At 36.3% G+C, this 60556-nt stretch overlaps 2 protein-coding genes and 2 long non-coding RNA genes across 18 annotated transcripts; 3 read left to right on the top strand and 1 right to left on the bottom strand.

The window, feature by feature from the left end:
- Positions 1–9617: 9617 nt before the first annotated feature.
- On the top strand, positions 9618–13731 carry LOC137742799 (uncharacterized). Of its 5 annotated transcripts, none has more exons than XR_011069433.1 (8): positions 9618–10021; positions 10120–10185; positions 10279–10819; positions 10918–11007; positions 11972–12056; positions 12239–12356; positions 13213–13303; positions 13664–13731. It is a non-coding gene; the product is annotated as an uncharacterized lncRNA (long non-coding RNA). The 5 variants fall into 5 exon arrangements; XR_011069435.1 differs by lacking the exon at positions 13664–13731 and adding an exon at positions 13101–13174 and having other exon boundaries at positions 13252–13541; XR_011069434.1 differs by lacking the exon at positions 13664–13731 and having other exon boundaries at positions 10279–10658; positions 10762–10819; positions 13213–13541.
- Positions 13732–31179: 17448 nt separating this feature from the next.
- LOC137741751 (pleiotropic drug resistance protein 2-like) lies at positions 31180–38367 on the top strand. The gene is made up of 20 exons (XM_068481473.1): positions 31180–31895; positions 32218–32338; positions 32435–32523; positions 32667–32751; positions 32852–33142; positions 33225–33315; positions 33405–34305; positions 34385–34545; positions 34679–34782; positions 34895–35054; positions 35138–35218; positions 35309–35439; positions 35581–35913; positions 36088–36378; positions 36468–36551; positions 36731–36864; positions 36949–37176; positions 37307–37478; positions 37575–37829; positions 38017–38367. The coding sequence occupies exons 1-20, from the start codon at positions 31519–31521 to the stop codon at positions 38281–38283; spliced, it is 4356 nt and encodes a 1451-aa protein (XP_068337574.1). The 5' UTR covers positions 31180–31518; the 3' UTR covers positions 38284–38367.
- Positions 38368–41986: 3619 nt separating this feature from the next.
- Positions 41987–49072, top strand: LOC137741954 (pleiotropic drug resistance protein 2-like). Of its 2 annotated transcripts, XM_068481662.1 has the most exons (19): positions 41987–42451; positions 42782–42902; positions 43287–43375; positions 43568–43652; positions 43734–44024; positions 44106–44196; positions 44298–45198; positions 45277–45437; positions 45581–45684; positions 45798–45957; positions 46051–46241; positions 46445–46777; positions 46862–47152; positions 47240–47323; positions 47426–47559; positions 47644–47871; positions 47970–48141; positions 48230–48484; positions 48628–49072. In XM_068481662.1, the coding sequence occupies exons 1-19, from the start codon at positions 42096–42098 to the stop codon at positions 48895–48897; spliced, it is 4317 nt and encodes a 1438-aa protein (XP_068337763.1). In that variant the 5' UTR covers positions 41987–42095; the 3' UTR covers positions 48898–49072. The 2 variants fall into 2 exon arrangements, with proteins under 2 accessions (XP_068337763.1, XP_068337762.1); XM_068481661.1 differs by having other exon boundaries at positions 46862–47323.
- A 3688-nt stretch (positions 49073–52760) lies between these two features.
- Positions 52761–57165, bottom strand: LOC137743402 (uncharacterized). 10 transcript variants are annotated; one of them, XR_011069466.1, is made up of 12 exons: positions 56967–57165; positions 56790–56848; positions 56445–56578; positions 56169–56232; positions 55817–55928; positions 55633–55726; positions 55479–55539; positions 54991–55050; positions 54276–54351; positions 53678–53814; positions 53141–53280; positions 52761–53000 (listed from the first exon to the last, which is right to left on the bottom strand). It is a non-coding gene; the product is annotated as an uncharacterized lncRNA (long non-coding RNA). The 10 variants fall into 10 exon arrangements; XR_011069469.1 differs by having other exon boundaries at positions 53678–53754; positions 54276–54325; positions 56967–57164; XR_011069467.1 differs by having other exon boundaries at positions 54276–54325; positions 56967–57164.
- Between the last annotated feature and the right edge of the window lie 3391 nt (positions 57166–60556).

A 60556-nucleotide genomic window follows, 5' to 3' on the forward strand; every position in this document is an offset into this window, starting at 1 on the left:
TTACGCATCCACAATTAGAGTTTCATAACACTCTCCCTAGATGCTAATATATCAACATCAGTTGCCTTGTTAAAATCTTGATCTGTTTTTGGATGCTCCCCCTGATTTCAAATTCTTTAGGATGATGCGTGTTGATGCAATACTTGAACTTCTGTAGGCTCATCATTGATTCTTCTGTTTGAGTCTCTTACATAGCAGAAGTGGAGTGCAACATTTGCCTTTAAATGATCTTTCAAAACATCACTTCTTAGCGGCTTATCCATGCTTGGCAGCTTCAGTGTAATGAGCCAACATTATATCAATTGTTCTGAGGTATTTGTTGTGGAAATCCGAGACCTAACAACATTTGAAGATGACTACTCAAGAGGAATGCAATCTAAGCAATTAGGGAAAGGTTTCAGGCAATCAATTTCAGATCGAACGTTTGATTTTAGGTTCCGACGATTGCTCTCTTTCTCTTTGTCTTGCAGGTAAGAGCAAGAGTAAAGGAAAAGACAAGGAAAAAACATAATATAAGATATTTTTGCTTTCAATTATGATAATATGAGATACTTTTACTCTTGAAGAAATTGATGCTGATATAAAATTTCTCGATCAAAACTATTTTCTTGCTGAGGAAATGAGTTGAGCATTTTAACAGACTTGGTTGAAGAGGTATTCTCGGAGAAGAAGAAAGATGAGTATTCAAAAGGCTTTATTGAAGATGCATTCTCAGATAAGAGGAAGAGTGAGGCATCCTTGCAGGTCTGCCTTGCCATGGAAGACGGATGTCGACATATATAGGGATTTTCCAATAGTAGATAGTGGTGTTGTTGGGACTATTTCCTTTACGCTTGTCGACAACAGTGGTGTAGTTGAAACAGTGGTGTAGTTGAACGTATTGAAGTTCCACATGATCAGTCTCTAGTGCTTCCCCCTTCTGGGGTTCTGTCAAGTATTGAGACTTCACATGAGCAACCCTTGTGAAAGCTCATTTCCTTCTTCATTTTTTTTTAATTGTTTTGTAGTTGTAACTCACCTTTTAAAAGATAAGAGTATTGGCATATTATTCGATTTGCAGCTCGAGACAATATTTCCTATAAAACTTAAATTCAGGAGTCATAATCTAATATCATTAACTATTGCAAATGATTTAGTATGTTGCAATAATATCATAATTAAAGAACTCATTAAGGCAATTTATACCATCCAATGGTATTGAGTAATTTGTGTTTTACCCTTCTAGGGCTTACTTCAAGCAAGTTGAATACTTCATGGATTTTCTACACTTCCTGACACATTACCCTTTTGGAACTTATACAGAGCAATTTTCTCCTATGTATACTTGAGGGAATTACTTATGGAGATATGATGTGGGCATCTCACAACCCTTCATTTATAATTCTCCATTCATATGAACTCATTTATAGAAGTATATCATAATTTCAAGTTTCAATTAGTAACCTTGTGTCATATCATGTAAGTGTTTTCATTGTCTTACAAATGCTCATATGTAACCTTCTTGGTTCAACATGTTTTGGCTATTTGTATTATATATATATACACGTCCACTTTTCCATGTTCTTACAAAATTGTAATGGAATTGCCTCTCCATTTTTACGAATAATTTTTCCTTTCGTCAACTAACAAAAAAATGTGACTCAATATCAACATACCTCATTGATGAATCTAGTATATAGTAGCTACTTGTAAAAACCAAAATTACTATTGGTTATCATCAATCCATGATCCCATATTCTCATGCACATGCATAAAAGCTTTTCATTTCTTTGGATATCTATTGCCTCTTTAAGGGCATTACACTGCCTTTTCCAGGACAGTTATAGTTTAGAAAATGCGGATCATAACCTCCTCTTGAGCAATATAGAGCTTGGATTTTAATTTCCACTTCTGAAAGTTGAGTCATTGGAACCTATATGTCTATCACGCTTCATGCATGAGACATCAAAATTACCATGCCCCCCCCCATTGTCCTTTCAGGACGTGTATCCATGCGGCGACTATCATTCTTCTAGCATGCAATAGTTTAGTAGTGTCATATTCTTCCTCTTTTTGAATGACTGAATCTTTTGAGTCTAACAGGGGCATAATTCTTGCAGGCACATTTGCAACTGTTATGTGATTTTATCACTTTCATTGCATCATTAAATGCATTTGGTATTTAATTGGCAATACTTTGAAGATGAACAATTATTCTCACTTCATTTTCACATTGATTGCTTTGTGAATCAAAATAAGACAAGGTGGGTACATCTCCGTCAATTCTCATTGTTCTTCTGGAATGGTCTTTTATCCCCCCAATGGTGGGAAAACTATCTTATCAAAGTGACAATTCGCAAACCTAACAGTAAACATGTTTCAAATATTGAATGATAGATGGTGAATCAAATCTACATAAATTCCCAGTTTGCGCTAAGGTTTCATTTTAGTACATTGTGACAGTGCAATAGGCATATAGACAACATAACCAAAAAACTCGTAAATGTGTAATGTTTGGCTAGTGCCCAAACACGAGTTGTACTGAGGAGTATTGATGATTGGCAACAAGTCTCAGTCGAACTAATGATGCATCATGTAAAATGACATGTCCTCATGTAGAAAATTGCAATTTCATTTTCATGAGTAGAGCACGGGTAATCAATTTTAGCCGCTTAATAATTGCTTCTGCTAAACTATTTTGAGTATGGACATGAGGAACATGGTATTCAACATCAATGCCCAGTTTTGCAATAATCATAAAAAGTTTGAGAAGTAAATTCTCCAGCATTATCAAGTCGAATAGGATAATTTGGGAACTATGCTCGTAATTGAATTATCTGAGCAAGGAGTCTCGCAAATGCTGCATTTCGAGTAGTCAATAGGCAAACATGTGACCATCGAGTAGATCCATCAACTAAGACCATAAAATATAGAAATGATCCGCATTTTGGTTGGACTAGTCCACAATTATTCCTGAGATCTTTAATTCATATTTTCGGAATTCATGCATGTACTCAATTGTACATGGATTATATCATCATTTATACGAATCAAGGAACTTCTGGTCCTTATTTAAAGTCTATGGACTGAGGCTCTTATGGCCTTTATTACAATTAAGTTATGGCACTACGACACTTAAAAATTATGGTACTCATCAGGGAACTTCATATCTGATCTTATTGTATTCTGAGGATCAAGGGACTTTATGTCTAATTTTTTTTGTATGATGATGATCAAGGAACTTCAGGTCCAATCTTTTATATGACGGAACTTCAGATCCAATCATTTTATATGATGAGGATCAAGAAACTTCAAGTTCTATATATACTCATCATAACAAAATATAAGTACAATAAATAAATTAAAGCAATAGGCAGTAATTCCAGCCATGGTAAATAAATTGCCTTTAAGGAAATAAAGCTTGTGACAAGAGCTTTAAGCCAGCACCATTCATTTAAATATATCAAAAATAGAAAAAAGGTGATGATTAAGTCTCCATCATTTTTTCTTCTTTTCTTTTTCTTTGTATGCCATATCCTCTTGTTTCATCCCTTTTATTTTATTTTAGTTTTATTTTCACAACTCTTAAGTATTTTTAGTTACCCAGGAAGTGATAGTAACAATATGTCCCAGTTTGTGTTCCTCCTCCGATGAGTTTCGAAAGAGTCGAAACGGTTCCCGTAAATTTTGGTGCCAAGAGTAGTGTCTACACCTTATGAGAAGATCAAACTGTTAGATCTAACTCAAATTTTAGTATAATATGGACAAGAGGGTAACAAACAACTTTTGTGAAGAAACAATTTCGATCTGAGCTATTAAAAATGAAATTTTGATACTCATAAAATGGTTGTCTAGTATTTTGCGGATTGGAAACTGGATTGGTGTTTTAAACATCTGCGACAATCACACCATTGGATTTTTCTGAAATTTTGATATGTTTTAGGTACTAGGCGAATGAACAACTTTCAAGAAGGAAGTATTTCAATCAGATGTCTGGAAGTTGGAGTTTAGACACTGTTTACATGGTTGTCAGTTTTTCCTACGGATTTTGAGTCTGTACCATTTGTTCTTCTGTGAGATTTCAGCCGACAGAGGTGAGAGGTAGGTAGTGCTTCATTGAATTTGTGGCATTGTGCTTTCCACTGACACGAGAACCTTTCATGCTAATAACGTATTGTGAAATCGGCGGTATGTGTGCAGTGGATCAAATGAAATAAGACACAATATTTACGAGGTTCCTCAACAGTCAATTTAAGTGGAGCACGTCATCGGGGTAACAATAGTACAAGGATAACTCTCTCTATTATTTCCCACTTCTTCCTCTCTTTCATTTCCTCCATAACTTCCTTTTATTGATGTGTTTTTCTCATACTTTGGCTTCATTATATAGACAAACGAATAGGCAAAATGTCAAATCAAAACCTACCAAACTTACTACATAATGGACACCACACCTACTATTTCCCCTAAAACATCCACTTTGGGTGGCATGTTTATGAATCCATATGTGGCATCCACAATTAGAGTTTCATAACAAGGTTAACATAAACCTTACCCTTCTAGAAACAAAAACAACAAAGATACAAGGAAAAGGAGGGGGGGGGGAAATGAAACCTAACCCCTCTAAAGATGAACCTAAAGTTCTAAACCTACAAAACAGAACAAGGAACATGAAAAAGAAAAGAAAGAAAAAAATTGAGACAAACTTGTATGCCAAGATGCATATTAATTTGAGAAGCAGAAACTAGGAAAGCCAACATATTGTTTGAAAATACAGCAGCACAAACAGTCACCATAGGGGAATCATGCCATACCAAAGTTGGAGAAGACAAGCCCATGTTAGCAAAAAATTTCACAACTACATTTCCTTCACGATATATGTGAGAGGCATAGAAAGTCATCTTTCGAATGCGGTCCAAACAAATAGACCATTGCGTAAGAAGAGGCCAAGAAGGATCAAAATCAGTCGATTAGAGAGTAGAAATAACACTAGAAAGTCATTTTTTAACTAAATACAATGCCAACCACACTGATATGCAAACTCTACACAGATAATAACTACTGATAATTATGCATAAAAAGAGTTGCAATGACCATTCCCTTGGCAGAAACCAGCAAGAAACTGACCATGGCAATCCTGAAAAACTCCTTCACAAGTAGGAGGACCAAGATTTCCTTTAGACAAACCATCTGTATGAAGTTTAATCCAAGGAAACCAAGGAGAATACCAAAACACATGAAGGATAGTTGGTGCCTTGCGAGGAATAAGTTGGATTCCCAGAGAAGAAATGATACGAGCATCAAAACCCGAATAATAACTAGGAATCAAGAATACTATAAAAGAGTTTTTGGTTTCTCTCATTCATCTAAAAGCACAAGAATAATCACACAAAAAAATATTCATTTTTTTTTCTTCTAAAAAAGAACTAGCTGGTAGCGTCATCACGGCAATCCATACTTCAGGGGTCGGGGAAGACTCACAGAGGCATTTCAACCTCTCTTGGCTACCGTCATGCAATTTACCATCCCGTCATGCTATTCGCCACCCCCGCGAATCAAATCATGTCGTGTGAAAAACGGGCTTAAAATTGGTCCCCAACCACTGAGTCACAGGGTGGTTTACACAACAAAATATTCTAAAGATTGTATTATAATTGAAATAATCAATTAATAAAAAAAGAGATAACATAAATTCCAATGAAGGAGATAATCATTCCAAATATAGATATATTATCAATCCAAATCAATGGTAGTGTTTTTAGAGCATAAATAACATGATGTTTTAAATAAATATGATACTTTAAATAAAAATTCTGTACCAAACCAAGAAACTTTTTTTCTTAAATAACTCTAAAACCATCTACATTTTCTCAAAACAAAATACAGAAATATTAATTGTAAGGTTGTTCATTTGCCATCGGTGTCTAAAAATATGGTCCGATGTGCCTCCAGTTGTCGTCAGGAACTACAGTGCAACTTATGACAAATTGCAGACAAAACTAAGTTTTAGGAAATACATAGAATTAGGATTTATGAGTTGACTTAGGGTGCGTTGAATCCAAATTAGGATTTGTGAGTTGACAAATTGCAACTATAGACTAAATTATTTTTAGGATCCAAATTTTTTTTTTTTATCATTTTTAATTTACTTTTGCCTTGAAAAACAATAAACAAACAAATTTTATATTATAAAATATTATTTAGTAGTTATTTAATTTTTAGAAGCCTAGTTAATGTTTCACCTAAAAGTTTGCCGATTACTTTTCAAAAGATGAGAACCTAGATAACTTGCAAAGCTCTCTCTCTGCCTCTTTGCAATCTCCTTCTCTGCCTCTTTGCTTCCTAACAAATCCATTGCAATTCTTAAAATCAAACCAAAAAGCAAGAAAGAGAATGAAAATTTAGGAGTCAAGGCGGGTGCATGTGTGATTGGCTCGAAGGTGGGAGATGGGGGTTGAATCTGGTTTCAGTTTTTGGGTTTTCTTGGTTTCTAGTAGGGATGGCAATTTAATCCGTCAAATCTGATACCCACAGGTAACCGACCCGAACAGTTCAATTTTGAGCAGCAATTTCGGGTTTTTTACGGTTATGGGTAACCGTTAGGTAAATTGTTCGGTTTCAAGTTTGGTTATGGTTATAGGGGTATCCGATCCGAACCCGTACCTGAACCCATCCCGTTTTCATTCTTTAATAAAAAGTATAAATATTTATTATATATATGTTTTTATAAAAGAATGAAACTCCTATGTTTTTTCTCCAACAACTTTAATACTTCATGGGAGACTACAAAAGTTTTGAGCTTGTAATGCACACTTCAAAGCCTTCGAGTTCTTCCAGAAAACACACGTCACTCTCTCTTCACATTCCTCCCATTTTTGTGCTCTGTGCTTCTCCCGTCCCTCACCTTTCTCTTTTTCCCGTGCTCTCTCCCTTACCTCACTTCTCTGCAACTCTCTCTCTCTCCCTCTCTCTCTCTCCCTCTCCTCATTACACTCTCCTCAATCCTCACCTTTCCCGAGCTATGCACACACGATGCCACCACCCCACCATCTCTAGCCGAGCCCTCAAACCACACCCTCCAGACCACACACCATCTCTGCAACCTCTCACACTTTCTCCTCGTCCCTCTCGCACCATCACCTTAAACTCCCCCGAGAACCAACCACCGAGACACCACTGGCCTCCTCGTCCCTCTCACTGTTTAATCAGTTAAATTTTACGGGTATAGGAAAACCGTTACCTGATGGGTTCGGTTACTGGGAATACCCGTTCGGGTTTTTTTCGGTTTCGGGTACGGGGAAAACAAACGGGTTCGGTTATGGGGATGGCACATCTGAACCCAGTCCGCCCCATTGCCATCCCTTGTTTCTAGCTTTTTTGGATTTTCTGGGTTTCTAACTTTTTTGGATTTTCTGGGTTCAAATTTTGAGAGTTGAATCTGGTTTTGAAAAGGGATAGACTGCAAAATTCCACAAAATGGGTTTACAAAACTCCACGGAATGAATTTCTCAGAGAACAAGCTTCTAAGAGAAAATGAGTTTTTTGGGAAGAGGAGTTTTCTGGGAAATGAGTTTCTAACCACAAATCCATGGCCGCTTCACAAAAAGGAGTTATCTGAAGAAAAAAAAAAATATAGGAGTCTGCAGATATGAAGTGGAGAAGTCGCGAAAGGGTGAACAGAGGAGGGGCAAAGCAGAGCTGGTCTTAGCAATTTGCCCAGTTTCCGAGGGGGGTGGGACGGGGCTCGCTAAGAACGCCTAGTGAGGCGTTTAGTCTGGGCGAGTCCCCTTTAGTCTCATTAAACCTAGTCCCCTTACAAACAAACATGGGATTTCATTAATTAGTAATCCTAACCAGTCTAGTGAAACTTAACGAGACCAAACAAACACGCCCTTAAATTGTGGCATTTTTTCGCATGACATTTTGAAGATAAGTTCATCTCATATAGAAGAACATATCCCAATTAATAAACACCTAAAAATCAAACCACTAAAAATAACGTGATTTTGAGTTTTTTTTTTTATGGTGGATATTGTGATTTTCGTGTACAAACCATGAACAAGAATGCACAAAATTAGAGCTTTCGTGTACACACTTAGGATGCCGTGCAATGAATTTGCTACATAGAGTTTCCTCTAGGGTTTCCCTATAGGTCTCCGCTTTTACTGTGATGAACCGGACGTATAAAGAGATTTTTGTGACAAGGCTACGAGGGAGAAATTCCTCTATAAATTTCGACTGCAAGGAAATGCACTAACCCTCACCTCATAACCTCTATTTATAGTAATCATGACAGACTTAGCGTGTAGATAGGTTAAGCTGGTTGGTGCTCAAGTCAAGCCCATCTAGTTAGCATAATTCTTGGGATACTCCAAGGAATATTAGCTCTTGAGTATCTTATCTCTACGTGATCAAGGTTATATATTATGAGATCACCTTTCATTTGGGTTGGTCTCAACTATTTAATTATATAGAAATATTATTTCGTTTAATTAGCAAAAAAAATTTATTTCACTTGTAAGACATCAATATGAAACGCAAACAAGGCATCAAATATGGGTAAAACTTTCGCCCCTCATCAGTTTCCATACCACATTCGTGACGATTTCAAACGCAAAGTTAAAGAGAAATGCTAAGGAGACTCTCAAAATGGACTCTTCACCACCTTTTATTTCTTTTTGAGTACATCGATATTTTTACACTAAGGGGAGGGGGAGTTTGGCTAAGCCACATAATGAGCAACCTAATTTGGTATCAAATTTGTTATCCACAAGATTCGAATCTAAAACCTTTCACTTCCAAGTGAAGAGGAATACCACCATACCATAATACTGAGTGACTATGTTTTTAGTGCAATGAATGTTTTTATAATGTTGACATGAAAATTGTACCAAAAACATGAAGTGACGAAAAATCCATGAAAAATCTAACTTTTAAGAAGTCTCCTTAATATTTCTTAAAGTTAAAATGATATGTATAGAATCACGTGCAAACCAACAAATAGAAATACCTATGGTTCCAACACCAATAATTAACCACAGCGGCATAAAGCGGGATACTCATACTTGAAAAAGAAACTACAAACTCTCTTGAAAAGGTTAAAATACAAACCCAACAAACTCAAGCTGAATTTTTTTTTTTTTTTTTTAAATACTCCAACCATGTAGCATAGTCCAATTTACTTAACCATCTACAGCTCATTTACAACATAATAATTTTGTTTTTTTTTTCTTTTTTTTATATGAATTTCATGTCTACACGTTCTATAATTGATTGACAAAAATGATGTTGGCATGTGGGCACCACAATTATTTTCCAAAATATATGATAAACAAAACAAAGTGTAATAAATACTAGTTTTGCTCACCATCATAAATTATAGTGTGTATTTACTATCTTCTTCATCATCTTTAGATGAATTTGAGTTTCGAGATACATGTAGTAGATAGATACATATCTTATTCAAACTCATCTAACAATGATAAATAAGATAATGAATATTACCATCGTTTAAAAATGATGAGCAAAATTGCACTCATAATAATCCCTCGTGAAAAATGAGTCAGTCGAAGCTTCCAATACGTTTCCAATCCGTCGGATTCAGTGCCTCCAGCTCGCACACATTATATATACTAAAACCCAGTTGAATCTGGCACTGTTCAGAAATAGTAAAAGGGCGGAAATGCCCTCCAAATAATTTTCTCAGCTGGGTTTCTCTCGGCTTCTGTACAGTGAAAGGGCTGTTTTGCCCTTTTGATTCCACGCGTCCATCATCCGTGCATGTTTTGGCTTTGGTTATTCTGGATCTTTCTTTTGTTTTCGCCTGTTCTCTCTCGCATATCTCCAGTTGCTTTGTTTCTCGCCGTCTTTTTTCTTCACCTTCGCTTCTGTTTTCTTCATCGTGTTGCTTCGTTGTTCAAAACGTCGACCATTTTGCTTAGTTGTTCTTCGATTAATGGTCACAGTTGTTAAATTCTCTGCCTTTTTGGTTCGATTCCAATAATTTTTTGGGTTTTTGGTTGGTTGGATCCGGGTTTTCCAAGTAAGTTTTACATGTATATTACCGCACGGGGTTTCGATTTTCCATTTTTTTTGGATTCTTTTTGTTAATATCTCATGGACTTTGCTTTTTGATTTCAGAAATTTTGTGCCCATCTTGGGTTCGCTTCGGACTTGGTTGCGACCGATCTAATCCGGCGTTTCCAGGTGAGTTTTGCATGTTTATCAGCTTATATGGTTTCGATCTTTTGTTTTTCGTTGGATCGTTGTTGTGCGTGTCTGATGCGTTTTGTTTTCCAGATTTGGGAAACGGTCCCTTTCAGATTTTTGGATTTTTGATTCTGATTCTTGGAACTCTCTGTGCTAAAGGTATATAAATGTATTATTTGTTTTTTCCTTTGTTCCCTTTGCGGCTGAATTTTTTTTTTTTTTGGTTTTGTTTTGGTGATTTGGGACCTTTTTTGCGTGTGTTTGGGTTGTTAATTGGTGAATCTATGGGGTTTTGTGATTTTGGATTTAGGAATGGGTTTTATGTTGAAATTTCCTTTTTGTGATTTTGGATTTAGAAATGGATTTTCATTTGAATTTTTTTTTTTTTTTTTTTTTTTGTGACTTTGTGGATATTGGGTTGTTGATGAGATCCAAGGGCGGAGATTGGGATGAGAAGAAGATATTGAGAGGTTTGGTTTCATCTTCTACTCTCTCTCCATAACCGTTAATCCCCATTACCTTTCAATTTCATCTTCTACTCTCTCTCACTCTCTCGCTCTCCTCTGCTCTCAGATGGCTCTTGAGGTCGCTGTCAAGGCCGCCTTGGGCGCCCCTCATCTTCTCGGCGATTGTACGTTCACAATTCTCTCTATTTCCCTTGATTTCCTTTCTGGGGTTTGATCAAATTTTGCTACTTTGGTATAATTTTCCATCTTTTGCTTCTGACAGGCCCTTTCAGCCAAAGGGTTCTTCTAACCTTGGAGGAGAAGAAAGTGCCCTACAAATTGCACTTAATCAATCTCAGCGACAAACCCAGTGGTATTTTACTTGGTTTGAATTTTTGATCCCGAAAATACATGCAGGCATAGATGGAAATATGTGATTTTTGTACTTTTAATGGATTTTGGTGTATTTTTTTTTGGAGTGTCTGAGGAATTGGGTTTGGGGTTTTTGTTGGTGATTTGTAGGTTTACGGAAGTGAATTCAGAGGGGAAGGTGTCTGTCACTGAGGATAAACTTTTTGTTTTCAGGTTAGCACTATTGCTTTTTCCTACCAGTCATTGGTGTGCTAATAGTGTTGAGAACAATGCCTAATTTAGTTTAACTCTTCTCATTTTGATAATTACCTTTTCCACTGCCTTCTTGAACTTGGAATTAGTTTGATAGCATTTTGGTTTTAAGCGTTTATAAAAATATTTCATTCCAATGAACAAGTCATTGATCTATTAACTCTTATTTGTTGAAGATTTAGTGCTAAAAGCTATGAGTTACAAGTATTACATTCCATTCACCAAGTCATTGATATATTTAATTCTTATTCGCTAGAGGATTGAGATTTTAACTCTTCTCATCTTTGCTGCAGCCAATAACAAGAATAAACATTCTCCATTGCTTCGCCCGCTTCTACCAACAAATTGAAACCTAAACATTAAAATTTCATGACAACGATTTCACCCATTTATCATAAAATTGGTAGACATAACTTCATACCATCTCAGAGCAGAAATAAAGGTTTTAATTTTCTTTTACTTTGTTATTGCTCACTCTCTGTTTACTTTTCCTCAATTTAAGTCTCCAAACAAGCTACTGTTGGTAAGTCCTATCAATCTTCAATTTTTATTTTTCTTGCTTTGATTTCAGTTCTTTTATTACTAATTTTAATCATTTGTGTCCACTACTGATATCTTGGTATGTTAGTTTGAAAATGTGTCCCTTTGAATTTTAAAATTTGGCAAATTATTTGAAGCAATTCTAATTTTAGCTTTATGGACTTTACAAAAAGGAAGATGAGGAGACAAAAAGAAGTACAAGGGGATGCATTTAGCTTCCACTTTTGAGGTTCCAGGCATCCAAAATCTGTCAGACTGGTGAGCTCAAAAAAAAAAAAAAAAAAAAAAAAATCTCATTTTGATATAAAGTTTGGATTTTCAAGTCTGGATTGGATTTAATTTTACATTTAATTTGATGGGTTTGATTTATATGCAAGGACTTTGCTTTTATTAATGCATAAAATATTAATTAAATTTTAATTAAGATGCTAACTTTGTAGGTACCCTAGAATTAACAATGTAGCTGGAGTTCTCCACTGGCTTAAGCACAGTGGAGAACTCAAGTACATAACTCTCTATCTGTTTCTCAATCCTGGAACCTCTGGCCTCTGCAAGAAGGTTCGACTCTCTTTCTCTCTCTCACACTTTTTTTTATTTATTTATTTTTTATTCGTAATCAAATTTCCTTTGCATAAATGATAGATCTGTTGCAGTGTAGCTGCAAATCCCACCCTCTGTTTGTTACTTTGTTCCAATTGTTGCAATCAATTTTTCATTGTTTATTTGGTCAATTCTTGCATTGTTTTATTTGGTGAATTCTCAATTAACGGCTGGTTCTTCTTGCTTGGTCTAATTAGGTAACTTAAGAATTTCATCTGTTGATTAAATTTCATGTGAGAATTTTTTTTTGTCCTGATGGATCTTTTTTTTATTTTTTATTTTTTTTTTACCATTATTCAATTTTTTTTTTTAATTATGTAGCCGATGAGTTCGGTATTTCTTTGGAGTCTCTGCAAGTTTAAAGTAATCTATGTTGTTATTTTGATTGTGCGTTTGGTGACTGACGCTATTTTAATTAGAATGTTTTCAATTTAGTATCATCTCAATCTCAATGGGTTTTTATGATATGCCTTATCAGTGAATTTATCTACATTTTTCAATGTTGGTCTCGACGATTGTGATCACTGCACTCTGGATTTTGTTTGAATTCCCAAATTAGTCGAACATTTGACAAGTGCTCCTTCAATAAATTTCAAGTAAAGAACGTCTACATATGACAATTTTAGGGTTTCAAATTCATTGGAAAATATGAAATAATATTGCATAATTTCTGATTAATGTGAAAAATTGGTACTTTTGTAGTGATATATGCTTTTGGAGAAAGTTGTAAAGTTTGATGCTTTCCAGCTTTAATCTAATTTTTCCATTGTCTTAAGGTATAGATCCCCGCATTTAATTTACTTTTTCTTTTCAGAAGCAATTTGAAGGATTAAAATGTTGTCATTTGGTATAGATGATCGTGGTTTAGCAAATTGATAGCGAGATGGAATACTCCTAACTATGTTGTAAGTTCGAATCACTCATCCTATAAGAGTTGCTTCATAATTGTAATATTCAAAACTAGATGGCTTTTTCAGTTATGGTTCAATTATTATTTTCCTTTTCAATTGTTATTCTTCATTTTTGATGTGGTTGCTGTTTGTGATTTCCATTCAATGTGATCCGTACTCTCAGTTTTCTTTTCAGAATTCCTCTCTTTGCCTTTTCCCAATGTTAATATTTTTCTCCATGATAGAAATTTTAAGGTCCATGTTAATATATATATATATATATATATATTTTTTTTTTTTTCAATTTAGATCCTACAAGTTAAAGGTATTGATGATGGAATTAAATTCAACATTGCTCATTGTTCCTTATTGTAGATAAGGTTGTATAGCAGCAAAACGTAGCACCGCAGCATCGCGCGGGCAGTCTTGCTAGTCTTATCTAACGGCCAAGGATGTCCTAATATAATATTATTATCTGAAATTCCAAGCATCTGGTATCATATTCTTTTTATAACTTAGTGTAAGGCCAAACAACAGTTCACTCAGATTGTTTTCAAAAGGGGCTCTATTGCTTTTTGATGTTTTGCAATTTTATCAATTTATACTTTTTTTAATTTTTAATATATAATATTTATCAATGTTGTGCAAATATGGCTTATATATTAATGCATATTTATCACTTTAATACCTCCTCCTCGTGTTGTAGTCCAATCGAACTTATTACCCAAGTAGTCCAAATCAATCAAATTACGCCATAAGAGACAATTACGAAACCCCTCCATTTGTCGCTCACAACGCGAATTACCACCTTCTTGCTCATCCGCACGAATTACTTCATTAAAATCACCAATGCAACGCCAGGGTAGTGAAGAATTAACTTGGAGTTGCCCAAGTAAATTCCAGGACCTATGTCTTCAACCTCCGCAAGGAAACCATAAAAGCAGGTGAGCCTTCACTAATTAGGCTCCCCCACTCCTCCAACATCAAGGTCCATGTGATTATCAGAGTAAGACTGTAGAGACAAATTGGCCTCCTCCTTCCACATCGCACCCAAACCACCTGAACTACCTTTACTTGGTACCGAAAACGAACAATCAAAATTCAACTGTGATTTTAATCTTTCCATATGCTCCTTCAAGCTCTTCGTTTTGCATAGAAAAATCACCATGAGATCTTTAGCAAGGACCAGCCTATTTAGTGCATGAATTGCTCGGAGGTTCCCAAGCCCCCAACAATTCCAACTTATGCAACTCATTGGTCTCTGTGGGGATGATACATGTTAGTCTCCACCGTTGTTAAACTCATTGGTGCATCATTAACGAAACACTCTTTGCTATCGGTGCTTCTCTTTCCAAACCTTTATCCCGACTTGTCCTCTTACCAAGGTCTGGCAATTTATTTTTTCCTCTTTTAGAGCTTCTACTTTTCTTTCTCTAAGCCACCCCAGCCTTGTGCTTTTTACCTCTTCCTGTTTCCCCATTACTATATATGAATGGTGCTAAGTCAAATGGGTTGACCCCAATGAACACACAGACCTTTCAGACTGGGCTCTCCCTAAATCCACATGCCTCTGGACCCTTAACTCTCCATTCCCCATCAAACTTAGACCCAACTACTAGGTCGCATCACTCAGACCTACAAGATGGGGCCCATCTTGAATCCTTTGCGGTTGGTGATAAATTTCTTGCGTTAATGACGTACCAAAAATCCTAACACCATTAAAAGGGCTAGGGGATTGCTGGAATGGAAGAGTTAACCCTTTCCAAGCATTAACCTGCATAATTAAAATGCAGGGCTTCATATGGCATAATAGCTAAGGGGTTCTCGCTCAACATCTCAAAATCAATAGCCATTTCATTAAGATCCGAGAGAGATTCCCTAGAATGGCGGCCTACACTTAATGCTAGATTATTTCCAAAAACGACTGTATTCACAATCTCGTCGGAAACCTACACCATCTTGGCAGTACCCAATTCTCCCTAGCGACCTAACTCTGACGCCCTTGACTCGGTTAGTCTCATCATCTTCACCCACTTCAGACCCGGTTGCCTTCATTGACCAACCTCCTTCTTGCCCGATACCATACTTTTTTCCTTACCCAAAACGTCATCCTGAAATCACCTACCATAAGGTTTAGAACAATCGTCAGCATAAGCACCCTTAAACCTGTTGCATTGTTCCTTAACGTGATCCATCATCCAACAAAGGAAACATGTAAGGGCAACTTCTCATAACGAATGTCAACTTCCACCACTCGTCCTTCCAGTTGAATAGCCACACACCAGCGCAAAGGCTTAGTGACATCAATCTTCACATGTATGCGCAAAATACTACCATACTGCTTATCTTTCCGGCTTTGATCCGTTAACACATACTCACCAAACAAATTTCCTAGGAATGAGCCCATCTGTCTCATCATGTAGCAAAAAGAAAGCCCTTTGATTTGCACCCAAAATTCTTGAAAACTTCAAAGCAACTATAGTCGGGCGTGTAACATCATCTGCCTTCTCTAGGACTAACAAAGTTTGCTTATTGTACAACCAAAGACCTCCCCTTTCGACCATGGAACGCTCTTGCCTCGAGTTAAATCCAAAAGCAAACCTATCATTCTCCAGTTTGAAGATAAGAACATTAGTTTTAGGTCTCCATAGATTCCTCATCTGTCGATTGAAGTTCTCCTTGTTCACCAGCTTTTGTGTAAGGATCGTGCCCATAAGAAAAACCTTATTTGACTTCAAGGCCAATGCCTTCTGTTTGTCAACAAAGATCACCTTCTGTTCATCCTCTATTATCGCAAACCTTCCAGAAAACCTCGTGATAATATCCTCCATAAGGTTATTGACCATGACCACCTTCTCACATAAAACCCATAACGATGTGCAAAGAATCTCTTGATTCTATACCACACCATAAAGTAACAGGACTCAGTTAGAGCCATCTTTCACTGCAATGACGCGATAGAGCAATCAAATTAGGCAAAATCTCGAATTTCCGTTGGGAAGTTCTCGTCGCTCTCCTAGGGTTTTCTTAACCTAGAGAGCCTTTTTTTTTTAAATGTGTTCATATGAAACAACACTTTTGTGTTTGTTTCGACAAGGTATTAGCAAAGTACAAGGGCCCGTTTGTTACACCTCCTAAGGGGTTACTGACTTAAGTTGGACTAGAATATCATGTTTGGTAAGCCAGAGACTAATAATAAATAAGATTAGGTGCGACTCGCTCGCCTTACGTGCCTCGCTAACACGGTATAGCTAGTCCCGTGCTCCCAGCGGGTATTGCTAGTCCTATCCGCGCCTCTCTTTTCATCGTCCTAATTCTAAAAGCATATTTTACATCAATCCGATTTCAGAAGAAAATTTTCTATCGCCTCCCTTCCTCTTCCTCCCATTTCTTCCCTCTTTTGTTCTTTCTTCATATTTCTCCCTCCTTGTCCGCTATCAGTGACGGAGCCAGAAATTCATGTTAGGAGGGGTACGCTTTAGATTGAAACTAAAAAATGTGTCCGCGCGTTGCTGCGGGACTTGAATGCATCACCTTGAACTACACGAATAAGATACATTTTACCTAAATGAGGAGAAGGATAGATGAGTGAATGCGGCAGTTGATACGTACTTATTACATCAATTACTATGACTAAATGACGTGTCAATTCCATCATTATGCAATAAAAAAACGTAGGGCTAACGAATATGACCAATCATTCTAACATTCTTCCTAGCTTATCCAATCTAGATGACAGAAATGGCTAATTTCGTTGACCAATTAACCGGATTAGCTAACACTTCCTAAAGAGATATTCTTCATGCTTCACATCTCTTAACTGGAGCTGTAATAGAATTCTAGCATAGTATCCCCAATGCTATTGAATTGGATGACGAAAATGCCGAATTTCTAAATAGCTCATCATATACTTGTGATTTGTGAATGAAGATTTTGTATTCATGAATAACGATCAAATGCTTGACCATTATCGTGCTAAGTAATTATCAATCACATATTTAAAATCCAGGCACAAAAGCTTTAGAAAGATAAATAAAAAACCCATATAACTAAATAGGCTTTGAATATGCTATCAGGGCACAAAATTATATACCTAAAAATGGCAACAAACCAGCTTCTTCCTCACACGACCCGACTTTCTGAAATTTCCCAAGAAGATAAATCCATTAGCAATTGAGAGAAATTCAAGATATACATAAATCAAGAAGCCGAGGAGCAGAATGTTCAAACCTAATTACACCAGAATCTCAAAACGACCGATGCCCCGGAAATAGCCATGCCCTATTGCTTCTCCTCGATCCCGGTTTGCTCTAAAATGGGGGTGTGACTCATAGTTTGATCTGGAATGGGAGTTTGACTTCTAGTTTGTTCTATAATGGGAGTTTGAGTTATAGTTTGCTCTACAATGGGAGTTTGAATCTTGACCGAATAAAATTATTGATCAAAATCGTTCTATTTATTAATGCTTGTTCAGAGATATAATCATATCAAACAGAAAGACTCAATCCATTGCAAACATCAGCAACCCTAATTTCCCACCAAAAGAACTTAGCTCAATAGATTTCTTAGGAAACAATTCTTAGTCGTTGCGAACCACGAACTACGCAACCGAAACAGAACCGGATTAAATAAAAGCACTTTGAGTAAAGAAAACAAAGTGAAATATGTTTTCCATGCAAATAATCTTTTAGCTCTCCAGTCAACACTTTTGATATGTTTTATTTAAAATGGTTTCTGGAATCGGTCATCTCACAGGGTATTCTAACTCTCTTTTTCATTCATTTCACACAAACCAATCATCCATTTAAAATAGGGCTTGGATAGCCTAATGTAAACTACACAAAAAAAGATTTAGAACTTGGTTTCGGCTGAAAATAATTTGTGCCTCCAAATAATAATGCTTACCCATAACCTAGAATTTAAAATTAGCATTTTGTGGCATTTGGATGTGAAAACTAAAGCGGCAGGTGGCAACAGTGGTACCAAATAACAATTCTAAATCTAGCAACAGAAGCCGGCTGATAATTAACCCAGAATATAAAATCTAAATAAGTTAGAGAAAAAATCACCTCAAATCTTTGCTTCTCTTGTACTTTGGTATTATGGGGTTGACTTGTAAACGATAGATAAAGTCCTGAAAACCAAGAATGAAAAGCATTCTTTCAGTTAACCAAAAACCATTCATAAACGGAGTACGACATGTAAACAAAAAATAAATCTTGGAAAGCAGACATAAACAAACTTCAATCACAATTACTTTAATACATATTTGGATAGAAAGGAAAATTGAATTTATTAAATTTTGATATAAAGAACATTAACTAATGCAGGAAGAACATTGGTGCCTCAATGGCGTGAGAAGTACTCAAAACAAACTTTGTGATGTGTAAACAGAAAATGATCATGCTCTCCAACCTAATGCAGAAAAAACATTTGAATTCTTCCATGACATCCATGTTTTGCACATATTTATATACCAATTGAGAATAACAATTTAAAGCCCCCCCCCCCCAACCCCTTCTCCACCACCCGAAAAATTCACCTAAAAACCACATTAACCGCCACAGTTTAAGAATCCAGATTACATTTTTCAACAAAAAAGAATCAGCCTTCAATTATTAGCCTAAATATTGATTTGCAAACACAATGTAGCAAAAGAGTTGTTCAATAGCTCATTTTGGATTATAGGAAGTCCATTCAAAGAACTGAAAAAAGCATAAATGAAAATATTCAAGAACCAACCTTTTTTGGAAACCATTGGTTCTAGTCTTATGATCTTTGATTCATTTAGCGAGAACCAAATTAATCTGAAATAAAAGGAAACTTGTTAGTTAAATCAACTCAAAATTCAAAACTAATATAGATTGACGGTGAAAAAAGGCATTCACACACACATAATGCAATACACATGTGTAATATACAATTGAGTAAGATACTTTGATGCCATGTGGATCATTAACTGTTCCCTTGAGCCACAATTTTATTTGAATTAATGTACTAAGGATTAATGCTATGTACATTGAAAACGTTGAGTGATTGTTCTATCAAAAGATTTGACCACACAGGTAAGCCATGCGGCTTTGGATCGATATTAGTACACTTACATGCAAAAAATTATGAAATATTGATTGGTTTATTAATAACGTTGATGAAGATTCTTGTTTTTGGCGTGTCTCAATGAATGTTGTTTTGTTACGTCGTTTTATTACTTAACATTATTAGTTAAATTTAAATACATAATGTTATGATAAAATGATTTAAACTTAACGTTATTGGTAACAACATACAAAGTTTCAAAAAACAACATTGAACTTAAATAAGTTTGATGTGAGGATTATTTTGAATTTAAATCATGGATCTCTGCTCTAATCTGTGCACACACAGCATACACATTTTAAAACAAATAATAACAATCACAAAAGAACCAACATAGTGATGGCATAAAAATCTCAAGCATGTGGCATCATCTGTCAATGAACAAAAATAAGATGTATCATGTATTGCAGAGGAATAGATAACTGAGAATTCCATTCAGAGTCGCCACAACGACAACAAAGAATAGAAGCATGAACAAAAACATGCAAAACACATACAATGTGTTTTTTGCATAGAGGTTGTAACACTGAAAAAGTAGCAGAGCAGGAGGAAAAAGAGAAATGGAGAGCAAGGTGGTAGCCAAAAGAGAAAATCAGAGTTATTAATATCTTCTTAGCTCTCCTAATTTAATAATTTAGACTCAAAATAAATTCTGTCAGATGTCTTTCCGAATCCATGTTTTGAGAAAGATGGTATTGTCCAAGAAGAGCGGGACTTTTCCTTTCTAAAAAATGGAAGCCAACAGCAATCATGAATAAAAGTGGGCAGAGAATATAAAATTCTACTTGTCTTTTCTTGTGGCTTTGGTGGGTTTGGCAAATGGTTTATTTTATTTTATTTTATTTTATATTTTTTTACAGCAATGGACGGCAGCAAGAAAGGGGGAGAGCAGACAGGCAGCAGAAAAGTAAGAAATAATCAAATTGGACTCGAACTTACCAATTTTCTATTCAAATAAACTAAAAAAAAGGAGTTGGAATAAAACTAACCTCCGTTTTCTATATGCAGCAAACTGCATCTTGTTTTTGCCTTAGTTAGCAACATACCATTGGCTCTGTACACACCAAAAAAACACAGTAAACACCTCATTCATTACTAATAACCATTTCAATTAATTTATTATTTAGACAAATTTTTCAACGATTCCGAAGCTCAGATAAAATCTGTAGGAGAAAATTGAGATTATATGCAATTGTATGTCAAATAACCAGAAAAATACCATATATCCAATATTAAGTGCATACACCTATAAACTAATCTTTATATATTCTTTAAAATAATACAGATCAATGTAATCTAAAACATTGAAAACATTATCATACAATTAAAGAAAAATGATGCAGAAAATTTTCTTTCTATTATTTTCAGATAACTTTTCGGGCAACAACTGTGACATCCCGTCCCGGGATTATTAAAACGTACGTGTGAAATTACAATTTTGCCCCTAGTTCGGTTTTGTCACGTTGTGGGTTGTTTGGTGTGTTGGGGCATGTGTTGGAACCTTACACACTCCCACACACACACACTGACACTGCTCTCTCTCTCTCCCTCTGTCTTCTCCCTGTCTCCCTCTCCCCCGAGCTCCCATTGCCACTGTACATGTACGGACACACACCAAGAACCATTATCCCGTAGCAGATCGAGGAAACCAAGGGTGGAGTTGTGATCGTGAGGTCGAGGGGAGCACGAATATACCCTTTTCAGGTAAGAACATCGACGTTTTCACGTCGATTTCTTGAACTCCGTTTTGGGTACTGTTCATGCAAAGTTTGTACATTGAGTTTTAGGGATTTCTGAGCTTGTGGTTGTGTTTGTGAGGTTCCCAGGAACTTGGGAGTGGCTCGTTGGGTGAATTTGGACGTCGGGATCGTCCTGTTCGAAGTTGGCCGATTTTGGAAAGTTTGCACAGCTATGATTTAGTGAGTTTTAGCCCTTAAAACTTGTATGGATGTGTTCTACTAGTCTAGGGCTTCAATTTGGTGTAAGAAACGTGAAAAATGGTTGAAAAACGAGTGAGAAAACACGAGTTGCAGGTTTTCCGGCGACGGTGCCGGCGACGGCGACGGCGCCGGCGTCGGGGACTGGCCGGAGAAGAAGCAGGAATATTCCGTTAAGTTAACGGAATATTCCTGACGGCAGGGGTTAAGTTTAACGGAATATTCCGTCAGTCTGACGGAATATTCCTGACGGCGTCTGTTGACACCGTCAGTGTGTCTGGCACGTGGCCGCGCGTGGGGGCGCGTGGGTCCGTGCCTGTCCTGGCGCGTGGGGGCGCGTGCGGGGTCCAAAAATTATTTTAAAAATATGGTTGTGATCCTGAGGTTGTGTAGAGCACGTTGGTATATTCATTTATCCATTTTGAGCAATGTATGAGAAGTTATTACGAGAAACGGGTTATGTGCTTTAAAATTAACGTTTTTATAGTTGTTTCGCATTTAGGTGACACATACCCCGAGGACGAGCGTGCACACGCGAGACAGGGGGGCTACGACCCTTCTACATACCAGTGAGTGGGCTTTTGTTTTCCGTATATACCTATATACATTTATATTCCCAGAAATTGATTAAAAAGGGTTATTTACATTATGCCATGCACTTTATTATTATCGTTTACGCATCATTGCATGCATTATTGTGGCATACATATACATATGCATATTGGGTGCTGTGGACGCACAGGTAAGTGCCAGGTAAGTGACATTCACGTTTATGTTTCAGTGGTGGTTTGAGATGCCTAGAGAGCTCATAACCTGCACCCCCGGTGTTAGTGCTCCCGCCCAGAGTAGGGCACAGTCCTTCACGTGATGTTCACCTCCCGCACCATACGCTCAGCTTGGATCCAAGTTAGGTGCATAGGCCTGTCGTACAGACCACATTAGGTGGTTCCGACTCGTAGGTGACCCGCGATTATTCGCACAGTCTTCACGTGATCGTAGCACTAGAGCGTACATATGTATTACACCCAGGCCTGTCGTACAGACCACCTTGAGTGGTTCCGACTCGTGGGCAGGTTCAGTTATAGAGTTGAGATTTGAGCTCTAGATGCAGCCGTACAGGTCACGTTAGGTGACTCCGGCTGCCAGATGTCATGATGTTGATATGATTTATACCTGGGCACTTACATTCATTATAAGACCTTAGCATGGCATATTCTTGAGCACGAATGATCTACCCTTGAGCATGTTTGGCATAATTATACATACGTATATATGTTTATTTTCTGGGAAGTATACAGGTTTTACGGCGAAGGGTTAGAATGTATTTTACTAAATGATTTTCAAAGAGCTTTGTTTTTGCCCACTCACGCTTTTGTTTTGCGCCCCTCCAGGTTCTAGTTGCTTAGCTGTTGCGGTGGTTTCCCTTGAGAGTTTTCCGGCGTTCTGACAGACACTCCACATTGTAGGGTCGCCTGCGGGCGTACTACTATTGTCGTTTTTATTTGGGCTGCTATAGACCTGCTCCGGAATTGTATCTCACTTACTAGCACTTATTCTAGTACTTTGTACGCTAGATTTTAATTATTCGTACTTTTATATTACTGTTCTATTAGCTTCCGCACGTGCACATGGCTACGTCACCTTCGTGTGACGGCCAGCACTCCCTGATCTCGGTCGGGGTGTGTCAACAACCATTTCTTTTATCCCATTTGTCCAACACCACCCGTATTTCAAACAAAAAGGAAGAGTTTAATAACTATTAATTTCAGGCACTTTCCAATTCTCAGCTATGATAAAGACCATGGATAATTTATTGTGTCCATTTTCCTATCATCTTAAGTGGCCAGAAACTCAAAATTTCTTATCAAATGTGTTAATGCTGCAATATATAGGATGACGGAGAAAATTCCAGTGAAGATTGGTTGAGCAAATTGACAATGTCACTACTCGCCTTTAGAAAGATGTCTTTTCTAGTTACCATTTCAAAGTGTTTAGGATCCCAAAACTCGTAATCGATTATAGCGTGCCTAAAATCAAAAAATGACCTTCACAAAAACTAACTCAAAAACCCTAAATCCCTAAACCAGATTAGTGTGGTTTCATCCTGTTAAAGATACGAAAAATGAAGCCATTCAAGCGGTTAAGATATCTAGTAATGATCGTGGAGATGCGCAGTTGGAAGAAGATGTAAGATAAAAAAACTTATTACTATGAAATGAATCCAATATCCTAATGTAAAGGAAATTACTCATAGTAGAAATTCTGAATGGACAAAGTTTTGGCTTCCCTTTCCGGCTAAACTTGATTAACTGGGAACCTTTTTTTAATGCAATCAGCGACTTCATGAGAGAGAGAGAGAGAGAGAGAGAGGAATATTAGGTGAAAAGTAGTATTGCCAAATCACACAGAGATCAAAATCTTGAATATATATGTTTAACCATATCAAACATCATTTCGTCGAAACCGACTTCACAAACAACTTCTTCTTCTGTTTTCAAATTTTCAGAAACACAACAATCAACTATGTTTTCGAGAAAATTAACAAAAAAAGAAACCCTCTTTGATTCAGTTTTCTCAACAACCAAACAGAACCTAAAAATTTCAAGCTTACATTTTTGAAGCAAGCCATGGATAACATTTGCAATTTCAGCTCCGTAGCTTTGTGATTAATACTGCAAAAAATTAAAACAAAAAATTATACGCATTTAGAGTAGAAAAAGAATGAATTTATGCTAGGGATTCGTCAGATAATTTAAACTAATTGAAAAATTAAACAAAATTACCTTTGGGTGTTTAGGGTTTTGGGGGAACTCTGTCTCTGCGTGAGGTTATAGACGAAGGAAGGTGATGACTAAACGCGCGAGGCAAATTAGGTTTGTTTATTAGGCGCATCTGAACCGTCTAAACATACTAAGGAAATCAAGATGCATCCAAAACACAAACAGTCAAATTGGAATGCGCATGGAGAAGCAGAAGAAGAAAAAGAAGATGAAGAGGGGGTAGTCGATAGCTTACCCGACACTGGTCGTGGTCGGAGTTGACAGAAATCAAAGAAGCCCTGTGCGATTTCATCGTTGTGAGATGTGATGGTCACATCATGATTTTATCACCTGAAGGTCGACTCTTCCAAGTCAGAAAAATTAAAATTCAGGAACAATAAACTAACAGAAACAAATTACAGAAGAGGAAAAAATCAAATTACCTCAACAAAAATCCATGATTATTCCATGAGTGCTGATTCTATAGGTTTTAAAGGGGGAAGGTTTTTTTTATTTGAGATGGAGGATGTTCGATCTGGGGATTTTAGGTGAGCAGATGGGATCTGAGGGAGAGAGAAAGAGAATGAGGAAGAGAATGGTAAAGTGACGATCGCGCCCTGCCTTTCCACGATCATCAACACGTGGCATCAAGATCAACGGCAAAGAGAGACAGTGGCAGCTTCGTAAATAAACTGAAATGTGATCCAAAACACTGTTCATTTCTACAGTGCAATCTTTAGACTAAAGTAATGGGCATAATACATATATAAGCATAGTATCGTTCTTTTGGTGACCAAGAATACATGGTTAACTACAATTGAATTTGATATCAAGAGTTGAGAATAAAACATTAAAAGCACATCCATGCCTACACCTTTGTTTTGTTTTTTATGTTTTTTTTTTTTCCCGAGTACATCGATATTTTTACACTAAAGGGAGGGGGAGTTCGGCTAAGCCACACAATGGATAGCCTAATTTGGTATCGAATTCACCATCCACGAGATTCAAACCTAAGACCTCTCACTTCCAAGTGAAGAGGAATATCACCAGATTGTATTATTGAGTAGCTACACCTTTGTTAAAACATAAGGCATAAGAGAATTTGAAAGGTGTTTTTTTTTTTTTTTTTTTTTTTTTTTTTTTTTTTTACTTACATAAAAACTTTTTCTCTTCTTGATTTCATACATGATATAATAGAGAGAAATGAGAAATTAACCAAAATAATAGTCTGCAAGTAAAGAAAAAATATTATATATAGGCATGAAACGGAGAATATGGTCCACTAATATTATTATAGAATTATAGAATTATAGTTTTGGACTTTTGATTCAAAAATTAGAAGCTTTATATTTGTTGGATTAAGGTTAATAGTGGTATTATAAAATTGATTAATAGTAGTACAGATTTATAAGAAAAAAAAAAATTCAGGGTAAAAAGCCTACCATGGCCTTCTTGAGACGTTGGGTTGTGGTTTGCTGAGTTTGGGGATACAGAAGATAGCCACGGCGAGCTCGAGAGATGTGTTTTGCTGGGAATTTTGTTTTTTGTTTTTTTTTTTTTTTTTTTTTTTTTTTTTTTTTATCTTTTTCATTTCTTAAAATTTGAGAATTTTTTATTTTGTAAAAGTGAAACAGAAGTGAGCAAAAAATGCTCCCACCAAGAAAAGCCGCAGTTAAATCATACCCCAAAAATCCGAAAGGCTTACACACACAGTTTACTCTCCCCTGTGCGATCGAGATTATCGATATATTGACCAAAAAAATGGAAAAACAAATTTTAGATACAAAAAATATTTCTGTCATTAGCTTAGTCTAACACTGTATCAAATTCTTCATTATTCTCATATTATTTAGGCCTGGTTTGGTACTGAGGTAATTCTGAAAAAAGCTGGTATCAACAAAAGCTAGGAGCTGTTTTTGTATTTGGTAAACATTCAGCTTCAGCTTTTTTTCACAGTTTTGGATGAAAAAAAGCCAAAAACAAGAAGCTGCAAAACCCAGCTTTGAATAATCGGTTTTTTTTTACATTTGTTTTACATAAAAATTTACCAAACACTATAATACTACTTTTTTTTTTTTTTCAAAAGCACTTTTATAAAAAAGTTTACCAAACACTCTGCTGTTTTATTTCACAGCTGCTTATTCTTCTCACAGCACAGCAGAAGCAGTTTTTTTTCAAAGCACAGCAATACCAAACCAGCCCTTAGTCTATGCCAAACCAATTCAGCTTAACTCGTTAAGCTAATCAAGTTCAAAATAATCCAGTACAATAAACATACAAGGATTTAGTCTACATTGAAAATCCGCTTCATAATTGTTTGCTACATCTGTGCTCACGAGGATGAATCTTTCCTCTAAATCCTGTTATTTTCTTAAGCCAACAGTAAATAAATGCATATAACCATGCCATTCAGTAACAACATTTGTATTAACTGTTTACCTTTTACTCTAACCATAGAAGTTGAGGTTGCCAAATCCATTGGTAAAACTTGGTAAAGAAATGAAATTTTACATAAAACAATATGATAATATAGGAAGTAACTCAACTTACTAATAAGCACATGCAATATCCCTCTTCTTATCAATGTAGGATTTATTATCAACATGTCCTCTCAAGTGTGACGAATTTTAAAGCCTAACACGTGGACAACACAACTCAAGTGACATGAAGCACATGTGACCGTTGGGCTTCACACGCAAAATAACCTACTTTGATACTATAAACAAAGTTGAAGTTCCACTATAAAACTAATTGACAGATAAAGAATAACCCAATTTATTTATAAATATATGCAAAATCCAATTTTCTCGTGGAATTCATTCTCAATATTTGGAACAACATTCAGAAACAAGTACTGATAATTGCAGAAAATGACACATACAAAACAAGTAATCTTAACTTTCATCACGACGCGCAAACATTGTGCAGATATGTTAATGTGCGCGCGCGTGTTCGACCATGATAACTTATGTTAAGATATTTTTATCTCATGAGTCATGCCAAATGGGAAAGGATCCTTCAAAATGTTGACATGATTTAATCATAATCGTACAAATAAAAAGGGATGAGAAGAGCATAGTAATAAGAGGGCAGAGAATCTGCCGCCGGATCCTTTCCCATGTCAAGTCAAAGGTCAGACGTAAAAGCATGATCGGTTTTGCCCGCGACTTTTAACACCTTATTATTCAAGCCCCCCGTTATAGAATTTTGAGTAACTTTTGATTGAAGCCTTGAATATCTTGGTAGCCTCTAACTACCGTACTCTCACAAAGTCAAAAAACAACGATTACTAGAAAATTGATTTAGGTACTTGTCATTATCTTAATACAGCTTTGAAATTTGTAAAGTTGTAAGTTTGTAATTCAAATAATTAAGTACGACATTGATTTCACTAATTAACTTATTATAATAGACAGAAAATAAAGTTGATATTTTATAATAAGCAACTCATAAAAATTCATAGATAATTGAGTCCAGCTACTCAATTAATTAAAGAAAATTATCAAAACGAAATTTCAAACTAAAGAATGAAGTATCAGATTCAAGCATCCATCACTCTCTTCACTCACATCCAACTGTTAAGGAACGTCCAAAGGGAAGTGTGGCATTTGTCACTTTGTTTTTTTTTTCAAACTTAGATATTTATTGAAGAAATCCAGCAGCCTGCTGAGTACAACACATAGATGGGGGAAATTTGACAAATATCACCTGAGATGACAATTTTTTGAGAATTAATCAGCCAAACTCATGAGTTAGTGTGAATGTACCACCTTTATGATTTTACATCAAAAATTTATGAGACCCTTCCAAGGGTATATTTGTGACTTAAGACCCCTTGATGACTTATGTAAGAACTCAGTTAACTCATTGTATAACTCCCCATCCTAAAATATTTATTTTGAGAAATAATATCGGTTATAGGCCCAAACTAAACTTCGTTTTATTTAGTTACTATTAATCATGATTTTTTTTTTACTTAAATTCCTTAATTCCTCATAACACTGTAATCATATTTCAATTACCAAAGCATATGTGTAGATTACCAATTAAATCTCCATATTTCTTCTATTAAATCAACTTCTCAACAAAAGGTTAATTCTTTATTATCCAATTATGAGTTACTCACAAAATCTATAACCCAACTCATTTACCAAGAACATAAGGTAAATTTTGTAAATTAATCACCCAATTACTCTTCTTAGACAAATTTCAACGAAAGATTAATCTCAGTTTTAAGGTCGCATCTAACCCCCGTTAGACTGCCTACGTACCCTTGAACGAGATCAAACCTTTTGTAGTTCACCATTCCATTTCCTAACTCATTTTCAAAAAATATTTAAGTGACTCACAATCACTAACAAGGTTCAAACAAGTGAATCACACCAAATGTATATTAAATATGGATTCAGAACATCGAAATTAGTGTAAAAAGACGGCATTGGCTCACTGCCCACGCGCTGCCGCACATGGCTATCAACTGTCCCGAGTTGCCGGAAAATTCAACTATTTAAAAAAAAAATTACCAAATTTTACAGGCAAGTAGATTCAATGAGAGGAACAACTTTCATACCTAGACCGAAGTTCAATTCGGCCAGGAAAAGCCCCAATTTCACTCAATTCCACCAGAACCCTAGAATTTGGGTGTCCTCGATTCGACTCCATAATAACTCCGACGGCCCCAAACTTGTTTGGGCTTTGTTCCTGGGCTTAAGAGGAGGTTTTGGTGGTGGAGATTGAAAGAAATTGTTTCAGAATTCATGGTTCTTCGACAAGGTACCACCACACCCACCGGTGCGGGTTTCACCAATTCAAGGCCAATTCTTCTCATTTTTGGGGTGGAAATGGTAGAGGTGTCGATGGGAAATGTTTTCCCGGTGGTGAGTGGCGTCAACTCGCCGGAAAACACCATGGATTGCATCGGAAATCATGGATGCCTCCGGGTTGGGTTACTCGGGTCGAAGGGAACCCGGTTCCCTCTTTCTCTCCCCTCTCTCCTTTCCCTCCTTTCCTCCTCTTCTGATTGGGTAGACTAATTCCCCCCTCTCTCCTTTCTCTCCTTTCCTTTTCATTTCAACCACCCACGTGGCACTCCAATTTCTACAGATTTTCTGGAGCCTTCTAGTTCAAGTTAGAACTACAAAAATGTCCCTAACTTTAAACGTTAATAACTTTTTCATTATAATTCTGTTTCGCGAAAGGTTTACGCCTATGTGTTCGTGAGATCGAGTTCTATTAAAAATATAAATTGTAACCTTGAATAGTCTACAGATTTTAAATAATTAATTTCTAAACTTCACTCTTCAAAACTAGTTTTAATTAAAATCTAAATTCAAATAAATTAATATAAATTCTCGAAAAATAATATAAAATCTCAATTCAATTTTTCATAACCATACATCGCTTTATTTTCGATTTTTCTCCACATTTTCATATTTTTAAAATTTCAGGGTATTACACATTGTGTCTCAAGTTCAAATCCTCAACCCTCCCTTAGTGCAAGTTATAGTAGTAATATCATTTGTAACAATAATAAGTAAAAAAGCTCATGGGACAATTTTTCTTCTCCTCAAAGACAAAGTTGTAGTTAACGGAGTTTCTACCTTGAATCGACGCCTGAAAAAATGGTCATGTGCATAACACATGATGAATTTTTAATGGAATTACAGATACAGCACATCTACACTAAAACTAGAGTCTGGATGGTAAACTGGCGAGATTTATAGTTTTGGTCAACACCCCTAATGATTCAGTTGGTGTTTGTACTAATTTCCCTATAAACCAGTAACATCGATAGTAATAATTATACTAAAGGAAAATATTACAACTTCTCTTTACTTGTTGATAACTCAATTTCCTAAATATTTACAAAAGTCACAAATATAATAGTATTGATTTGCTGAAAGAAAGATGCAAATGTCAGAAGGGTTCTATTAAAACCTCAAATAAACTTGCTTAGTTGCAAAGTAACCCTCCGTCTTAGGTCATGATTGTGCTAATACAACTATCTATGCACCAAATTGTCGAGGACACATCCTAAAATTTAATATTTTTATAGTTGGACTAATTATTTCGTAATCTCTAACAGCTATTCACTTTAATCATGGGGATTTCATTAAAAAAAAGGTCAAAACATACGTCGAAGCTGTAATGTTAAACATAAATCACTTTGAACAAACTTTATGCGGATAAATCTACGTGAAGAAAACCGTAATGAAGAAAAAACAGTCACACATGCCAAATTCAACACACTATTTGAATTTAGAGATACACAAGTGTTAGTGCAGTGGCAATGAGATGTCAACAGTGCAATTATGCAATGCAAGTTAGGTGTCACCGCACTGCCATTTGAAGAGTCTCATTTTCTAGTTCAAATAGAACTTTTTACTTTGAAGTTAAACCAATTTTAAATGGTGCTCATACCAATTTATGAGCATATTTAAGGGCTATTTGGGACATCTTTTATAAGAAGCAATTTTCTTCATAAGCGATTATAATAGAAGTACTTTTATTACAAACAGATAGGTTTATAGAAAATCCAAAGTGCTTTAGAGAAAAAAAACTTGAAACTACTGCTTCAATAGCAAGTTTCGAAAAAGCAGAGTTACAACTTATAAGATCATACCCTTGCATTAAAACCTAAAATTTTTAATTCAGAAATTTTAAGTTTTAATCCAGAAACAGTTTTCTATTAAAGGCAAAAGCATAGTTAGAAGCAGAGTTACAACCAATAAGCACTTTATGTTTTTTTTTTCTACAAACGTAATTAGAAGTAATTTTTGTTATCAAAAGACACTTATAGCATTTTCATAAACAATACCAAATACTGACCCTAAATAGTCTCAACAATAATATGAAAAGCCTACGAAGTTTCGAAGATGGGAAAAGGAGAAAATTGACAATATTGGAATTTTCTCCAGTTCATAAATTTCACGTGTGTTGAATTATTCGCCCACATAAGAATATGACCATCTAGAATAAGGGGCGGTCAGCTTCTGCGAAAGTTATTAAAAATTCTAGTACTCACAAAGAAATCCCCAGCAACACAAGTACTAATAGTAGTAAATTGCGTAGAAAAAAAAAACGCAGGAAAATTCAAAGTAGCCTCAGTTGATTTCTAACTTTTTTATTTTATTTTTGCTGACAAATTCCCATTAGATTTTTCAACCAGAATTTGCTGTGAAGAAATTTTTGTACTCTATATATCTCTCCCTCTTTTCTCACAAGTGTTCATAATTCTTCGGCCAAAAGGTGTTGAAGAATTTTTGAAAGACGAAAGAAAATCACACTCAAGGGTTAGGATTACATAGTTGATCACTATTCTTTCAACTTTAGCGTGCCCCGAATTCCAGGGACATTAATCAAGTCCAATCGCTTCCCAGCAAATTATCAGAAATATTTGAGTTGTTGTGAGTGATTGGATTGGTTTTGGGCCATAAAAATGGCGTCACCACCATTGGGGGTGGATGATTTAACTAGGCAGAGTAGCAGCCGGAGTAGCAGCCGGAGGAGCTGGCGGTCTACTAGTGTTAGAGAAATGTGGAATGCTCCAGATGTGTTCCAGCGGAGCAGCAGGCAGCATATGGTGGATGAGGAGGAGGAGCTCAAGTGGGCCGCCATAGAGCGATTGCCAACGTATGATAGGATGAGGAAGGGAATGTTGAGACAGGCCATGAGCAATGGGAGGTATGTGACTGAAGAAGTTGATGTTGCGAAACTTGGGGTACAAGACAAGAAGCAGTTGATGGAGAGCATACTTAAGGTTGTTGAGGATGATAATGAAAGGTTCTTGAAGAGGCTCAGGGCTCGAAACGACAGGTTTGTGTTGTCTCTCCTTCTCTTGTGCATAGATTGTTTGGTTGATGAGAAAGCAGGACAAAAAAGAAAATTTTTCGACTTTGAAACTTTAGGGTTTCTTTGGTTGCATGGAAGTTGTGGGACGAAAATTCCATTAGGAATTGAGTCTGATTTTATAATAGGCTAGTTACAACTATTGACTTCAGGGGAGGTGAAGTTTAAAATCTTTGAAATCATAAAACATAAAACTTACTATTCAAAGACGGAGTTTTTTCTTTGTTTGCTTGCAAATCACGTATGATTTGGATTAGATTGTAAATTTTGTCTTTTGATGCGGAAACAGGGTCGGTATCGACATTCCTAAGGTTGAGGTTAGATTTGAGAATTTATCAATAGAGGGAGATGCATATGTTGGCACCAGAGCTCTTCCAACTTTGCTGAATTCTACCTTGAACCAAATTGAGGTATTGTTTCGACATCTCCTAATACCAAATTTGACTTCTTAATCTAGTAGTTCCCTAGTGGATCTTAGATTTCTAAATTTTAATACCTGTGAGCAGGGACTAATTGGATTGATTGGACTCTCAAAATCGAACAAAAGAGTCGTCAAGATACTCCAAGATGTGAGCGGTATTGTTAAACCATCAAGGTACGCTCATGTATTTACGTATCTAACGTCTTTAAGGGACAATACAAACTCACTTTTCCTATGAAATGAATATGGAAGCCTACTCATGTAAGTTAGTTTTGTTTCTGAACTCCGTCCATGCACTTGTTTTGTATGATTTTCAGGATGACACTGCTTCTTGGACCTCCCTCATCAGGGAAAACAACGCTACTGAAAGCACTTGCTGGCAAACTTGATAGGGATCTAAGGGTTTGTCATCCTGTCCCCTTTGATCAGTTTATTTCAACATTATTAACCTGCATTCATGTTTACTTTTTTCATATGTGTTGACAAGTTGGGGTTTTAACAGGTAACCGGGAAAGTGACCTACTGTGGCCATGAATTCCAAGAATTTGTGCCTCAGAGAACCTCTGCTTATATCAGTCAGCATGATCTCCATTATGGTGAGATGACAGTTCGCGAAACACTGGATTTCTCTGGACGTTGCCTTGGAGTTGGAACAAGGTATGATATGCTAGTAGAGATGTCTAGAAGGGAGAAAGATGCAGGTATCAAACCTGATCCTGAAATCGATGCATTCATGAAAGCCACATCTATGGCAGGCACCGAAACTAGCTTGATCACAGATTATGTTCTCAAGGTTCGTAAGTCCATTCATAACGCTGTATCATTGATATCTTTTTGCGTAGTTTTAAATTAGTAATGTTCTATTCTTCTGACAGATACTTGGATTAGATATATGTGCTGATATAATGGTGGGTGATGATATGAGAAGGGGTATCTCTGGTGGGCAAAAGAAGCGTGTAACAACCGGTACATTACTATATGTCAAATTACATATTATAACTACAATTAGGGGTTTGAATAATCAAGTACACTTACAATGATAATTGAATGTGCAGGAGAAATGTTGGCTGGACCAGCGAAAGCATTTTTCATGGATGAAATCTCGACGGGGTTGGACAGTTCCACAACCTTTCAGATTACCAAGTTCATGAGGCAGATGGTTCATATTATGGATGTGACGATGGTCATCTCTCTCTTGCAGCCTGCGCCTGAGACATATGATCTTTTTGATGATATTATTCTTATTTCTGAGGGTCAGATTGTGTACCAAGGCCCGCGTGAGAACGTGCTTGAATTCTTCGAATATATGGGGTTCAGATGCCCTGACAGAAAAGGTGTTGCAGACTTCTTGCAAGAAGTGACCTCAAAGAAGGACCAAGAACAATACTGGTATCGGAAGAACCAACCTTATAGCTATATCTCGGTGCCAGATTTTGTAAACGCTTTCAGCTCTTTTCATATTGGTCAACAGCTTGTGGAAGAACTGAGAGTTCCATATGATAAAAGATCAGCCCATCCTGCTGCCTTGGTGAAGGAAAAGTACGGAATATCTAATATGGAGCTCTTCAAGGCATGCTTACAAAGGGAATGGCTGCTGATGCAGCGTAACTCTTTCGTATACATATTCAAAACTACGCAGATAACCATCATGGCAACAATTGCTTTCACGGTATTTTTAAGAACTGAAATGAAACATGGGAAAGAAGAGGATTCGGCAAGGTTTTGGGGAGCGCTGTTTTTCAGTCTCATCAATGTCATGTTTAATGGAGTGGCAGAACTTTCAATGACAGTTTTCAGGCTTCCGGTGTTCTTTAAACAGAGGGATGCCTTGTTCTACCCGGGGTGGGCTTTTGGGTTGCCCATTTGGCTAACCAGAATTCCCATTTCATTTATGGAATCTTTTATATGGATAGCTTTAACATATTATACCATAGGATTTGCACCTGCTGCCAGTAGGTAAGTTTTATTTTATCACTTGTATTGCTCTCAGAAGTTTAAAAAGTTCGTCAGTCTTACCTACATCCAATATGTGCAGGTTCTTCAAACAGTTCTTGGCTTTCTTTGGTATACATCAGATGGCAGTCTCCATGTTCCGTTTCATCGCTGCACTTGGAAGAACAGAAGTTGTTGCAAACACAATTGGTTCATTTACACTGCTATTGGTTTTTATTCTCGGAGGTTATATTGTTGCCAGAGGTTAGAATCCTTCTTTGTTCACTGTCAAAGTAATTACTTTCAAAGTACACAATCTGCAGCTTATATCGATTTGACTGCTAGACGATTTCATATATGTCAATATGTTAAATGCACTCTCATTTCTCGTGTGTAGATGATATTAAGCCGTGGATGATATGGGGGTTCTATTCATCACCTATGATGTATGGACAAAATGCAATTGCTATCAACGAATATCTCGATAAAAGATGGAGCGCTGTATGTTCTCTTAAATCTCAGTTTGCTTTACATTAATAATTACGGTTGAGGCTTATACTCAGGTTCAACTGCTTAATGTTAACAAAACTCTTTTTTGTTTTCCATGGCGCAGCCTCTCCCTAACGGCCGTATGCCCACTGTCGGACAGACCATTCTGAGGGAAAGAGGCCTGTTTACAGAAGAATATTGGTATTGGATTTGTATTGGAGCACTCCTCGGGTTTTCGGTTCTTTTTAATGTTCTTTTCATTGGAGCACTGACCTTCTTAAATCGTAAGTAATCAGTTGCATTTGTCATTCAGCTATTTTCATGGTAAGGATTCAAGTATTGATTTGTTTTCTTGACTCCCTTTTAGCTCTTGGCGGTACCAAAACTCTGATCGATGATAATGGCTCTGAAACCGATAGTAAGCCACGATTGACATCCAATTCAGAAGGTTCAAATTGCTATTTCTAGTCAATCCTAACTTCAATGTTTTTACTGATTCTGCAACGTTTTTACTGATTCTACGACATGACAATTGCAGGTATTGATATGCAAGTGCAAAATGCTCAAGGAAGTAGTTCAAATGATCAAGTGAAACGAGGAATGGTTCTGCCCTTCCAGCCCCTTTCACTAGCTTTCAACCATGTCAACTACTATGTCGATATGCCTGTGGTAAGTCATTTTTTTCTTTTTCTTGCACTGATTTTAAATCCGTCCTATATTTATCGACAGAGAAGTTAACAGAATTACAAATACATGTCTAGCATGTGTCAAGTATGATTCTGGGTAGTAATAATATTGTGTTGTTATCAGGAAATGAAAACCCAAGGGATTGAAGAGACTCGACTGCAACTACTTCGAGATGTTAGCGGTGCATTCAGGCCAGGTATCCTGACTGCATTAGTTGGTGTTAGTGGTGCTGGAAAAACTACCTTGATGGATGTCTTAGCTGGAAGAAAGACCGGCGGATACATTGAAGGAAGCATTAGCATCTCTGGATACCCAAAGAACCAAGCCACATTTGCTCGGGTCAGCGGTTATTGTGAACAAAACGACATTCATTCACCATATGTGACTGTTTATGAATCTCTCTTATACTCTGCTTGGCTGCGTCTTGCCCAGGATGTTACGAAGTCTACACGAAAGGCATGTTGTTTATTTAATCATGCCTAAATACTTTTAATGATTAATTATAACATTTAATTTTCGGGGTTATATGCAACTTAATATCTGTAGATCTTTGTTTTTACTAACCTATAAACAGTTGTGTCATGAACAAAAAAACATGATGAGTTAACTCTGATTGATTCCTTTCTGCAGATGTTTGTTGATGAGGTTATGGATTTGGTCGAACTTAACCCGTTGAGAAATGCTTTAGTTGGACTTCCTGGAGTTGATGGACTTTCAACTGAGCAGAGAAAGAGGCTTACCATTGCTGTAGAATTGGTTGCCAACCCTTCCATCATCTTCATGGATGAGCCGACATCAGGCCTTGACGCTAGAGCAGCTGCTATTGTTATGCGTACTGTAAGAAATACTGTGGATACCGGGCGAACTGTTGTTTGCACTATTCACCAGCCTAGCATTGACATTTTTGAAGCTTTTGATGAGGTATAATTTGATTCCAGATCTATTAAATTTGCAACATTGTTCACTATTTCCTGTGCCAAATTTCATCTCAACTGTGTTTCACCTTGCAGTTGTTCTTAATGAAAAGAGGAGGACAAGTGATTTATGCTGGACCTCTAGGTCCCCAGTCCCACAAGCTTGTTGAATATTTCGAGGTAAGTTTATCTTTACCTAGCTTATTTAGACCTGACTTAATTCTATCACCATTCGTCGGACGTGAAGGTTGAATTCTCTATTTCAATAGAACTGTATGATCTATTAAGCAGTAATAGTTTCTATATATCGATGAGTTTAGAGTTAAAAAGTTTGGATAATATCGAAAACCTTCTTGCAGGCAATTCCTGGAGTTCCCAAGATTAAAGAAGGCTACAATCCTGCTACTTGGATGTTAGAGGTCAGCTCAGCTGCAGTTGAGGCTCAAAACAATGTTGACTTCGCAGAAATTTTTGCAAATTCTGACCTCTATAGGTAAAAAACATGTGTAGTATTAATTTTGTTCCCTTTCTGTTTGTTAAAATTAGATCCTTACATTTCTTTTCTTCACCTGTTCAGACAAAATCAGGAACTTATCGAGGAACTGAGCACACCACAACCTGGTTCTAGTGACCTTTACTTTCCCACCCAATACTCACAAAGTTTCATAACTCAATGCCATGCTTGCTTTTGGAAACAACACTGGTCGTACTGGAGGAACTCGAGATACAATGCCATTAGGTTTTTCATGACAGCTGGCATTGGCATACTATTTGGTGTTATCTTCTGGGGCAAAGGAGACTCCATGTAATTTTTAGAACTTTATAATCAGCTACATATTCTTCCCTCTAAATTTGTGACTCAATTGCGTGTTTTCTCCAATCAAGATGTGTTTTGTCACTTATACAATATTGTATAACTGTTATCTTGTGAACAGACACAAACAACAAGACCTGATAAATCTTTTGGGAGCTACCTATTCCGCTGTTCTTTTCCTTGGAGCAAGCAATGCTAATGCTGTGCAATCTGTGGTTGCGATTGAGAGAACAGTTTTCTACCGTGAAAGAGCAGCAGGGATGTATTCAGAGTTACCTTATGCATTTGCTCAGGTAAGAAATTGGAAGTGTTATAAGATATGTGTTTCCAAGCTTTTTAATAAACTAAGATGTAGCTGGAATTGATTCCTGTTTTTGGTGCTGGTGCAGGTTGCTATTGAGACAATTTACGTTGCAATCCAAACCTTTATGTATTCATGCCTTCTGTATTCTATGATCGGGTATGTTTGGACGGTGGAGAAGTTTTTGTACTTCTACTACTTCATATTCATGTGCTTTACCTACATGTCCATGTACGGAATGATGATGGTTGCACTAACTCCTGGCCATCAAATTGCTGCAATCGTTTCCTCCTTCTTCACGAGCTTCTGGAACTTGTTCTCTGGTTTCCTCATTTCCAGGCCGGTATGTCATTTGAAACTCTCAGTTACTTTTCTTATTGGGACTTTATGACACGAAAGTGATGAAAGAGTAGGGATTCAATTGTTAAAACCCCAATTAGGTTACTCGATGAATTTCACCAAACTTAGCTTGTTCAACAAGAAATTTTCTCTATCATTGCGATCATAACAACTCATGCTTTATCTTGCAGCTAATTCCGGTGTGGTGGAGGTGGTACTACTGGGGGTCTCCAATTGCTTGGTCAATCTATGGCATCTTCGCGTCTCAAGTTGGCGACAACAAGGATCTGATTGTAACTTCTCAGGGAGAAGTGAGAGTGGATGTGTTCATTAAAGATAACTTTGGTTATGACTACGACTTTTTAATCCCCGTGGTGTTTGCTCATATTGGTTGGGTCCTTCTCTTCTTCTTCGTCTTTGCCTACGGCATCAAGTACCTTAACTTCCAGAGGAGATAAGCAACTTCCATGTTCAGCTAAGCTGAGAAACCTTCAAGTTGTGTATTGATATAGTATTGAGTCAGATACAAGAAATTCTGTTCACTTCTTTCGTATTGTTTATATTCTTTGATGTTCGATAAAATAAAAGGCTTGGCATTCTTCTGTTTAAATAAACATGAGAAATCATTTCTTCATATGAAATCAATTAAAACTTGAAAACTTGGTCTACTGTACTGCTATATTCTTCCCTAATTGACATATATAAATCTTTTTCTTGAAGAAAAAAAGAACTGATTTAAACAAACTGCACTTGAGAAGTAAACGATTGATTTATTTTTGTGCGGAAATCATTTTCCTGTCAATCTTTGTACGAGAAATCAAGAGTCATTAGCTACGAAAGATGTACGTATTCCTCATTCAAATTGTGTCAATCTTTTGTGCGAGAAATCAAGAGTACTTGGCCACAAAAAAAATAAAGATGTACAAATTCATCACCTGATAAAGCGATTATACACTCTTTCTTGTTTTTCTATCAAGATTGTAAATGCCTTGACCTACCGAGCAGATGGATGAATGTTTTTCTTTATGGAATTATCGTTTGTTGAATAAAGTAAAAAGACCATCTCACAAAATAAATCACAAATTATATCAAATAACTTCATTTTAATTAGCTCAATGGCTTTTGCATAAAAAAGAATAGCAAAAAAAAAAATAAATAAATAAACAAAAACAAAAGCACACCTATTAATTGCATGAGTGGTCATGCGAGAACGGTACCGATGCGATTAATGGTGGAACTTCTACTCTTTCTTTTGCATAATAATAATAAGAGAAATTTTATTTAAACTCATCTAACCTATTTATACATCCAACTTACTCTTTGCACCCATTTGATTTTTAACTAAACTATTAATATCTCTTTAAACCCAAATTTAATACCTAATATACCCCCATAAACCCAATTTAATACGTGGATTTATTTTTACACCCATTGGATTTTTAACCCAAAAGCTACCGTTGTCACATCCCAGACTCCAACCTCTCGGATATTGTCCGTTTTGGCATTCTGGGCCTGGACTAGGTCGCAGCCACCCAGCTACCGCACGGTTTTGTTTTTGCAGGCCATAGCCCCAAAAGGCCTCCTCAAAGTTAAAGCTCTGGGCATGGATATATAAGGCCCAAAGACCACGCCCTCACGGGCGATGTGGGATACTACAACCGTTGTGCCACTTGACGTCAGATAGTAAATGGGTTACCTCCTCCTTAAACTTCTCCTCCTTCTCTTCGTAACTGGGCAAAGCAACTACTTCTACCCTCATATCAAAAAATGAAGTACCAGGGCCCAGTGGCGGATCCAGACTTTTATCATTGGGTGGTCCCAATATTGGAGTTGAACAAGAAGAGTCTGGATCTCTCCCATCAAAGGCCCAGGATCAAATGATTCGGGGTATTGAAATTTGATCAAACGGCTACAAACAGGGGGGCTCCTCTAAAAATTATAATAATTGTAGCCGTTAGATTAAATTTTAATGGCTCGGAACACTTGATCCTGGGCCTTTGATGGGAGCGATCCAAACCAGATCTCTTCCCGAGTTGAACTATCTGAAATCAGATTGAACCCATCAAAATTGGTGTTGTACTATTCGAAATAACATTGTTTAAACTAATCGAGTATGATTTTCATGTATTATATCGTTCCATGTTCTTAATTTCTACACATTCAATAATAAAAATAAAAATTCATATCAATTAATAGAGCTAAAATCATATGTATATTTGCTCAAAAACAAAACATATATATATATATATATATATATTATAAATAGAAATGAAGCATCACATGATCAAATCAATATAAGGAAATCATAAATTACAATCCAAGCACTAACTAGTATCTATTAGGAATCTAACACATCAATTTAATAGCATTCTATTTTGGACTAAAATTAGAAAACTTATTTAAATTTAGAAATTAGGACACTATTAAAATAACAAGAATAAAATTAAGAAATGAAGTGGTGGTTGAGAGGAGAGAGGTGGACAAGTGGTGGCTTGGTCAGATGGGGTTAGAAGTTTAGAATGAAAAAAGAAACTGGGGAAAGACGAAAAAGGGATTGGGCATTGGGATTATTGATTAGGGTGTCTTATATAAAATATTAAAATGGGAAGTGGGCTCACATGTTCATTTTAATTGTATTGGGCTCAAACGAAGCGTTTTGGCTGATTCAGTTTAACAAGAAAACAACCTTCTTCTTCCTTTTCCATATGCAGTCCGCGCATATAGTCGCCGCTGCATATTTCATAATTTTTTTTTGTGTCATGGCAATTAAGCCAAAGGCTATCAACAAAATCTGAGGAGTAAACATATGCTTTCGTTGTTTGTTTTAGCCGGAAGGTAGGATGCTTTCGTTGTATTTGTTGAAAAAAAATACAGTAAAGTAACTTCTACACTCTAAAAAATTTAAATCAAACGAATAAAAAAATTCATAAATTGGGTCATATCTTGGTTTGAGAATTCAAAACTTCAAAATAACCATCCATCAATAAAAAAACTTAATTTTTTCTATGAGAGCTATTAGAGTTTTAGCCAGAATAAACGTAGGATAAACAAAGAGTGATCGTAGGGTTTAATTATAGTGTTTGTGTTTATTGAAAATTTTGAGTTTTATTATTAATTTCATTTTGTACTTAATAGTAATTATGCAATAGAATAACATAGACAATTAACATTTAAAATTAAAATTAGGTGTAAAAAGAGGTTAAATGTAAAATTTCCCTAATAATAATAATAGAAAACAACCATTTTACCTCATAAAACCAATTGACAATTTGGAGGTAACTTAACTTCCATTAACTTTAACTCAATTGAAGCAATGATCCCTCAACTTTAACCCAATTGTAACAATGGTCATTCCAACATAACTCATTTTGACAAAATTCTGACGAAGTTGACGAAAAGGATTATAGCTACATGTTTTGATGAGTTGAGAGACCCAAATTGTAACAATAGTTCTTCCAATATAACTTATTTTGACAAAATTTTGACGAAGTTGACTAAAATGACCATAGTTACAGATTTTGATGAGTTGAGGGACCAATGGTAATGAATTTTTAGTTGAGGGACCATTACTCTCATTTGATTAAAGTTGAAAGAGCATTGCTACAATTTTCTCTTAAACTAATTAACCAATATCAAGAGTTGCCCAAATCGGTATAAGCACATACAAAAACCTTAATTCCCCGATGCGACACTCAACAGCTCTCTCTCTCCCTCTTTTACTAGTAGAGCTGATTAGAATTCCTTGGAGATAGAAAATGATATAACCGAAAAGAAACTAAATAAAGTAGAAGAATAGATTGCTTTGCTTTATCTTCACGCATATCATCTATGAAGTCCATATAATATTAACTATTCTTTGTTAAAGTAAAAGCACAATATTCCCATTAGGGAAAAAAGTAGCATATGCTATTCCATGGCAACCAATATCACTTGAAATGCCAAATAGTTAATTAGCACGGTCTTCCAACTCTCTAATTTTGACTTAAACAAATATAAAAAAAAAGGCTCCAATTCTTACTTTATCGTCTGCAATGTAAGATCCTTCTTCCATATCCGCACGCCTTCTAGATCTCTTATCTGACTATTTCTTATATATGTATGTAGTCTCAAACACCCTTATATTAGCAGACCTCATCACATTTCATCGCGGTACCTTGTGCAACAAGTAAACAAATTGTTAAATACATGCATTGTGTGTGCATGGTTGGTATTCTTTTCAATTCATAAGTGCTTAGTTATCTTGAATTTCTAGTGACCGGAAAGTTTACAAATGGCGGGAGCTTTGGCCGGAGATGGCCTGGTGCGGTCTGCAAGTAGCATGAGTTGGCGGTCAATAAGCATAAAAGATATGTGGAATGAGCAGCCAGACGTGTTCCAGAAGAGCAGGGCCGCCGAAGAGGAGGAGGAGGAGCTTAGGTGGGCGGCGATCGAGCGGCTACCAACGTATGATAGGCTGCGGAAGGGGATGTTCAGGAAGGTGTTGAGCAATGGTAGGGTGGAGCTTGGTGAGGTTGATATTACTGAGCTTAAGACAGAAGATAAGAAGCAGTTGATGGACAGCATATTAAACATTGTTGAGGAAGATAATGAGAAGTTCCTTAAGAGGCTTAGAGACAGAACTGACAGGTTAGTGTCTCTTCTTGTCTGCAATGTTTTGAAACTTGGGTTTTGGATGGTGAGGCAATGAAAGAAAACATACTGAAGTTCAACTTTTTTTTTATTCGAGCCATGTTCTAATTTAATTTAAACTAAACTTCGGAGAGGGAAGTTCAAACTTGGGTACGTATAGAGGTTGTGAGAACGCTGCTCTACCAACTCGTTTAGGCCTAGGCTTGTTAGGAAGTCCAGCTTCAATCTTTAAATATTTTTTACATATATTTTTAATTTGATCTCAATAAGTGGTTTGATTAGTGACTTGTTGACTAATTTTGACTAAATTGTACTTTTGGGAAATAGGGTGGGAATTGAGGTTCCTAAGATTGAAGTGAGATTTGAGCACCTATCAGTGGAGGGAGATGCATATGTTGGGACCAGGGCACTTCCAACTCTGATCAATTCCACCTTCAATGCAATTGAGGTATCACATTCTTCAGCAATTTTCCTTATTATAAAGGATCAACTTTCCTCTGCATTGTATGAATCATAGAATTTCATCAAGGGTCATTTGCAAGATTGAATTTATATGTAAGAGTAAAATAAGAAAATTGTTATTTGTACCCCAAAATCGTCATTCCCCGGAATCTGCCCTCCTTTAGCCTTTATTCATTTCACTTGGTGGCAAATGCAAGATGACTTTTTTCAGAGTGCCAGTAATTGTATTCTAGTATCACTGGGTCGAAATTTGCAAATGACGGATATGAATTCAAATTGAAGATTAGTAGTTTCATGTTCATCCTTATCGCTTATGTTTCTAGCTGCATAAAAGCTTGTTTCCTTTTCTCGTTAATTTCGATTTGTATAGGGGGTTCTTGGACTGGTTGGGCTCTCTCCTTCAAAGAAAAGGGTAGTCAAGATACTTCAAGATGTTAGTGGAATAGTGAGACCATCAAGGTATATTCACTAAATTCTACATATCTGTTATGCAAGAAAAGAAAAAGATGCAGTATTTATATTCTATATGCCAAGAAAAACTGTATGCTACAATTGGTATGCTTAGACTAGCATTAGCTATAAGAGCTTCTTGTTGTTAATTTGGTTTCTAAGTTCCTTTTTAATTGAATGTGGATTTTTTTTTCTTTTCAGAATGTGTCTACTTCTTGGACCGCCTGCCTCCGGAAAAACAACATTCTTGAAGGCACTTACTGGGCAGCTTGATGATGATTTAAGGGTCTGCCTTCCTCTCCCTCTGGTTGTGTGTGTGTGTGTGTGTCTACAACTTCAGTCCCGCTAACTGGTATTTTGTGAACAGGTAACTGGGAAAGTCACCTATTGTGGCCATGAGTTGTCTGAATTTGTTCCTCAGAGAACTAGTGCTTATATTAGCCAGCATGATCTTCACTACGGTGAGATGACAGTTCGCGAGACTTTGGATTTCTCTGGACGCTGCCTTGGAGTTGGAACCAGGTACGAAATGTTGGTAGAGGCATCAAGGCGCGAGAAAGCAGAAGGTATAAAACCAGATCCTGAGATTGACGCATTCATGAAAGCCACAGCAGTGGCTGGCCAGAAAACAAGTTTGATCACAGATTATTTTCTCAAGGTTAATTTTTTACCCTCACAAGAAACCAAAAATTTTTCAACTGCTGTTCTAAATTCATAATATCTTCTAATTCTTGAACAGATACTTGGATTGGATATTTGTGCGGATATTATGGTGGGCAATGACATGAAACGGGGCATCTCTGGAGGGCAAAAGAAGCGTGTCACTGCCGGTATTTGTTAATTGTATACAAAATTACTGTTAGAACTTAAAAGGAATACTTTTGTTGGTTGTAGTGAGGATTAATCGAATCACCTTTTACACCGGATGCAGGGGAAATGTTAGTTGGGCCAGCTAGAGCATTTTTCATGGATGAAATATCAACAGGCTTGGACAGTTCCACCACATTTCAGATAATAAAGTACATGAAGCAGATGGTTCATATCATGGACCTCACAACGGTCATTTCTCTTCTGCAGCCTGCGCCCGAGACATTTGACCTTTTCGATGACATTATTCTACTTTCAGAGGGTCAAATTGTTTACCAAGGTTCTCGCGAGAATGTTCTCGAATTTTTTGAACATATGGGCTTCAAATGCCCACAAAGGAAAGGTGTTGCCGACTTTCTGCAAGAAGTAACTTCCAAGAAGGACCAAGAACAATACTGGTTTAGAAAGAATCAACCTTACAGATATATCCCCGTAGCTGAGTTTGCTCAGGCCTTCAAATCCTTCCACATTTTCCAAAGGATTTCTGAAGATCTGAGAGTTCCTTATGACAGATCGAATGTACATCGTGCTGCTTTGGTGAGACAAAAGTACGGAATCTCCAACTGGGAACTCTTGAAGGCCTGCTTCTCGAGGGAATGGCTGCTGATGAAGCGCAATTCATTCGTGTATATTTTCAAAACCGTACAGTTAACAATCATGGCTACGATCGCATTCACTGTGTTCCTAAGAACGCAAATGAAAGCGGGTCATTTAGAAGATGCACCAAAGTTTTGGGGAGCACTGTTTTTCAGTCTCATCAATGTCATGTTCAACGGGATGGCAGAGCTTGCGATGACAGTTATGAGGCTTCCCGTGTTCTTTAAACAGAGGGATGCCTTGTTCTATCCAGGATGGGCTTTTGGCTTGCCCATTTGGCTCCTCAGAATTCCCATATCACTGATGGAATCAGCCATTTGGATCATTCTTACGTATTACACAATTGGTTTTGCACCTGCTGCGAGTAGGTCAGTACGCTAAACTGCTAATTTATCTAATTTTGGTTCCATTCGTTTATAAAGTTTGCTTATAGGTTCACCATGCAGGTTTTTCAAACAATTCTTGGCCTTGTTCGGAGTGCATCAGATGGCCCTCTCCCTCTTCCGTTTCCTTGCAGCTGTCGGAAGAACAGAAATAGTTGCAAGCACAATTGGCACCTTTACCTTGCTAATGGTCTTTGTACTAGGAGGTTTCGTAGTTTCCAAAAGTAAGTATTAATCCTTCTCTTTTCGGGTTGTGGTTTTTATGGTTTTGACGTATACTGCTGCATATGTATCATTCTGTACCAGGAATCTTGCAAATTTTGATCATATTTTCACAACTCAACAGTAACGGTTTGTGTTTGTGCAGATGACATCAAACCATGGATGATTTGGGGGTACTATATTTCTCCTATGATGTATGGTCAAAACGCCATCGCTATCAATGAGTTTCTCGACAAAAGATGGAGCACTGTAAGTTATCCTATTGCCTAGAAGAAAATGAGAAATTTCTTACTTTCTTTCTAAACTTCATTAAGTTCATATACTTTGTGCTATTTTCATATATGTTGTTTTCTCGGTCCCAGCCCATAAATGGTTCTAGCCAACCGACAGTCGGAAAGACCCTCCTTAAGGAAAGAGGACTGTTTGTAGATGAATACTGGTACTGGATTTGCATTGGAGCACTTCTTGGATATTCTCTTCTTTTCAACATTGGTTTCATTGCAGCGCTGACATTTTTAAAGCGTAAGTCACTATTTCACAGTAGTAATTTGGTTCCTTGACTTGAATAAATGAGGAGCCCTGTACTCATTGTTGTTTTCGTGAACTCAATTTCAGCACTCATTGATTCTAAAGCTGTGATCGCGGATGAAAACTCTGAAAGAAAAACGAAGAAACAGTTGACAGGTACTGATAATTCAGCAGGTATCAGTTCTTCAAACAATGAAGCTAGAAGAGGAATGATGTTGCCCTTCCAGCCTCTTTCACTTGCTTTTAACCATGTGAATTACTACGTGGACATGCCTGCTGTAAGTCCATTTGTCCTGTTCACCATGAAATTTTCTTCCAATTTCTATTCAGTCAATTTGATGGTAAATGTGAATTATAACGAAACTTAACAGATCGCTGACTACCTGATATTTCAACTGGAATTTTTAGAAATCACATAAATTTGTATCAGATTAGAAACAAGGATATGTATTAAGTCAAGCTTTTTTCCCCATAACACCAGGAAATGAAGAGTCAAGGGGTTGAAGAGACCAGACTGCAACTGCTACGAGATGTCAGTGGCGCTTTCAGGCCTGGTGTTCTTACCGCATTAGTAGGGGTCAGCGGTGCTGGGAAGACAACCTTGATGGATGTCTTATCCGGAAGGAAGACTGGCGGGTACATTGAGGGAAGTATAAGCATTTCTGGGTACCCAAAGAACCAAGCTACATTTGCTCGAGTTAGCGGTTATTGTGAACAAAATGACATCCATTCCCCCTATGTGACTGTCTACGAATCTCTTTTATATTCTTCATGGTTGCGTCTTGCTTCAGATGTAAAGAAGGAAACACGAAAGGTACTATAATGACTATCCTATGGAAAAATTTTAAAATCATGTACGAAGCATCATAGATGACAATAAATTTCATTTATCTTGTAGATGTTTGTTGAAGAAGTGATGGAACTCATTGAGCTTAACCCGTTGAGGGATGCTTTAGTCGGACTTCCAGGAGTAGATGGTCTTTCGACTGAACAGAGAAAGAGGCTCACAATAGCTGTAGAATTGGTTGCTAATCCTTCCATTATCTTTATGGATGAACCCACATCAGGGCTTGATGCTAGAGCTGCTGCAATTGTGATGCGCACCGTAAGGAACACGGTAGATACTGGTCGAACTGTAGTGTGCACAATCCACCAACCAAGCATTGATATTTTTGAATCCTTTGATGAGGTATATATCTTTCATCTTTGGACTCGATTGTCACTTGTAATGGTTTCTAACTTTGTCAACTTTGACATTGTATCTTTTCGTTTGCAGCTACTTTTGATGAAAAGAGGAGGAAGAGTTATTTATGCAGGACCACTAGGTAGTAATTCTCATAAACTTGTGGAATATTTTGAGGTGAGTTTTTGTGGTACTCATGACTCAAATTCGAAGAAACCTTCTGAAAATTAGGCTATTAGATAAGGCTATTGGATAACTGATATCGAAAACTTCTTGTAGGCTATTGAAGGGGTTCAGAAAATAAAAGAGGGTTACAATCCTGCGACATGGATGCTAGAGATCAGCTCCACTGCAGTTGAGGCACAACTTAACCTTGATTTCTCAGAAGTTTATGCCAATTCCGACCTCTATCAGTAAGTAATGTACTGCATCTTCTTCTCTCAACCTCTTTCCCGTTACATGTGTCCTGGTTTTGTCTTATTTTCCCAACTTTTCAGGAAGAATCAGGAGCTCATCAAGGAGCTAAGCACTCCGCAACCAGGTTCCAAGGATCTTCACTTCCCGACCAAGTACTCGCAAAGCTTCATAACTCAGTGCAAGGCTTGTTTCTGGAAACAACACTGGTCTTACTGGAGGAATTCGCAGTACAATGCAATCAGGTTTTTCATGACAATTGTTATCGGTATCTTATTCGGCGTAATCTTTTGGGGCAAAGGAAGCCAGATGTATGTTCAAACTTGAAAGTTCCTTTAAACAAGCTACATTGCTTACGTAATGCATGGAATTTGAGATGAAGCTAAATGCCATATTCTATTTTCTGCAGACACAAACAACAAGACCTGATTAATCTATTGGGAGCTACATATTCTGCCGTTCTTTTCCTTGGAGCCTCCAACGCTTCTTCGGTGCAAACTGTTGTGGCAATTGAGAGAACAGTATTTTATCGGGAAAGAGCAGCAGGAATGTATTCCGAGTTGCCATATGCATTTTCTCAGGTAATCGATATGACCATATCTATCTATCTATCTCGCATTTTCTTCTCTAGAAACGTAAATGGTCATTTTCTTCTCTTTGGTGCTGCAGGTGGCTATAGAAACAATTTATGTTGCAATACAAACCTTCATCTATTCTCTTCTACTCTATTCCATGATCGGTTACCACTGGAAGGTCGAGAAGTTCTTGTACTTTTACTACTTCATATTCATGTGCTTCACGTACTTCTCTATGTACGGGATGATGGTCGTTGCACTGACTCCCGGCAGTCAGATTGCTGCCGTTGTTATGGCATTCTTCATCAGCTTCTGGAATTTATTTTCGGGCTTCCTCATTCCCAGGCCGGTATGTAATCACAATTAATCTTCATTAGCATGCGAAAGTAGATAAGATATGAGAATGCAATCTGAAAAGCAAACGAAAATATAATTAGAAGCTAGTGTAACGCAGAGACTAAAGTAACTCATGCTCTACTGTTATTGTCTCAGCTAATCCCGATATGGTGGAGGTGGTACTACTGGTGTTCCCCGGTTGCTTGGACAATCTATGGCGTTTTCACATCTCAAGTCGGGGATAAGAAGACATTACTCGAAATTCCTGGCTCAGCGCCAAAGCCGGTGGATGCATTCCTTAAGGAGTTCTTGGGATATGACTATGATTTCCTTGTGGCAGTAGTCTTTGCACATCTTGGTTGGGTGCTCCTCTTCTTCTTCATCTTTGCCTACGGCATCAGGTTTCTTAACTTTCAAAAGAGATAGAATTTTCCATGTGTTTTCAAAGAACAGATTACAGATAAGACAGATTGCATGTTTCATTGGCAATCCTAGGCCAAAGTAGTGATCTTTGGCTAGACAGATCGATGCGTGTGTGTGTTTAACTCTACAGATAAGACAGATCAATGCGTGTGTGTTTACAATCAATTTTTCTCTAGAAGCTTGGATGTAAAAACTGTGTGGAATGGAGTATGATCATCAACTTCTCAAAACACATGACAGTGTGTAGCACAAATCTTTCCAGCAGGTGTTACATTGAGCGAACGGAGTTGCAAGATTCTAGCCCATCTGACGATAAATTGAAACAGCATCCAGTGACGAGACTTCAGCAGGCAGCCAATGCTGATTACATCCTGAAACCAAAAGCCGTGAAAACTTCAACGACAAGAAAAGTCATACGAACTACGTATATTACTGCAAGCAGTATACAAAGTGAGCCAAGCATCAAATTCAAGTTTACCATGCTTGAAAAGACAAAATAATGATGGCTTTTATTGAAACAAAAGGAATATGATTACTAAATGAGATTAGGCACAAATCATATAATCTTAGAGTACATAAAACACACCGTGCTATCAGAATATATGAGTTCATCTCGATGGTTCGCTCTAAAGTTTGAGAAATTAAATCGCTATGCAGACGAATCAAAATGTATTCAAGATATGAAACTTGTTCAGAAATTAGTACAGTGTGACTAAGTGCCAGTAGTGAACTTGTTCAGAAATTCGCTTTTCAAATCATCACCAGATGAATATAACAAGAAGCCTGTATTTAACTGAAGTAAAAAATATAAGGATATTTTGATAACAAGAAAAGGCTAGGGGAAAAAAGATACCCCTCATATCTGGAACATGTTTTCTGGAGAACTGAAAGTTAGAAACCTTGAGCCATTGGGGCCTGAGAGCTTGGTGCATCTTTTCTGCGGAAGGTGACATCCACGATATTTTACGTTGCAGAGCCTCGATTGTGGGTAGGCACATCAAATTCTCGCACCAATGAATTTTCAAGAGGGTAAGCAATGCCTATCTTAATTATAGAAATAAATTCTACAACCAAGATATAGTGGAAAATAAAATTAAATTATAGCGATTACACATATATCACATAAAAATTTATCGAATACGTATCAGAATAAAATAGTGTACAAATTAATTCACAACAAGAACTACCAATTAACTAATGATTAGATGGTAACCATTCTTGCAAATACATAAAATATATGCAAATGGGATGGATGAATGTACTCACTCCTTTCTAATCCCGCAAACACATACCTAAGACATTCAAACCTGCACGTCTCATACCATGTTTATACCAACCACTTGGCTCCGAATACCTTAGAATATGAGTTAAGTCATGTTCATCCCTTAAGCTCAATTTTTAGAATTAAATTCTCAAATTTCACTTTGTTATGCACTTCCCCCAATGCCTAATTGTATATTCAAGCCTTCCCCCGACGCCTAACATATACAAGATTTTATTAATTTATAACCAACTGGTTGTATACTTAAGCCTTTCCCCTGACACCTGACGTATACAAGGTTCATTGTTTTATATTAAAGGGAAACTTCAGCCCTTGAATATACTCACAACTTAAACACTTTACATAAGTGAGCACTTGACACAACACAACTCTTTTTCTTACTTTGCATGAATGCTTATGTATATGTCATGTTCACATAGATATCAATACTCACATTTTATCTAACAAGCCTGCAAGTTTCAACATAAATCAAATTACTTAGTAACAAGAGTAATATAATCATAAATAAACAACAAAGTAATAATCTTTAATAGCAACATAAATGATAAACAATACATTACCATTTCCTCCTTTTTATTGTTTTCAATTTCATTTCCTCCCTCTTGTTATCTTTCTTCCTTCGCCACTTCCCCTTGCTCTTTGGAGATGTTGGCCATACAAAGAGGTTGGCCAAGAAGGCTAGCTCAACCAAACATTAGCTATTTGAACTGGCGTATAAATCAGTACATAAATAGGATTGTCTTGGCTTTTGGATATGTCATAGAAGAGATGATAAGGAACAACTGTTATGAAGGAAGTGTCTCTGTTTGAGCTAAGGAAGTTGGAGTTTTGAAGCTCTAAACATGATTTCAGGGTATTCTACGGATTTTCAAGGCTGTGATAGTATTTCAAGGATCTGGAATGAATCGACTATTGGATTTTTCTATTTGGATATGTTATGGTCAACCCCCTTATGTAAAGGGATCCCCATTTTTTTTTTTCAAAAAATGGGGATTAGGTGTGGGGCTCACTCTGCATCAAACTTCAACAATCTGAACAGTCTATTTTGTAAGTCTTGATTCATAGATCATTCTTGCAAAAATTCAATTCAATCCGAAACCATTACCTATTTAATTATCAAGATAAAATTTCATTGTTTCTTATATAACAAAGTATTCGTTAATTTCTTTGAACCTAAATAGATGTCTTAAACATTTCCGATTTAGCTAATATTTTGTAAGGATGATCTATGAGGTGCAACTTGAAAAATAGACGGTTCGGATCGTTAAAGTTCGATGTAGTGTGGACCCCACAACTAATCCCCATTTTTATAAATAAATAAAAAAATGGGGATCCCTTCCCTTAAAGATTTTCATGCTATGGTTGAGAGGAATATGAACAACTCTTGTGAAGGAAGTACTTTGATCTGAGCGACGGAAAATGGGGTTTTGGTACTCATTACATGATTGTCCATTTCTGCGGGATTGGAGACTGCGTTGCTATTTCAAACATATGAGACGATCTTATTGTTGGAATTTCCTAAAATTTGGATATATCATGATAGAGAAATAGATGAACAACCTTTATTAAGGAAGTACTTTGATATAAGCTACGGATGATGGTGTTTTGGTCTGAAAAATAGGCAGGATGAATTTCTTGTTTTTGGATATCTTTCTTTTGATAGATGAAAATGATGGTGAGTTAAGTGGAGAGATTTGTTGGGTAAGCTCTCATGCATTTTTTGGGATTTGTCTCTCACTTACTGTACAGGGGAAATAAATGAAGATTTTCAATGCTTTGGTGGAAGTGTTTCTCATGGCAATGATCTCCAATTGTAAATGCATAAACAACAAAAGATTTAAGTGGTTCACCAAATCGACTACATCCACTGGGTTTGATTTCATTGTATTTCACTACATATGAGGAACTTATAAATACAATGAAAGATGGCTTAAAGCCTTAGCAACATGTAAAAGAAAGAAGGTAATATAAAAGGGAGAATGGCTTTCTATTTAAAGATGTTCTCTTTTTTCTTTTCTTTTCTTCTTCTTCTTCCTCTCCCTTCTCTTCATGTCCTTTCCGTTGGTTCATGCTCCTTCCTTTATAAAGATTGAATAACCTCTTCCTTCCCATCTAGTTTGAGGAGAAAGCTTCCAAGTGTGCCAATAGAAAGAATGATAAGTGTTCAAGTGGCAAAGCAACAAGTGTCAAGTTAATTATGAACAAATGAATATCATGCAAGATGGATGCAAGCATCAAAGGCCACATAAAGGTTTATCTCAAAGTAAGCTTAATAGAATTGCATTGGAGTGAGAATATTGCCCAAATGATTAAGATTCCATTAGATTGATGAGTAAGCACTTCTAATACCACAAACATTGCTTCATGCATGCTAATAGACTAACATACACATGCTATAGACTCCACCTCTTCACCCTAATTATTAGCTTCTATTAATTACCAACTTCCACCTCATCCCTTGGATAAAATAACAAGACAAAACTACTCAATTAGTCCCACCTCAAACTCTTGGTCCTTTGTGAGAAAATATCAAATTAACTCTACTAACAAAATTCCCACCTCTCATTCTATTAGTAATTAGGTATATACTAGCTAGTAATGCCCGCGCGTTGCTGCGGGATTACAAATTCCAAGAATAACAAATTTGTAAGTGGAAGTACCTCGTTGAAAGCCTTCTGGAAGCAGTATAACACCTTTTGGAACCTTTACCTCATTCTGGTCCGGAGTGCATAATGCGCAAGCAATTTAAGCATTTCCCAGCACCACAGAGCATCATATTTCCTAGGATTAATCAACAATGCCTCCTCCAGCTTTGAAATAGCATCTGGGCAAACAAACACAAATCCGCATTTACAGATTTTCACTTCACTCCCAAATAAATAATTAATAAAAATAACATGGAGAATTTCTACATCTAAATAATTAATAAAAAAAGGATATTTCGGGGAAATTCAAAGTTAACACCTTGAGTTAGCTTCTTTGATTCCAGTACATTCCAAAACTGAGATAGATTGCTCTCCATTTCTTGTCATAATACAGACATGCAGTTTCTATTTTTTGATCAACATAGTCGACATCTTTTACAGTCGGTTAGATTGCATCTCCTTACATGATTGAGAAAACAATTGAATCACAATTAACATTTGTTAACAAAAATTTTAAATCATATATCCAATCTCACAGAGAGATCACAATGAAACAGTTGTTATCTGGCGGTGAAACTTAAAAACCAAAAATGCACATGTCCTAGAGAGAACAGAATTGCAAGAAAAAGTAGGATATTGAAACAATATTGTGATAATCACGAAATAAGTTCATGGGTTTGCTAATATTGATTTATTAGGTAATTTAGGTTCCAACTTTGTCTCAATTTATCATTTTCTGGTAAACTGAAAGTGTAAACATTTAAGCACTTACCAAGAAAAAAGCAATTAATTATTTGATGCTACTTACAAAACCAATTGGCATACATAGGCTTTGATTAAAAGGTTAAGTATTTACCAAAAGATTCCAGCTGCAAAAATGCATGGAATATCTACAAAGTGTTTGATAAATCCAGAATTTAATTCCTTCTCTTCCTTCATTTTCCTTGCACCCAAGAAAAGAAAAGCAATTTAGTGCCAAACTTTAAAAAGAACCTTAAAATCCAGAGCAAGCATTAAAGAAAGTTAACAGTGTAGGAAATAAATGTTTGCCCAAATAAAAAAAGGAAAGACGTTTCCTAGCTATATTTCAAAGTATTCTAAAAAATGGAAAGATGATTCCTAGCTATATTTCAAGCAAGCTCATATACACACAACGTATCAATTGTATCATACACATAAGTCAAACAAAAGCATTAGAGCTAATAATAAAATGGAAATGAAAACCTATTAACCAATTTATTAACAAATTTTTTGTGTAGATCGCTAACTCGCTATTCTTAATTTATCAAATTGATTAAAATTACTAATTCTCTTATATCTATCAATACCCCTCCCACCCTAGAACAATAAACAAAAAAATTCTCAATTTCTTATATCTCACAAAGAAAGTCACATGCATGTCCATTTCAAATCTTACAACCAAAAGAAAATATCAGAGTTTCTTAGTTTCTTACCCAAATCCACCAATTTGAATCAAATCTCTACACCCCAGCTTGAAATCTGTCTGAAATCACTTGCATGAACACAAATCTTATACATGCAGAACAGTTTAGGTGAAGTTGAGGGAATAGGTAGTAATGAAATTAACAAACAACCAAATTCCAAACGAATAATTAATTGTTAGATGTAGATGTACAACCCGAAATTAACACTTACAAAAAATAGCACTTGAATAAAATGCATAAACAAAAGCTGTGCTAACATGAGAAAACATGCAAAACAAAACAATGTTAAATATCCTAGGTGTTCCATTTATAATTATTCTCCATTTTTATATATTTAAACTACCAATTATCTGCATAAATATTTCATTCCCTTACAACTACCACAACTATATATAAAACATACTTAATAGAGCATGTAATTGATTTAATTACATCATTCTTTAAAAAACCCTTGGGTGGGAGCTGAAAGGATGCCATATTTCATTAGTGCATAAAAGCCAATAATTTTATCCACTGTGATTATTTTTATGATTTGCATTTATTTAGAATTCATAAATGCAGGAAAAGAATTATAGGAACTTAAAATTTTTAGAACAAAGAAAAACTATGCATGTATTGTGAACTCTATGTACAGAGCCTTTACATGGCCAAAAGAAAACAAAACAATCAGTAAGAGCTCTTACATGCACAGATCAACAAAGAAAATTCATCAGCATTTTCTTACCCTTTCTTTCACAAAATCTTGTCTTCCAACCAGATCCTGCTATCTAATCCACACCTTGTCCTGTACATGAAAATACACTCCAAATGTAAATTTCAAAGTTGTTGTAATTTAAAATCATCATGCTAAGATAGGCAATCCAAGATAATGCTACTCTTTAGTCTGGATTTTAAGTCTTCAAATTCAGAAACATTTCTGGAACGAATGAAATGATCTAGGACCATCATTCAAATAGAAACTCTTGGCCCTTCATTTGATTAGATAGTGCTCTAAATTAAAACCCAGCAATCAATTCGCAAGCTACTCCAAGTAAAATCTAAAGCAACCCGCTCTAAATTTATAAGCCAACAATCCAACATTAATAACAAAAAAGAACAATGCAAAAAGCAGAACTCATATGAAAAGACATTGAACAATAGCTTAAATCCAAAGCAACAAAGAATAATCTAATAACAAAAACCAATAACAAAGGACAGAGTTTAGCAACTGACCTTGAAATATAATCCAGAAAAACAAATTGAAATAATCAAATTCCAAACCAATCTCATAATTCTGCAATGGAGAAGGAAATATTAGAGATATTAACATAGATTTTTTGGTTTGTATAGTTGGGAACACTTTGCAGAACTGGAGAAAAATGTGTACCTGATCGGTTTGTACTGCCCTATCCGATGGATTCTATCTTATGGTTGCCTCTCAACAGCTGGGTTCCACCACGGGTAGATTAACAAAACCTATTCTAAAATGCAATGTCTTTAAATCACTTAATCCCCATCTGTATAAGTTAATTCTCAATAATTTAGACACGAAAACAGAAGACATTACTCACATGCGATGCAATTGTCAGATGAAGAGCAACTCCTCTTTCAAGCTCATTCAGAACATGATACAATCTGGATCCTCAGTAAATCTCTTGCAGACATAGTCATGCTTCCAAACAACTGAACACAATTGATACCAAATTGCAACAATTTCTTTAAATTAGTCATGGTTATCTATTGATGCACAAATATAAAATTTTGTATATATTCAGTTTCACCTTTTGCAAGGAGTAGTTAATGATATCCAAGAACGATGCGAAGACATATCATGGGTTAAACTATCTATGAGTTGAACAAAACTAAAACGCATTGTACAGCGCAAATGAAATACCCAAAAAGCAAATGAAATAGCTAAGTTACCATTCTTTGTCTTAAGCATCAAAACTCGCATTCCACCAGGTACCTTTCCACTTCTTCATATCCTCTGCAACAAATAAACTATATCAACCTTTTTACCCACCCTAAAAAATACTTGAAATCTGATCCACATGCTAAAACACACCCAAAAAAAAAAAAAGAAAAAAAAAAAGCAACCTAATAAACTTAATTATATATGATTATTTCACCACATAATTCAAATTAATTGATGAAAAAATTTTAATTAATTAAACTGAGTTAAATATTAAATATAAAAACCAATAATAATTGTGATTGTCCATTTCCTGTTCCCCGGGCTTTCCACTTGGAGTTCAAGATAGCACGAAACCACCAAAAAAAAAAAACTATTCAATTTCTAAGACCAGAGCACAAAACCAAGCAAACACCGCCACCTGCAACAGAAACAACACAGTAAAACAGAGTTCTAGAGAGAAAAAAAAACAGAGGACTTCAATTTTACATCGATCGAGCAATCGATCTAGATGAAAACCCTAAACCTCGAAGACCAAGATTTCCTAAAACGAAAAATCGAATTAGATGGAACAGCCACACACAAATCATCGAAAAAAATAAGAAAAGATTTGAAAGAAAAAACTCACAGACCTTAATCAGGGGTTTGCAAGGTTGTACAAAAAACCCCTAAAATTCGCACACCAATTTTCCTGAAACAAAAAAACCCAATCAAATTAAACAACCACACTGAAAACACAAATTTTCTTCCCAATCAGAAAAAAGATAAAAAGATAAAAAATAAAAAATAAAAAAAAGCAGAGAAACCACCTGAAACAGTACAATCAGCCGGAAAAAGAGACTCTTCACACAACAGACGATCGACGATAGACGCGGCGAGAGAAGCAGGGAAACACGAAGAGTTGACGCGGGGAGAAAAGCACAGAGAGGAAAGAAAGGAAAAAGCGACGGAAGAAAATGGAAGAGCCTTCGAGCACCTTCCTCACCAAAAACGAAAAGGAACGGTGGAGAACTCTTCGAATCAGACTAACGTGTCAACATCGCTTAGAAGCAAACAGGCAGGCACGCGCAACACCTATGATGAAGGGCAAAATGGCCAATTTACTGCACAATCCCACTAAAGCCGAAAAACCATGAAGAAACTGAGGGACGAAACCGGAACGGCACTGTTAATGAACAGTGCCAATCCGCTGAGATTTAGTATATATAGAATGTCCAATAAACCAAAATAGAGGAAATACAATTACAGAGAGATACAAAACTTTTGTAATATAGAAATAATACGATACATATACTTTTTTTTTTAAATACGGGATATTACAATCTACCCTCCTTAAAATAAATTTTGTCCTCGAAATTTGTAAAATTTAATTGTTGTATTAATAAGGTAAACAATTCTCAAAGACGTAGTAAAATATATAACAAATAGTAATAGTTTGAAAACATTAAGAAAGTATTTAGTTAGAGCGGTTGCATGGAGACTACCTTTCCATATAAAGTGGATTGCAATTCTCCAATTTAGGCCTTCCAAGTCTAGCAAAACACCTCTATAGTGAACCTGATAGGAAAACGAAATTAGTATTTTAATTGAAAATCACTTAATAATGAAATTAGTGTAGGAAAATTGATAGTTATACAAATCGGTAATGTAACTCACCAATCACCTTACTAATTGGATTCCTATATTCTCACCCCATGTCATTTAAAATTTTATAACTCATCACATAGCCAAAAGCTATGTAGGAACGAGATTTATTATTGACATTACCAACTCGTGTAGGAATGAGAATTTCACTTCACAAATGGCCCTTTTTCTTTGTTTTTCCTTTGTGAGTAGGAATGAATTACATCCAAATTCGTTTCACCATCAAAATTTACAAACATTTACCAAAGAAAATATATTCCTGCAAACAAATTGCAAGTGTTAAACAGCAAGTAGTTAAATTACCTTTTACAAAACCATTACACAAGTAAGTATATTGAAATAAATGAGCATCGTTGAAAAACTCAGCATTTTTTCTGAAACAAAACTCAAATTCCGAAAGACATGGACCACCATGTCATTATCTTTGTAGTGCAATAATATGAGTCCAAAAGCACAATCTAGCTCACAAGAAAATACCCATCAAGGCGTAAGACAAATCCCAACTTACTCCAACATAATATTTTTGAAATCATAACTAGGGAATGTAAAATAAAAGGCTATTCGACAAATATGGTAAACACCACAGGTACTATCTTAGGGTATCTCGTCCTAAGCTCTGATACCATTTTTCATGCCCCAACCCATGAATAAAGACCATTTACGAGTTAGGATGTGAGTCATATCTTAGTTATATAAATAAATTCTACAACCAAGATACGGTGAAAAATAAAATAAAATTATACGATTACACATGCATCACATGTAACAACCCATCTCTAATTTTACAATTTTATAAATTTTAGAGGAGTGAATTGACAGAAATGCCCCTTGAGGAGAGATTATTGACTTTCATTGACTGTCAATTTGTAACACGTACGAGCTACTATTTTACCATATTCTCAAAGTACTCGATGATACGAAAGCGTAGGCGCAAGCGGAATCAAATTTTGAAGCTACGATGAAGACTTTACGGAACTACGAAATTTGACAGTGTGTTATGAAATTTGAATTTAGGGTATTTTATTATTTTAGTAATTTTGGTGGGATAATTTTAATATTTTATTAATTTTCTGGCTCTCCTCTCCTCTCTTGCCTCGTGGCACCTTCTCCTCCACATTTGGACTCTCTCTCACTCTCTCGGCTCTATCTCGCCCTCTCACTTTCTCTTCTTTGCAAACGTCGACACCAATCACCTTTGCCCACTCTGATGAGCATCTCGATTCCGTCATCACCACCCAAGTGCATGACTAGAGACGAGGGGCAGAGCCCTGAGCTCACTTATTTCTCTCTCTCGTATGTGTCACTTGCAAACAAACCACAATGCTCTGATATCATGTGTGAAATGGGTTCATTCCCGCTCACATGCACACTCTTATATTTAGGCACTTTTAGATTTAAATTTATTCACATTTTTCACTTCACTATACTTTATGGCTTCATCACCTTCGTGATATCGGCCAGCACAACTCGATTTGGAGTCCAGCGGACATTCCGGATCGGGGTGTGTCATCACATAACAAGATCTTACATAAAATTTATCGAATACGCATCGGAATAAAACAGTGTACAAATTAATTCACAGCAAGAACTACCAATTAAATAATGATAAATTGTAACAATTCTTGCAAATACATAAAATATATGCAAATGGGATGGATGAATGTACTCACTCCCTTCTAATCCCGCTAACACATACCTAAGACATCCAAGCCTGCACGTCCTATACCATGCTTATACCACTTGGCTATGAATACCTTAAAATATGAGTTAACTCCCATTCATCCCTTAAGCCCAATTTTTAGAATTAAATTCTCAGTTTTCACTTTATCATATATGCACTTCCCCCGACGCCTGACGTATACAAGGTTCATTTTTTTTATATTCAAGGCAAACTTCAGCCCTTGAATATTCTCACAACTTAAACACTTTACATAAGTGAGCACTTGACACAACATAACTCTTTTTCTTGCTTTGCATAAAGGCTTATGTATATGCCATGTTCACATAGATATCAATACTCATTTTATCTAACAAGCCTGCAAGCTTCAACATAAATCAAATTACTTAGTAACAAGAGTAATATAATCATAAATAAACAACAAAGAAATAATCTTTAACAGCAACATAATTGATAAACAATAAATTACCATTTCCTCCTTTTTGTTGTTTTCAATTTCATTTCCTCCCTCTTGTTCTTTTTCTTCCTTTGCCACTTCCCTTTGCCCTTCAGAGATGTTGGCCATACAAAGAGGTTGGCCGAGAAGGTTAGCTCAACCGAACATCAGCTGTTCAAATTACAAATCAACTGTTCAAATTGACGTACAAATAAATGAAGATTTTGATGGTTTGGTAGAAGTGCTTCTCATGGCAATGATCTCCAATTGTAAATGCATAAACAACACAAGATTTAAGTGGTTCGTCAAATCGACTACATCCATTGAGGTTTGATTTCATTGTATTTCACTATATATGAGGAACCTACAAATACAATGAAAGATGGTTTAAAGCCTTAACAACATGTAAAAGAAAGAAGGTAATATAAAAAGGAGAATGGCTTTCTATTTGAAGTTGTTCTCTTTTTTTTTCTTCTTCTTTTCTTCTTGTTCTTCCTCTCTCTTCTCTTCATGCCCTGTCTGTTGGTTCTAGCTCCTTCCTTTATAAAGATTGAATAACCTCTTCCTTTCCATCTAGCTTGAGGAGAAAGCTTCCAAGTGTGCCAATAGAAAGAAACCAAGTATTGTGCTAATCATCACCA

This window comes from Pyrus communis, chromosome 8 (genome assembly GCF_963583255.1).
Source record: "Pyrus communis chromosome 8, drPyrComm1.1, whole genome shotgun sequence".
Classification (NCBI taxonomy): Eukaryota; Viridiplantae; Streptophyta; class Magnoliopsida; order Rosales; family Rosaceae; genus Pyrus; species Pyrus communis.

Bases quoted from the DNA above. Each gene is read 5' to 3' on its own strand.
- LOC137741751 (XM_068481473.1), top strand. From the start codon at position 31,519: ATGGCGTCACCACCATTGGGGGTGGATGATTTAACTAGGCAGAGTAGC. The intron at 34,546-34,678 runs GTTAGAATCCTT...TCTCGTGTGTAG, and splicing joins AGGTTATATTGTTGCCAGAG to ATGATATTAAGCCGTGGATG. The intron at 35,440-35,580 runs GTAAGTCATTTT...TGTTGTTATCAG, and splicing joins ACTATGTCGATATGCCTGTG to GAAATGAAAACCCAAGGGAT.
- LOC137741954 (XM_068481661.1), top strand. From the start codon at position 42,096: ATGGCGGGAGCTTTGGCCGGAGATGGCCTGGTGCGGTCTGCAAGTAGC. The intron at 42,903-43,286 runs GTATCACATTCT...CGATTTGTATAG, and splicing joins CCACCTTCAATGCAATTGAG to GGGGTTCTTGGACTGGTTGG. The intron at 44,197-44,297 runs GTATTTGTTAAT...CACCGGATGCAG, and splicing joins AAAGAAGCGTGTCACTGCCG to GGGAAATGTTAGTTGGGCCA.